The sequence below is a fragment of the Chenopodium album genome, chromosome 14 (genome assembly GCF_948465745.1).
Source record: "Chenopodium album chromosome 14, dcCheAlbu1.1, whole genome shotgun sequence".
In the NCBI taxonomy this organism is placed as follows: domain Eukaryota; kingdom Viridiplantae; phylum Streptophyta; class Magnoliopsida; order Caryophyllales; family Amaranthaceae; genus Chenopodium; species Chenopodium album.
Genome location: NC_137847.1, coordinates 1,348,613 through 1,420,701, shown reverse-complemented (window position 1 = coordinate 1,420,701; position 72,089 = coordinate 1,348,613). Strand labels below are relative to the sequence as shown.

The window sequence follows — 72,089 nt, the reverse complement described above, 5'->3', positions numbered from 1 at the left end:
TAGCATCGGCAGGAACCATATCAATGCTTTGTTTCAATTATGTACCAAATGTATCATTTCGTAAGTTATAAATCATCTTGTCACTACCAAATCTGAGATTGTTTGACGTCTAGTTGTTCACTTGTTCCCAGTCCTTTTTCCATGAGATTTAAAAAAAAAAAAAAAAAAAAAAAAAAAAAAAAAAAAAAAAAAAAAAAAAAAAGAGGCCTAGGCAAGTTAACAAGGTCAATGAAGGTAAGGTGACAAGCACCTTAAAGCATTACGAAAACTCAATGTTAAAAACTTATGTGTTCATAGGGAACACATCTTAGGGTCATATAATAATTGTTTGAAATCATATACGATTATTAATCGGTCAATAAAAAGACATGTGGTGACCTTTACTCGTGAAAGAGGCATACACATAAACGACTAAACTTACAATTTAAAGGCAAAGTAGATGGTTCTAAGTTTCCAACCACCTAAATGGACTCTTGAGGTGTCATGGGTTGCACAGGAACTACCCTGGCCTGACATCTTTCAATTCTGATTTCTTAAAAGTAAAAAATTGTCCAGAAAAGGCTATACATGTTTTTGAGATTTTAAAGACCTGGTATCATAAACTCATGGAATCATAGGTGAGGCATCCTAGGATCATATAATGTTGTTTGGAATCATAAACATAATCATTAGTCAATCACATGAAGGCCCGTGGCGACCTTGAACCTTAAAAGAGGCATAGCATAAAAAGCTAAATTGACGGTTTAAAGGCAAAGTGAACAGTTTCAACCACTCAAATAATCTCCCACAGAGTCATGGGTTCCATGTGAGTCACCTTGCCCTCTTTTCTTTTTGATTCTAGAAAAAATAAAAAATTGTCAAAAAGTAAAGGTTATAATACATGAAATTAGATCAATTTTGAAGACTTCAAGACCTGATATTAAAAACTCACGAAATCATGGGGGACATATCTCGATGACATATAATGAGGTTTGGAACCATATATGACCATTAGCCGAGCATATAAAGGCGCATGGTGGCCTTTGAGTCAATAAACGTTGGTGTATACATAAATCACTAAATTGACATTTTTGAAGGCAAAGTGGACGGTTTGAAGCACTCAAATGACCTCCGCGGGTGTCTTTGGATCCATGGGAAGCACTCCAGAATGTTTATCTCCATGTTCAAGAAAAATGGAAATTTGTACAAAATTAAAGTTATAATAATACAACAAACATGACCAATTTCAATGATTTTGGGACTTGAATGCAAAAACTCACAAGATCATAGAGAACTCATACTGATGTCATGTAATGTTATTTGGAATCATATATGACCATTAGTCGATCACATAATTACTCATAGTAGTCCTAAATTAATGAAAAGAGATGTATACATTAACGACTAAATTGTTAGTTTAAAGGAATTATAAACTGGTCTAATTACCCAAATGGACTCTTGAGATGTAGTGGGGTGCAAAGGAATCACATCGGCCTATTTTATTGCCGAATTGGGAAAAGTCGAAAATTATCCAAAATTAAAAGCTATAATACTCGAAAACGGGCCAACTTCGGAGATTTCAAGACTCGACATCAAAAACTCACTAAATCATATGATTCGCATCCTAGGGTCATATAATATTGTTTGGAGTCATATACAACCATTAGACGGCCACATAAACGCCCGTGGTGACTTTTTTTGGAGTAAATGAAAAGGGGTGTATGCATAAACAACAAAATTGACAGTAAAAGGGAAAAAGGAAAAGTTGAGGAAAAAATCCTAAAAGACAGCACGACAGGAAGGTCAAGGACTCAAGGGACATAAGTCAAGCTAAGAAGGTCAAAGAAAGATCATATGATAGAGCATTAAACTATAATCCGGAAGAAATAGATATAAATCCACCAGGAATTGCAGAAGAATTTGAGAGAACGAAAGACAGCCACTCAAGAAGAGTAATTTGATGATCTAGAGTAGTTGCACTCAGGGTGAATATGCGACAGGGCACGTCGATTATCTAGAGCTATGGTAGAATGACCGCGACTGGATTTTATTGTCTAGTATTTGAAAAGGATCCATGATATTCGGGCTTTCCTAACTATAGAGGCATAATTTGGAAATTCCAAAGTAACACTATAAACAAGAACTGGGCACAGGAGAAATGTTGAGCTGCCAAACTAAACCTATATACTGAGTGCATAATAGAGGCTCCGTCATATGACTAATACATAGAACAAATGCCAAAGCGTCACAAATTGAGCAAAATTACCTTGCTTGTTAATAGAGGCTCTTCGAGTTTAATACTAAACTCATGTTTTATTCACAAAAAGATGCACTCTTTTTTAAACCGTCAAAAGCATGTCCACAGCACATACATCAAAAGCATGTTGTATAAGGAAGTATCAATCCACAAACATTACAAGAAATACGCAAGCTATCAACAGCAGCATCGTTTGTACAGAAACATAATAGATTGTACCAAGTACAGCATACAAAATATGATAAAGCCGTAACTCTTGGCTAGCACGATTCTTCCCAGCTGCTTAGCTCCTGAATTCACACCAGATACCAAATCTATGCATTAGCTACATTTTGCACAAGACAATATAACAAGTTAAACAAATGGTTGATAAATTTTCATTTAAAGTATATTACTGTAAGATGTAATAGACCAATACAGTTTGAACAATTCCTTGTAAAATAAAAATTTTCAGTATACTCCCACAGGAATAAATAGTCCCATATACTTCGGTAGTTTAGTCCTGAGAAAATTACCTTTTACATAAACAGGTCTTTGTATTTATTTAGTTATCAAATTTCCTAACACCCTTACCGGAAAGGATAGTAACACAAAAAACGCGTAATTAAGTGAAATCAGGCTGTATTATTGATTGAATGGTTTGAGGAGGATGGAGGGAATACTTTACAACCACTGGGAACCTGGATGTTAAGCAACAGCTTTAAGTGAACATACAGTAGATAGCAGCAGAAACTTACAGTGAGGGTAAAGCTTCCACTGCTGATTCTGATTATCGCCTTTCCAGGGCTTGTATAGGGCAATAATTGTACCCTCATGGATTCCACCATGATCCTTGTCGCCATTGAAAGCATCCAAAACCAGGTGAACATTATTCACCATCCTGATGGTTCTAAAACCAGAACCCAAATCCCTGCTCTCTGTCCACAGGACGGATTCGTCTAAAACATTGGGCTTGTATGGGACTAAATGCACCTGGACAAATCATTCAGATGAGAATTATGTGGTTAATGCTTAGGCCAAATTTTTTTCATTTAAAAAAAAAATATATATATATATACAATACTCGTATTCAATAAAAATCAGCAAAATTCCATAGAAACAATAACTGCATATAGCCAAAACACTAGTTAAGTTGTGTGAATCAATTTTGATCAGTTAATATTTTAATTTCAGTAAATTTCGAGAGGAAAGTCCAAGGTTTGAGTACATTCTTGTATTCAAATGCACAATACAGTGATCCTGTATGCCAAGTAAAACAGATTTCGAATAAGTAATCATTCAAAAAATATATTCTTTGAATTTGAAGATTCGGGTCTCCATTTGACCCACAAATAGTCCACACATTAGGTATGTTTGAAAACTATATGGAAGGGATCATATAGGCATTATATTCCAAGATCAATGACAGTATGACACTACCAAATTATTCTGTCCCACTACAAGGGAATATGCTAACAGGACTCCACACATTATATCATGGAAGACAGCAAGGAGCAGAGCACAACGATTAACCATACTTTCTCGAGAATCAAACAACTTGGAAATTGACCCATTGCACCACTGGGGACCCTTTTCAGGATTGTAGGGAAGCATAATTACATACGAAGACATACTCTTTAAAGGTTTATATGATCTCTTGCTGTTTGATATCAACATTGACTCTTTGAATCAATACAAAATGGGAATGAAATTACCATGCACAGGTAAAGATATTCATCAAATTTAACGGACCTGAAAAACAGTTTCTACAAAGAAACTATGAACATAGGCAAAAAGTGGGGTAAATCATAACTTCCATTTGATTACAAAACAAAAATTAGGATTTTACATTTTAAAAAAAAAAGGAACCACTTTATAATATCACAATTCACAAGCAACAGAAAAGCCTTTGTCAATAATGATATACAACTATTAATATATTATTCATGTCGACTAGCAAGCCAAAAGAGGTTGATATCGGGACCTTTTCTCTGTAGATATTTCCAAATCTTTTGTTTATGCCAGTCTCCACACATGACAGGTTCACAACTACAGAGGAAAGGAACACCCATTCTTCCTAGCCTATTGGACTAATTACAGATGACACACACTAAGTTTCTACTAACTTAATACGTATTATACTTCGTACATAGAGCAAATATTAAAAATATCAGTATAAAGCTATGTCATATACCAAAAATTTCTTGAAAATCTTGATTCACTGGTTCTAAATTGTGCACATAAATGTAAATGGCACAACAATCTGCAAAATACTCACCGGATGAGCAGAGGCTGAATGTTTCAAAGTCTGCCCGGTTGATTTGTTCACCAATGCAAAACTTGGATAACCATCTTCATCCTTCACCTTGGTGCTAAACTTCTCATCCTTGTACCAGTGCTGTACCAGAAATAAAAATTCATACAACATCAAACATTAAAATCTATAGTCCACAGATCCCAAAAAACCGAGCATGATCAACTTCGAAACCAAAACACAAGGACAGATTATTCATCAACTTCTCCTGAACACAAAACTGAAATTTGACAATCCATTCAACCTCAAAATTCAACTAATTGTTTGATCAAACTATAACCAATAATTTGATTTCAAGAGGGTCGAGATTAGTCCATACTCAATAGCTACACAATCTATTCTTATTCTCAATTCCTCATCATCAATAATTTATACACAAGATAAATAGGCAAAATAAATCCATTTATATTATACACACATACAATCAAATACCCCTACAACTAAAATTATCAAAAACAAGCTCAAAATCACTATTCAAATACAATAATAATGCAAACCAAATCCCCAAAACAATAAAGATTGAAACTTTTCATCACCTAATCTAAAAGTTTAACAACTACACATACTTTTTAACATAATTTACATCAACATAAGTCTATACGATCAAAAATTCAAAACAAACAAGTTTCAACCCAATTTCAACAAAAAAAATTAAAAAATATAGGAAAGTTACAAACCTGGGTAGGATCATTGGAATCAGAATAAGCAAGAACAACCTTGCCATCCCTAATAGCAACAGAATAAGTATCACCACCAGCTTTGCTATAAATCTTATAAGTTGGCTTATTCCTAAAATACCCCTCTAAATCACTCCCTTGATTAGACTCATACCCATGTCCATGACTACTGACATCACTTGGAGAATGATGAAAATGCTGAGCAATAAACCCAGGCATATGAGGCCTAAACCTATGCTCATCACCCCCACTTTCATGGTGTTGTTGCTCAGATTCATTGTAAGATGATTGATGACCATATGAAGGGTAATTTGGGGATTCCAAGTGATGGGACCCACCATATTCATGATGAGATTGTGACCCAAATGAACCTGAACCCATTTGTGGTGGAGGGTAGTTTGGGGATTCCATGTGGGGTGTATGGGAGGTGTGATAAACTCCGGCAACCGACGCCGGATGTGGGTATGATCCTCCGCCGGCGCCGCCGCCAACTCCGCCGTATGATGGCGGTGGAGGAGGGTACGTTTGGGGGTGAGGGTGAGGAAAAGGGGCTCCAAAAGGGGGTTGAGAAGGAGGTGGGTAAGGTGGCCGGGAAAACTCGTCGGAATTCTCTTCATAACGGCCGGGGTGGTGGTGGTTGTGGTGGGGGTAATCCATTTTTTTTATTGGAAATTTGAAAAATGGGAAGGAAAATGTATGAAATGTGGGGTGTAGTTTTAGGAATATTGGGTTTTTATTCAAAGTTGTGATGAATTATGGAATAAGGGAATGATTGTAATTGTTAATTTATTGGATTTACAAAAATTAAATTTTTTTTTTATTATTATTTATTTATTTTTTTTTTAAATTTTGGGGAGGGGGTGTGAATGTGTGATGATGATTGGGTGTTTGGATTTTTATATGAGGTTGCACCAAACTTATATTAGTAGTTCAACTATAAACAACAAAACAAGAGATATCAATCAAACAACCAAAATGTTTAGCTTGTGAGTTGTGTGACAAGGTTATATTTGACTAAAATATAATGGAATTTGAAGTGTTGGAGTTGTTTATTTTCCCTTATTTTAGAAATTTATTGTTTATTACATGTCGAATCAAGTTAGATAAACTAATAAAAAAAATAGATAATATGAAATTCAATTAGATTTAAAAAAAAAAAATCAGATTAGATAAAAAGAAATCAAGATAGCAAAACCAGATCAAATACAATGAAATCAAGTTTGATAACAATATCATATACTACGTAGATTAACAAAACTAGCTCAAATACAATGAAATCAAACTAGATAACAAAATCATATCAGATAAAATAGATAAGTTTAAATTAAATTATAAGCTTACATAATAATGTTTGAATTTATTTTTATAATTAAATATGTACTTAATGAAATGAACACTCTTTCCCCTATTAATACTTCGTATATGAATAAAGGACGTACTTGACAATTTGCTCATGTGAATTGAGGTTTTGTTTTAATTTAATTCCTTAAGATGGTTGACCTTAACTATATCAATACAAGTAATTAAATTCATTTCCATTACTTTTGAGGAATTGGGATTCATAAATTTAATTTGAGAAAATACAAATTGATCTTTATGATAAACAATAATAATAATAAAAAAAAATGTTTATCTAATATTGATTTATTTACAAAACATCATGTTGATCTGACTGGAATATTTTTTTATTCACATTAATTTCATTAGATAAACAATTTTTGTTTATGATGATGATTAACCGGGCTCTCTCCATTAATTCATCAACATCAATCATGTATTTATTTGGTGTCATCATACACAATGGTAACTAAGGAGTTTTCCAAAACAAACCTCGAATTTTTGTTGAGAATTTTCCATTGTCACCTCAAACAATTAAGTAATTAACATGTGTGTGTACATGTACATGAAAGCCAATGTTTGACAAGGAAGTTACTGGTTGTGTGATCGAAACTTGGTCTAGCTATATTTAGCTTCTTTTGCAAATTTTTGTGAAGTGTCCCCACCCAAATTTCACGATTTGTAGTATAATAGTTCATATAAATTTTGTTATCGTCACATTTTCACAAGTTGTTTGTATATATACAATTTTTTATCTAATATCAACAAAGTATGGATATTGAACTTAACATGAGAAAGCGACAGTGCATACATAGGTTTTATTGTTTTAATAAGGAGGGATTACAAACTTATGTTTATAAAAATTAAGCGTAGTAATGTCATAAAGCCATAATTTGAATACTTTCCTTGCCATATTATAGAAATTTCACTATAAACAACTAGTATAAATTACAACCAACATCAACGATGGTGGATGTAACACCACTATAAACAACCAATAACAACATCAACTAACACCAGCACTATAAACAACCGGTCATATAATAAAAGCAACAAACAATGGTGTCGTATGTAATAACGGATTCTCAACATCTTAAAAGGACCTTGTGATGTCTAGTTGGTGATTGAAATCATCTCTAAAATTCCATCACAACATACTTTGGCTCATGATGCCTTGTGCAATTGAATTGTACTTTGGCTTGCTACACATGCCCTATCGGCCTATCCCTTGACTTGCTGCTCATGCCTTGTGCCTCGACCTACTACTCGTTCATGACTTATGTCTTGGCTTGACTTGGCTGCAACATCGCGCCCTGACCAATACCGATAGCTAGCTAGGAGGATGCTTTGTATCGTTTATGTATTCCCCGTAGAATTAGCAAAAGTTCACGTAGTCACGTACTCAACTATTTTAAAACCATTTCCCATATATACTTGGGTAGTCTTAAAACATGTATGTTAAGAGACTACCTAATTTTCATATTTATTTATTTTGTTATTGATCGAATACTTGATTTGTATGCACATAGAAATTCATAAAACATGTACAGTGTTTATTTAATTAGTTTGTAATTAATTAAGCCAGCCTTTAATTATTCCATGTGAACATAAAATATGAAACAGACATAGTACAAATCTATTAAACTATTGATATATGTGATACTCATGATAGACTTAATAGTCAATTAGTGATGATACAGCAAGATAAATAAATTAATTAAGAAGATAAAGCAAATAACACACGCCAACCTGCTTGACAATGACACAGATTGTTTGTTGTCATGTAACACTTGTAATAAGCTTGTTCGACTCTACAAATTTGCAACTATTACGTGTTTTGACCTTAATTCTAGCTTATTGTGGCCTTCTAACTTGTAATTAAGTTGAAAGCTGCTCCCAAAATAAATAAAAAAGTTCATCTAATAGCTAATAAGTTCATATATATGATATGATATTTATAACCATAAATAGTTGGATAAATATAGATTAATAAGCTTAGGAATAAGGATATATCTAATTTTGATCTATTGTATAATTTCATATAAGTTCTAACAAATTTTATTTAATAAGTTTATTAGTTGACTTCATATAAGTTTAAAAAAGTGAAAAAATAGATGAATAGAACACAAATTCCATATTAATAAAATTTTTTACTCTTTAAAAAAAAAGGGCGCTAGGAACTGAGGATATACAAAACATTTATATATAGTAAAAATGGACGAAAACGAAAATATAAGTATTTTTTTTTTCGATAAGATTTTAATTACTAGATGTCGTCGTACTAAAGTGCATGTTTGAATTCAAAGTTTTAAAATTTGTAGTAGTACACATACTAAATCATGGATGGCAAGATTCATTTCAAATTAATTCACTTACTTTTTTAGTACGTAAATTAAGTAGACCAAAAGATTTTGGCGGGAAGGGCAGAGTAACACTACTGCAAAATTGTACACAAAAAATTTTGGTTGTAATTAATTTGTCCAGCAACCTAGCTTTAGAAGGTGGGCCAATAACAAGTGCCCAACAATGCAAAGTGGCTTGTTAATGCATGCAATATGCATAGTTTCAAACATTCGATATGTAGTATGGTACAATTATACAAGTTGCAAAGTAATAACCTAATAAATGGATATAATATATTACGACACGTCGACGCGAGTAGCTAGAATGCATTCCTTCTATCTTAATTTACTAGTAGATCCATTGATTATTTTTTATGAGATTTTATGGGTTAAATAATGATTGGAATTTGGGACAAATAAAATAAAATGGAGATTGATATCGAATATTTTTTTGTGTAATCGACTAATCAATTTATATAGAGCAAGTTGTTACTACATGCCACATCATGGGCATGTGGATGATTCACATCACTAGAAAATTTAGAATTTTTTTCTACCTTTACCTATCTACTTGCATTTTATACAATACTAGATTATAATAGTTAGAAAAATTTACGAGAAAGGCCTTTTTATAAAAAGGTGGCACAAAAGGTCCATCCTTATATCTCATTTGGGTTGTGTGGAGGGTCCGTTGACCAAACTCCGGTGTTGACTTCGTTGGTATACTTCGTATGAAGTATTTTGTAATAACTTAGTGTCAGAGTATATTATGAGTATTCCTTCCATCCCAATTAACTAGACACATACGTATAAATTAGAGTGAAACAAACTAAAATGAGAGCGAGGTGATTGTACGTAACTTAGGCTAATTAAGACCTCATTGGTATAATTAACAACTTCTTAATTTATTCGTGCATGCATAATCTTAATAGTTAGCACGTATAATTACTAGTATATGGAAATGGAGGGAGTACACGTACTTAAACCAAAATTGAAAAAGAGAGGGAAGCAAGATAAGAGAAAAGGAGGGAAACCCATGAATTTAATAATAACCCATTAAGCAGTATCATGTCTTTGCTCTTTGATTTGCCAAGCAAGCAGAAATAATAATGGCAATCACAATAAATAGAACACCCCTGCAAAATATTTATTACAACCATCCAATATATTCACATTATTTACTACTTATGCAGTCTTATATTTTAAATTTATATCCATATAACATATTTTCAAATTTAGCAATTATATATATTTATGGTACAAGTCAGAAAATCACGTAAAAAAGAAGTATCTCTGCATGTATTTTAGTTTGAAAAATGAATATAAATTAGGTTAATAAGTCTAGTTTCAAAAGCGTGAACATTTCTTGCTAGTAGAGGTGTTTTTCTGTGAATTCATTTTCTCTTTTGCTATACTTTCATGTGAACTTGAGTTAACCAACTTTTTTTATGTGTGATTTGCTTCAATTGTCACCTCTTCTTCACTTCATAAATCCCTTTATATATTCAATCTCTATTCTCCACTTTCTATTGTCACAACCATACATTAACCTACTATATATATGTACGTTCATAAAAAGTGAATCGAATTAATTAACGTTTGAGAGATCGATAAAAGAGACTAGGTAACAAGTACAAGCTCTAGTAGAAGAAGATTATTGAAGAAAGAAGATCATGAAGAGATCGATTGCTCTAGTAGTTCTTCTCATCGTTCTCCTTGTTTTGCCAAATATCACCGTTTCTAGACACATCACTAGACCTCGTTTCTGTAAGTATATACAACGCTAATGTTTTATACAATAACCTATACTTACATATATATAGTTGTTATATAACTCATTTGAATTGTACTATATTAATGTAATTATTATGAAACATGGTATTTTGTGTGTAAGCTGATTAAATTAGCTAATTCGACAAAAGTAAGTGATATAAACTTTGAGTTAAATTAAAGTTCCCTAAACAAGAAGGGTATATAAATTTAAGAGTGATATAGTTAATTATGCATGCTACATAATACATATAGGTCAATAGGTCATATTATTACATACGTACTTATCATAAATTTATATATTTAATTTCTAATACATACTTCGTATTAGAATAATATATTTATTATTACATACGTACTTATATAATTTTTTTCTTTTTCCTGTCTAAACAGATCGCAACGGTCACCGAGCCGCACAAGGAAGAATGAGAGGCAACATGAACCCAGGAGGTAGACCAGCAATGAAGCCTAGAGGGCCAGGACCCGACACCGTTGAAATCGCGGGTTCGAGTTTGCCCGACTGTTCTCATGCTTGTGGTTCATGCTCACCATGTAGGCTAGTAATGGTGAGCTTTGTATGTGCATCTAGAGAAGAAGCCGAGACATGTCCAATGGCTTATAAATGTATGTGTAAAAATAAGTCATATCCAGTTCCTTAAAATTAATCTTTGTAGTATTTTTGTCAGAGCTAAATCTAAATTCTTATCATCAAGCACTAGCTAGCTACTAGTTTAATTAATGTAACATAGTTTATTCTCATTTTTTTTTTTCTTTGATTGATTATATAGTTCTCTCTTTTGGTAGCCATTGATGCTATAAAATTCTGTTTGCAACTTGTTGTATGTAAGTTGTAAGGGAAACATAATGTCAATGGTAGCATAAAATTTTGTTTGCAACTTTAATTTGTCCCTTAAATAATTTCTCATGTATTTTAGAAATAAATTATGCGCGGATGTTTATAAAAAAAAGAAGTCAATGTTAATTAATAAACAAACATGTGAAAATTTGTTACATTCATTTTAATGTGTATATTCAAAATCAAACAACTTTTTCACAAATTTAAATAGCATGTAATTACAATCAATATTATTGGTATTGAATTCAATACAAATAAGATACAAGTACATAATACGCTATTATTATGGTTGATATGGTCCAAAACAAATTTATACAACCCTCGGCATCATGCGCTCAATTCATCAATTTTGGAGAAAATTTACAAAATTTGTTCAAAAGCTTGGATGTTAGCATTTAATTTTAAATGATTTTAGACTTTTTGGGCACAAAATAGGAAAGAGACTAGGGTGCGACCCTTGGACTCCACAAGACCTTGGTTGGCCATTTGGGGAGCTGGAAGCCTGGAACCGTCTTTGCAAGCTCTTGACCACTAATGTGACAGGACTTCAAAATTGTTGTTGAATTGTACCACTCTTTAACTTTTAAAGTTGTGTATATCTATTATATATGGTTCCAAACAAACTTTCATGATCCCAAAGGACACTCCACATCTTCAATTTTCAATTTTTCGAAATTGGTATACCTTTTAATTTTTAGACTATCTTTGACATTTTCAAGCCCAGGAGGAAAAGAAGTCTACACCTTCCAACCAAAACTCTATATATGTCGAATTTTAACTATACATATGACTTTCCAACCAAAACTTTATATACAGTTTACAATAATACATTAATACCCTTAAGTAAATATTAAACCTCGTCTACATCACAAAAAAAAATGTACTTCATTTAAGAATTCAACCTCTTTTCAACTTTTTTTCCAACCCCGAAAGGAAAGTGAGCTTGGAGCAAAGTCATACGTATAGATTTTTTTTTCTAGTGAGACAGAACTAAATGATTAATACAATATGACAGATGTATTTTAAGTTATCTAAAATTCTTTTCTATAGGGACCAAACTAAGAAGATGATTGGGATGTGGAGTTAGGCCTTGGAGGCCGGGCCTCTCCAGTCACCCCTAGTTCACTTTACTTCACTGGAAGAACCTTCTACTACAACGTGCAGATCCTTGCTCCTCATATTCAGCTTTGGTGGCACACATTGTCTCAAAATCAGGACTAGATGCCAAAAGTGAACCACCTCGCCAAACACCTAATATGGGACTGGATAAGAAAAATGCTATCAGTTAAGTATAATTCAGGCATATTAGTGCTTGGAAATTGTTAAAAACAGAAAGAAACTTACTCTTCTTGAGTGGTTATCTTCACTTGGTAATCATCAGGGACTAATGGTCGAAGCTCCTGTTCCCTACAACGAAATGAAAGAAAAAATCTTCAACATAAATAACTGGCTGTGTTCAATCTATTATGGATAATAAGAGGCATGGTTCAAGGAGGCAAAGCTTACAATCTCTCAGCAAAATGAGGGAATAAAGTGCTTCCACCAGTCAAAATGATACTGAAACACAGCATTGAAAAGCAAAGTTCATAAAATGCAGTAAAATACAGAAGTATATAACAAAATACAATACTCAGAATATTTAACAAAACAAAGAGCTTTGCAGAACTTCGGTGACCTTTCATATAATACAGGGTGGAGAAGAGGATGACAAGAGTTAACAGAACGAACAATACACTCCGCTAATCCAGCTTGATTCATCCCTGCAAGAACAGTTTACAATTAATGTTCCTACAATCAAGGTCTCATATTTAAAAACCAAAAAGCATGAGGGCTTGAAACTTAAGAGCTGAGACCCATCCTTAATCACTAGAACACACACAGACTACCCAATTCCAAATTATCATCATATAAACAACAATGATTCCATTGACATGTCTTATATCAGTTGTGTCAAAGTAATATGAAAGGTATACACACCTAAATCTGCAGGGCGGAAAATCATCTCAGGGACAAGGAAGCGCTCATTGGTCAAGTTAATCTCCTGCAACCAGCAAATAGACTATAAGCAAGGGATTAAAATTTTAGACAAGACCGAACTGAGATTATTCCTTTACATTCTTAGTTGGATCAACTTTTTTTCTGTCCTCAGGATCCTCCTCCGCATCATCCGAGGGAACTATAGCCTTTTCCTTATTAGGCATAGAGTTTGGTTCCCCGTCATACAGAGTTTGATACCTCTGTGCTTCATTCATGTCTTTTACAAATCCTTTTGTATGGATGATTCCATCAGGAAGGACATATGTACATTTAAAAAGGTTGTCCTTGCCAGACTTCCTAACAGAACAACCAACTTGGTAAGTCATTACATAGCATCAGAGGAAAATTCACAATAGAGCATACATAGAGATAGATTGACTGAAAGGAAACCAAGATAATATCTTGTTCCATATTGCACGATCAACATGTTGCCCAAGGCATGTACTCTGCACTAAATTAAGCTCATTTACAATACAGAGACGACAGAAATAAGGAATTAAGATTTAAGACATTTATCTAAGAGAATATTTTCATGTCAGTCTTATAGCCACAGCCCAAAGGAAATCCAATAGTTCCATTTCTTCCGTACATCAAAAATTTCATCAAAAATCCACAAAGCTAATGCTTTACGAAATCTGCAAGCTATCCAACCGTAATACACGATCCTATGCAACAATGTAACTAATTGATCACAATTGTCACGAATGAACACAACACAGTACACAAACAAACTAATCTCATTCCCTCCTTACTCACCCTTCAACACTTGCAAGTCACAATCATCTCACCAACTCATTACACTGAAAAACTAATTATATAGCCAGCATTATCCACCAGCTAGAAACAGAAAAAACATCCCTATTCTAAAGCACTAGCTGTTTCATACATATCAGTATATCACCAACCTTCCTCAGCACACTCCAGCAAAAGCAAAACCGAGCAATCGAATCTGTTGTCATTAAAGAGGCAAATATCACTCCACCCAACTAAACCCATTTCATTTTTTCTTCCACTAACATTCCGATTCATTTCATCAGCAATTCTACCTCTAAAAACAAGGAATACCCCAATTTCTAACTCTAACAGTAAATCCACAAACCCCAGTATTCATCATGTCATCACAAATTCATAGCATTAGAAATTAAATAATTACATACCATCAACAATGTATAGCTCTAGAAATCAAAGAACAACAATAACAATGTACACGAAACGACACCGTTACTCGAAAACTGAAAAAAGGGAATAAACTGACCTAGCAATCTGCAAGTCGCGAGGAACATCAAGAGAAACAAAGCAAAGCTTCTCCTTAACATCATCCATAATCAAAGTTTCATCCATAACATTAATCGTACGATAAGAAACCAATTCCTTCAAATAATTAGTCAAAACTTTACCCCCTAAATCAAGCCTCTTAACCCCATAATTAAGCGTAAAATTCTGAAAAACAGGAGCACAATGAGTGAAAGAAAACCCACAATCAACAACAAGACTACACTGGGTCTTCGAAACGACACCGTTTGGATTCCTACTCGCTTCATACAAATGAACCAAAGAAGGCGAATCAGAAACATACAAAGACCTGAAATTGAAGTCCTCAAAGACGAGCTCAAAGAGAGGTGATGACGTGGAGGAGAGAGAAAAGAGGGGGTGGGTGAGAAGAAGGGAGGACACGTGGGGGGATGGGAGAGGAAGAGAGCGGAAGAGGTGGGCCCAGATGTCGCGTTGAAGGTCGGGGTTGAGGAGGTAGCCGCGATCAATGGGGCGGCGAAGAGAGAGAGAGGTGGGGTCGGAAGAGAGGATTTCGTCGGAAGTGAGGAGTTTTTTTGAGGAGGAGAGAGAAAATGGTGGTTTTGCGGTGGAGTTTGGGGTGATTAAGGTGGGATTCCGGTCACCTCCGACGCCGATTTTTATGGTTCCGCCGCCGTTGTCGAGGACTATTACCGTTGATGACATTGTCAAGAATGAAGATGTTTTCAAGGGTTTTTTCGGGGGTTTTGCTTTTCTTTCATGGGGTTTTCCCGCGTTGGTTGCTAATCTATAACTTAGTACGAGTACTGAGGAATGACACGTGTTACTTGATGTTACACTTGTTAGTACTCGTAGTCCGTACATGTTCAAATAGACAACGGCTGTGTTTGGTCATTAACCGGTAGCTACAAATAATTGATAGTTCTCTGTATACAAGTAACTACTTGTATTACGGTCTTATGGAGTACCTGTTTTGACTAGGTGGTTGTATAAAGTGGTTGCTAATGTATAACATATGGCGTACCCCCAAAGTTGGGATTATTTGAAAATGATCCAAAATTGGGATCACTTAAAGCGAATACATGAAAGTTGGGATTACTTTTACTAATTTTTCCTAATATAAGTACTAAACAATGATACTTGTCGCTTAATGTATTTCTCGATTAGACTTTCACACTTATTAGTACTCCGTACTCATAAATCATACATGTCAGTCTAGTAGACTTTGTACATTTGCATCTTTTGCTAGGTACGGACCACGGAGTAACATAAAATGAAAACACATAAAACGAAAACACAAAGTTATAGATAAATTCTCCCAGCTTGAATTTCATGTAGCATGTTTGTCTATGAGACTATGAATGGTACTTGTAGATAAATTCTCCCAGCTTGAATTTCATGTAGCATGTTCTCGAATTGAATTTCTCCAATAACTAAACTTTTGACTTAAAACAGTACGGAGTTTTTTTATAAAAAAAATTGCCAAAACAACAAAATCATCTCTTATGTGCAGACAGGATAGAATGATGCACTAATTGAAGTAAACAAATGACATGCAAATGGCACATTGCTACTACATTGCAATTTCTGAAAAAGATATTACAACATGTTTTATTTCATTTCTATAGAGTATACAAAGATCAAATCTGTACTAGTGCCGTGTTTCCCTTAATTGTTTCGCGACTGTAAGTATGAATTCATCTCAACTATGATTAGACGATCTGTATGGTATAAGAAGTATGTATGTACTAGACAAAAAAAAGAGGCATTTTTTTTGTGTTCAAGCACTCTCTTTAAAGGCAGTATTTCTTACATTTCACCAAGGGTCAGACTTAAAGCAGCCCCAAGTCATTGGACGATGTCAAATGAGGCATCCTTTCCTGCAGACAAGTAGCATTGTCTGTGGTGGATCCACTAAGGACGCGACTGACTTGACCTTGCATCCCATTAGCCTCATACTCCTGCCAAATCTTCTGTTCTTGTTGCAGCAATTGGAACTTATTCTCCAGCTCCACTATCTGAACATAAGCAGGAGGCGGAACTGCTAGAGAAGCTGTGAATGGATCCTGATTTACCATATGAACTGGCCCTTCTGTACTCGGCAATGCCAAAACCGTATTCCTTCTCTCCTCATGCCAAGGCAATGCGAGGCTGCTAGCACTCCCACCACTAAATTGCTTTACTGCACCCTGATCATACATGTCATTTAGCATAACAGCATCAAAACTGTCACCAAAATTAACCTTTTGCTCAGTCAGATTACCAGCTGAAGCCACCAAAACCATCTGCCAGTCTTCATTATTGGTATTAGCAGCTGAAGTTTCCCAATCTGAAGCAATGTGTGATTCAACATTATCAGAAAATTCTTCCCACGGGTTTATAACTATGTCGTTTTGATCCTCGTGGAACAAAGACAATGCCATACATTCGCCTTTCTCCTCAGCTGATGATGCATCACTATTAACCTTCAAGATCACCATATCTTTTCCTATGGCATCAGAATCCTGAACATAACCATTCATAGCATTTACATTGTTCTCTGACACCTTATTCATCAGTTCTGCCATCTTCGAACTACTCTTCTTGAAATTCTTCGTTTCATTCATCCTTTTCTTGACAAACTCCTCCATGGACCTTAGAAGTTCTTCACTAATGCTCTCAACCTCAGGATACTCATCAGACGGCTTATCAAACCCGACACCCTTACACCAACCATAGAACTCAGCAAGATCATCAAACTGCTTCGCGACAGTAGCATAAGTCACATAAGTCTTAACAGAATTAAGATACTCCATCTCCCAGAAACAATCTGACAAGAATGACAGACCCCCAGATACATCTTCATACAGAACAAAACTGTCCTCAATCACAGGAGTAAGAGCAAGAAACAGTAGCTCTCTATACTTCCCATTAATGCACCTCGAACATCGAATGTTAAGCACTCGTTGAAGACACCTTTGCAATCTCTCCATCCTACTCAACACCTTCTCAAGAAGTAACTCATCCCTCAAATGATTTTCCTCCATTTTCTTCTCCCTTTCCTCCATTCTCCTCAAATCATCAGAAGAATTCACTTTTCTTCTCAGCCACATTTCGTCGAACACCATCAGCTCAACTTTCTTTACAAGAAACATCCCAAAATTCCTCACAAAATCAGAGTAATCCCCAGAATTTGAATGCGCTTCATCTCTAAAAACACACATATTACTCAACATTCTACCACTAGCATTAGCACAAGCGATCTCCTTCACAATATTCCTCCCACCATCAACAATCAATCGATAAACAAGAATCAAACACTTCAACGCAACAATCCAATCATGGGTTTTCTCTATTCGCTTCGAAATCAAACACACACATTCTTTAACAAGATCTCTTGAAATCATTGTTTTACGCAAGATTTCAGTAAAGTATCTGATTTTGGGGATATGGGTGTCGTGATTTGTTGCTTTGACGATCAAGATATCAAGTTCTGGATCAACATTATTCGCCATTTTTGCAATACTAATGCTTGTTCGATCCTTTACTACTCCAATTGCTTTACGAAATGAAGTGGGTGCCATTGAAATTTCTTGTTTGATGAAAAAAAATTATAGGGTTTGGATTATTTTGATTGAGGAAGAAAGGGTTTTTGGAACTTTTTTTTACAGAAATTTGAAACAGAGGAAACAGATAGAGCGCGGCAAATGGTGCATAAGAAAGAGGAATTGTAATTGGCCAAATTGGTCTCTTTCTTGGACATTCTTGGAATATATACGAAAGCTCTGGGTCAATTAAGTAGAGGTGTCAATACAGATGTCTGAGTTGGTTGCAGTGAGGTCGAGTCGAATCTAATTTCAAATTTAAGTCATTCTAAAGTATTGTGTCAATGCGAGTCGAAGTTTAAAACAAATATTTTTTGGGTCGGTTTCGAATCGGATCAGGTTTTGACACCTAATTTTAAGCTACAACTACTCTGTACTTGATTTTAGACTTCAACAAAATTAATTATGAATGTGTTTTTATTCAAAAACTACGAGTAAAAATTATGGATGTGTTTAATAAGGAGGTTTTTGGAGAAAAGAAATGTTTAATCGTTTTAAAATTTTATTTGGAGTATTTAGTGAAGAGATGTTTAAAATATTTCACTTGATCCAAAAACCGGCCTCGGGGAGTTTTTTGAAAGATTTTATAGTTTTTAGGCAGTTTATACACTAAAAAAGCTAAAAACTAAAGAGTACTCCTCCGTTTTTAAATACTTGTTCTATTTCTTCATGCGCGGAGTTTTTGGAGAAATTGGAGAAAATAATATAATATGGGGGTAGTGGGATAGGTGGAAGGTTCAAAAATTGTAAAAAGCAAAAGTAGTGGAGAGAATTGGAGGAGAGAAAATATGAAATTAATAAAATATGATTTATGTTGGGTCCACTAAGTGAGAGAAATGAATTAAATATTGTAAAAGCTTTCCAAATAAGGAAATGGAGCAAGTATTTAAAAACAGCCAAAAAAGGAAAGTGGAGCAAGTATTTAAAAACGGAGGTAGTAACAATTATTTACCAAACAATCTGACGAACACAGCTCAGACCCATTTTTTTCCCCAAAAAATATTTTTTGTGGGCCCCGAAAATGGAAATATGGGGGGAAAATGCAATAATTGGAAAAACAGGGAAAGTTGCTGAAACAATCCCAGAAGATTGGGGAAAAGGTTTGAAATAGTAGGGGATGGGTTTTTGAAACTTTGGTACATCTCATATTACCCTTATTGCGCATTTTACGAGATTTAGGGTTGTTTTTGACCGGAAATGTGTCAATTGACCCCAGAACAAGGTGAATGAGGGGCAGTTTGTGTTAATTGATGATGGAATATGAAATAAGATATGATACTTAGATTACAAACATGAATAATAGTATGATTATTATTTATAGTTTATCAATCAACACATCACATCAATCAACACACATGTGAATAGTAGTATGATTATCCATTGTTATATTATAAAATGTTTTCTTTTCCAATTCCTAGCCATAGTGTCAAGTCACATCACTATTATGACATCACTTAATATTATGCTTATACGACACCAGTTTCCTTATATGAGATTATGATACTCTTATGACATTAATATTGTCAAGTCATATCATATTATAAAATCACGTCAATATATATAATTATATAATATGACATCATTATAATTATATGCATGCCATCATTAGATTCATATGACATCATTATTGTCAAGTCATATCACTTTAATATACTTTTATGACATCATTATAAACAAGCACATCACAACATAGTACTTATATAACATCATTATAATTCAAAATTTCATAAATTTCAAAATAGAAACAGAACTAATTCTTGGTACTTTATAGACATCTTTATAGGTGTGTTATGATTTCAAACCACCTTATATGATCACATGAGTCACCCCACGCATTCAGTTCATTTTTTGAAAAAATGTCAAAAATTGATCCGAAATCGTGTATTATAGCCTTCAATTTTGGACAATTTTTCACTATCTTGGACCCGAAAACAAAAATTGTCAAGATGCTTCCCATGGACTCTAATACTCCCCGGGAGTCCATTTGGGTGGGTAAAACCATCTAATATGCCTTCAAACTGTCAATTTACTCGTTTACAACTTGCACCGATTTCATAAACTCGAGGCTACCACGGACATTTTTGACAACATATAATGATCATATATGGTTTCAAATAATATTATATGACCCTGGGATATATCCCCTCGTATCTCGAGATATTTCGACACCGGGTCTTGAAACCTTCAAAATTAGCCAAAAAAACGTGTATTATAGCCTTTAATTTTACCAATTGACTTTTTTTGACCCGAAAACAAAAATTGTCGAGAAGCTACTATAGACCCTAATACCCTCCGGGAGTTCAATTGGGTGGGTGGAACCATCCAATTTGCCTTTAAGCATCCAACTTAACTCGTTTTCGTACACGCCTCTTGTATTGGCTATAAGCTTTCACGGGGACTTTATGTAGCCGACTTATGGCCGTATATGAGTCCAAACAACATTATATGACCCCGGGAGCATCTCGTACATTTCCGTGAATTTTTGGCACCAGGTCCGACACCTCCTAAATTGCTCCGATTTCATGTATTATAGCCTTCAAATTTGGCTTTCGTACATCATTTTTTTCACCCAACAAATTATGCATCCAGGTAATTCCATTGTTTCCCAAAGGGCCTTGGGAGTCATGGATAATGCCCAAAAACACCTCATTCATCCTTCATTATCATGTCTTAAGGCAATGACGACATACCATCAAACAACAAAACTAGTTATTTGTGTGCCTTGTCCTTGGGTGCACATGTCTTGTGCACATGCCACATGCCCCCTTGCATCATCCCACATCCCAACACTTAGGCAGTGTGACTTGTTTCAATCCAGTATTTAGCATTTTTTAGCATATAAGAAGCACCGGTAACCTCGTTTTTCAAAATATAGGTGTTTTTAGGGAATAGGGTAGGGGGACGAATCAAAGCGACATGAGGATGAATCTCAGTGGATCGTGGCAGTAAGGCCACTCTGCCACTTACAATACCCTGTCGCATATTTAAGTCGTTTGTAAAGGATTCAACCCGCCACTCGGTGGAAATTGTACTTCAAGCAGCTTTCACAGGTCACATCCATCGCACGAGCTTAGCCTACGACACGTGCACTTGGGATCCGAAACCCCGACTATAGGACGGCAATCAGGCGGCGGGCGCATGTGTCGCTTCTGTCCCGGATTCTGACTTAGAAGAAGGCGTTTAGTCATAATCCTGCACACGGTACCTTTGCGCCACTGGCTTTTCAACAAAGCGCGATGACTAATAATGTGAATCAACGGTTCCTCTCGTACTAGTTTGAATTACCATTGCGATACTGTCATCAGTAGGGTAAAACTAACTATCTCACGACGGTCTAAAACCCAGCTCACGTTCCCTATTAGTGGGTGAACAATCCAACACTTGGTGAATTTAGCTTCACAATGATAGGAAGAGCCAACATCGAAAAAGATCAAAAAGCAACTTCGCTATGAACGCTTGGCTGCCACAAACCCGTTATCCTTGTGGTAACTTTTCTGAAAACTCTAACTTTAATTTTTAAAAAGTTTAATTCAAAAGGTCTAAAGAATCGTTTAGGCCACGCTTTCACGATTCGTATTCGTACGAAAAATCAGAATCAAACGAGCTTTTACCCTTCTTTTCCACACGAGATTTATGTTCTCATTGAGCTTTTACCCTTTGTTTTTAGATTTATCCATTTCTTTTACATTATTTAGCTGTTCTCGATTTAGAGAAACAGTCAATATGATTGATTATTACAGATAGTCTATAATAACTTAATGCTAAAAAAAAATAAAACACGCCCATTTTTTTCTCCTAGAAAATCTCCCTTTCTTTTACATTACTATATTTATATATTCTCAATATAGAGAAACAAAGCTGTCAAAAAACCAAAAAATAAAAATAAAAAATAAAAATAGAGAAACAAATGATATGGTTAATTATAGATAAGATAGCCATATATTCCCACAAGTATATATAAGCCGCTAAGTCATTAACAATTTATTCACAACTAAAATTATAATTTCTCAAGTCATTCCGAATAAGGACATATTAAAAAAAAAAATTATTTGATAAACAATCTTATATTTTTTCAACATGGCAGGAAGGTCAACAATGGTCCCTTTTTCTCTAATACTATTGCTTGTTGAAAATTGCATAGTACACCAGGGTGTACCATGCTCATGGTACACCTAATGGTACACCTAGTGTTAAATGATGCGTTTTTTACATTTCATTTGCAAGCTGTTAGTTTGTTATTTAAAAAAAAAAAAAAAATCAATCTCTTCCACAATTCATGGGATTTAACGTGATATTCTCTATTTTTACATAACTTTCAAAATTAAATTTCACCATATTTCAATTTCGAATTAAGAGAGAACAAAGTTTATAAAGAATTTTGTAGAGAGAAAAATACAAAGCAAACTATGAGGACATTATAATCGATGGATCGGAGAAGGTAATTTAATTTTATTTGTTATGATTTTAATTTCAGAATTTTGCGTATTAGGTTGATTATATTTCGTTATTATTTTGCACAATTATTGTAAATATATCATTGTTTTTTTTTTCAATTTTGATATTTATGAATTTGAGATCCATATGACAAAGGTTGAAGATGATGCTCTTTTCTTTTGTCAAAGGTTGAAGATGATGTTCTTTATATTTTGTCAAATGTTAAAGATGATGTTCTTCATAATTTTACTTATGTTCGTTATTATAATTATTAAACAATTATATGAATGTTCTTTATTTTTATCCTTTATGTTCTTTGCTTCGATGTTCTTTGATTTATTTTGTATGTTCTTTGAATTATTATAATATTTTTTTAAATAATATATCATTTATTAATTCTATATATTTTTATAATATTAATTATCACTAACTACATATATTTTTTTTAAAAATCAGGAATATGAAAGTTGATGACGATATTCTTTTGAGATCTCCTCTATTGATGATTGTTTTTAAGATCTAAAGAACATTCGTAATATTATTAAAGAACATGATAATATTATGTAATGAACATAACTTATATATATACCTGTCATGATCCAAAGACAAAATTCAAAGAGCATTTCACAATAAGCAATGAATATTATGTGATGATAAAAGTACATTGCAATTACAATCAAAGAACATGGACATTTAAAATAATCCATTAAAAAATCTAATAAAAATAATTTTATGATATAATTATGGACATAAGGAAAAAGATATAGTTTTAAAAAATAATTGTACATTACAAACAACTATGAAATACATCATGTAATCTAATAAAGAACATTATTAAATCACATATAGAACATCACAAAAAATATATATATACCGAACCTAAAATGAATATTATAACTATATATATTATTGGTAAAAAATATGAATGCAATAAAAAAATTTTGAAAACTGAAATTTTGAATTTGAAATTTGAAATTTAAAAACGAAATCTTAAGTTATTTTTAGGTGATATAATTTTAGAAAATAAAAATATTTTTTTTATAAAGAACATTATATAGTCATATAAAGAACCTCATAAAAAGTACACAGAACAATCATTAACATAAATATTATTATTAAATATTTTTTTAAATTGGTGAAAAAATATGAAAATAATTTTTTATTTTAAAGAAAGAGAACAAAATATAGTATTTTGGATAATAAGATTTTGAAAATGAAATTTAAATTTTAAAATTTGAAATTTGAAATTCAAAACAACTACGTTTTAATTCAGGTGTACCATGCGCATGGTACACCTGGGTGTAGGAACCACGCATTGATGCTTGTCTTTATGTCTCAAGGTAATTTAATTCTAAATTCCACATTTAATATATACAACGTCCATATAGAAATAATAGAATTATTACATATCTCCATCTAAATTATATAGAGTACCTAATGTTTTTGAGTAGTAGTAGGGTACAAACAGATTCACCTCACAAATCCATCTTTCACCTTCTTTAACCATTCTCATACAAAATGGCTAAATTTTGTCTTTATTTTCCTAGGTTTATATATATACCCTTCTTCTAAATAAATATTCATTTAATCTTATTATTAACTACAACATCATGAAAGAAATTTTCATAATTTTCGAGTACAAGTAAATCTAGGTTTACTCGATCAAGTGTGACTTTTATATGTATTTTTTTGCTCATTTATTCGACCAATACTTCTTATATAGTTATATACTCCGTATTTGTAGTAGTATACTAGTATTGCTTCTTACTATTATTTCGACATGCAGCAATTGTGAAGAATAACGTAGAAACAATATGCACAACTCCTTATGGTAACAAACTAGATTGCACTCTTCATGTTTGTGGAGAAAATTGCTGGAAAAATAAAAATCATGCAAGGGGTAAATGCATCGAAACTCCAACAGGAAGTGATAAATACAGATATTATTGTACCGCTCCTTGTTGATCTTATATTTTTGTATATGGAAATTATGTAATATACTCCATAATACGGAGTGGGGAGTACTATGTTATGACTCTTATGAGCCTTTAAATAACATGCATGCACTCACAGCTCTTAATTCTTATGAGCCTTTAAATAAATTGCATGTACTCATAATCTAATATATATATATATATGGGGGAGTTTTTCCCCGAGTTTTTAGAGAGCCACGTAAGATTTAATTTTCTTAGCGCGCCATGTAGGATTATAAATTTAAGTTGTAGCCAATGAAATAAAAGATTATTAATTTCTTTTACAATTAAATAATTTAAATACCACGTAAGCAAAATTGACGAATGAGATTTTAAAGTTTAAATTAATTAAATACAAAATATTATCTTTTGAGATTAGGAATTTTATCTAATATTTTAAAACTAATATAATAACAATTTTAATCAAATAAATATGAAAAATATTTTTTAAAAAAAGACTAATAAATCGTGCATCGCATGGGTTTCATCGAGTGTATAATAATAATTTACATCCTTAATGAAGTATGTTTTTTATATATGGTTGGCAATTTTTTCCGTGTCCTCTTCTTATGCATCAAAGTAAAAAAATTACTGATAGAGTACAAACTTACTTTATTTCTTATCCATCCTTTATATTTCACCAATTATTACAACCAATGTATGTGTATGTAACTTTTTGTGAAACTTTTAGCTAGCACATATATTCCCTTGGTGACGAGAAGTACGAGTAGTAAAGTAAGGGAATTGGAATTAGCCTTAGCGTTGGAAAACCATGCATGACATATTGACATGTGTATGTTGCTCGAGCTTAGTTACATTTTTTGAACTCTAAGTGTTAAGACTTAGCTAGCTAATGAATGAAGATACAAGGTGATTGTGGGAAGGACTAGGAAGGGTTATTCTTTTACCATGAGATGAATTTTCATTCATCACACACAAATATATTGCCAATGCCATCAAAGAAAAAGGCTTTATTATTATGAACTATTGTAAGAAACCAACCAATTCAAGCAAAGTCAACAAATGTTTGTAATGGTGGTGAGTAACAAACACCAATACAGTGTAATATATATAACCAAAATCAAATCGGAACAGCATTATGGTAATTAAGTAATGAATGGCCAAAATGGGTGGATTTAGGTTTGAAAATATATAATGAAAGATATATATACAAAACAATGAAGGATTATATTCTTGACTATTAATACACAACAAATGAAATTCTGATATAGCCACGTATTGATCAACCAAACTCATTCTTGGAATTTTATAGACATTTTGGTATACTTGTTATGGTTCCAAACCAATGACCTAGAAGACACCTAACATATACATTTAGGCCTTGTTCTCTTCACCTTAAAAAAATAATATTAAGTAAAAATAATTTCAATTTAGTAAAAATAAGTTTAGTTCTGTAAAAATAATTTCAGTTCAGTAAAAATAAGTTCGTGTTCAGTAAAATTTAGTTTTCTTAAAGAAGAATTATAATCAGTAAAAATAATTTCAGTTCAGCAAAAATAATTTCAGTTCAGCAAAAATAATTTCAGTTCAGTAAAAATAATTTAAGTTCAGCAAATATAATTTTGTTTCAGTTAAAATAATTTCAGTTCAGCAAAAATAAGGTGAAGAGAACGGGGCCTTACATCAATTCTGTAAAAATTCCTAAAATTGACTCAGAAAATATAGATTATAACCTTAAAATTTTGGTCAATTTTTACTTTTCGGGTCCACAAAGAAAAAACCTTGGAGTGCTTTCCATGTACCTCACGAGAATATAAGACCCCGGAAAATCATTAGGTTTTTTTAAACAATTCATTTTACCTTTTAAAATGTCAATTTAGTCAATTATATATGCGTCTCCATCCTTTCGATCATTAAGTCAATGTCACTTTGCTTTTTTGTGACCGATTAGTGTCACCATTGTTTTAAAATTATATTATATGATACCAACCAAAACATTTTCTATCATCACTTAAATTTTCAACATTGAATCCGAAAATTTCTGAAGATAGGAAAATTTCAAGTATTGAGGCCTTCAAATTTGACCATTTACAAAGTTATCAAGATGCTTTTGTAAAAAAAAAAAAAAAAAAATACAAAGTTATCAAGATATGGTGTCGAATACATCATAAGTGATGATAAAGGATGTATCCAAGGGCCAAAAAAATGTTGTTTGGAACCATTATTGCCACTAGAGTAGTCAATGGTAGCATTAAGTTAACAATATATATAAGATGCACATAACCAATTAAATCTGTATACATTATCAAAAAAAAAATTAAATCTGTATACAGTTTAAAGGAAAAGTAAACGGCTCTCTACGTCTATCTCTTGCATGTAAGCCCTTTCCATCTTACTATTAAGACAGAGCAATTGTCAAACAGGGCTATATTAAAGTTTATAACTCTGAATTTAATTGAGTACATTTATTTACGAATCTCAATTTTAAAGTGTAGTCAATCTTGTCATGCATAACACATATAAGTGTTCCATTTTTCCCATATTGATAAAAGTTGAGAGTATTAAACACTTTATAATTAAGACTAAGGGGATCTCCCTACTATATATATATTATGATGAAAACTCTTTGGACTTATGAAGACGTGAAGTGAACACTCTTCTAACGAATGCAGCCAAGAGTCCAAGACTCAATTAAAACATGTGCATTTTAAGCCTTTTTAACCCTATATGCGTTGTTCCCTAGCTACTTCCTTCATACCAAAGACATGTTAACTTAATTCATCTACCAAGACTAAGCTTTTGGTACAATCATTAGCTTTCCCACTAAGACGTCATACCAATAGCACCATCAAAAACACGTACCACAACTCTCCAACTTAACATTGAAAAGTATCATCGTCTCTTCTCTTTAACACTAACAAAATTTTTAAGCATTATCATTATTTGAGTAGTCCCGAATCCCCAGTGATTATACTTTCAAGATCGAGAAATCTAAAGTGATTACACTTTCGAATAGAAAATATCTAAGCTTAAAAGTGAAACTAGAAATGACACGTGTCATTTTCTAAATAAATATCCCCCCAAACTTTTTTTTTTTTTTTTTTCAAAATCTTTAAGAAAAACTATTATAACCTGTAATATATTTGTTTTTCAATTTGACAATCATATATATATTTATTCCATTACACTCAATTGGATTAATTATACATATATTCTACAATTATGTAATTACGCTCATCTTAGATTAAGTAATTATTTACAAAATTCAAAAGAAATATGTAATATTAACTAAAAAAATATTATCATCTAAGATTCCTATAATACAACCATTTTTTTTTTCCTTTTATTTGTTTCAACTTTACTATTTTTACAAAGTTTACTTCAATTTTTAAAAAAATAAATAAATAAATAAATATAAAAAATAAAAAAAAATAAAAAAAAAACCTTTGTAACGATAATCGTACACTGTTAGATGGGATTTGAGCTAGTAAATAATAAAAATCTTTAGTGATTACACGTTCAAAAAAATTCTCTAGTGATCCCATATTCAAAAAAGTTCTATAACTAGAGATTTCAATAATTTATGATTTAATTCCATAATAAAAATTTACAAATCTCATAATTTATACGATGTAAGAAAAAACTTCCATTTTAAACCTACTTCCTTCTATTATTGTTAGATCTCTCGCAGCGGAAATATAGCTTCTACGGAAACTAGATAATATGAAATCGATACTTAACAAATAAATAATATTTTGGGATAGACAAACAGTTACTACTATGAAGGAAATAATAAATGTAAGAAATAATATTTCTTAAACTAAACTTTTTATTATATGAATGATTAGTTTTTATTAATAAACATTACAACCAAAGCATTATATATAATAACTTAATGTTAAAAAAAATGGCTAAAACTATTTAACTAAACAAACACCATAACATGTTTGCAAAATGAACTTCTTCCCTTGTGCTATTCTCAATTTAGAGAAACAATCAAACAAACGATATGGTTAATTGTAAACTTAGTGCTAAATTAACATTAAAAAAAAACTAAAACAAAAAGAATGGCTGAAACCGTTTTGCCATCACACTATTACATTATTGGAAAATCTCCCTTTCTATTACATTGTTTATCTATTCTCAATTTAGAGAAACAAAGCTGTCAAAAAAAAAAAAAAATTAGAAAAACAAATTATATTGTTAAATAGGTTAATTATAGATAGCCATATATTCCCACAAGTATATATAAGCCATTGTTCATTAACAATTTTATTCACAACTAAAATTTTAATTTCTAAAGTCATTCCGATTAAGTCACATTAAATTTTTTATTTGAAAGATAGTCTTATTTTTTTAAACATGGCGGCAAGGTCAACAATGGTCCCTTTTTTTCTTATACTAATGATTGTCTTTATGTCTCAAGGTAAATTTTAAATTCCACGTTTAATAATTAATAGTATATACATATTTTAAAACTAAATTATATAGATTACATAAAGTTTTGAGTAGAGATTCTCATCACAAATCCATCTTTCACTTCTTTAATTATTCTAATAAAAAATGGCTACACATACCCTAAAAAATTGGTAAATTTTGTCCTTATTTTCCTAGGTTTATACACTGTACCCTTCTTCTAAATAAATGTTCTCATTAATTCAACCAATAATATTTCTTATATTCGTAGTAGTATTAATTCTTACTATTATTTTGGCATGCAGGAATTGTGAAGAATAACGCACAAAGAATATGCTCAACTCCTTATGATAACAAACTAGACTGCACTCTTCCTGTTTGTGGAGAAAATTGCTGGAAAAATAAAAATCATGCAAGAGGTGTATGCATCGAAACTCCAACGGGAAGTGATAAATACAGATGTTATTGTAACTCTCCTTGTTAATCTTACACATTACTTATATTTTGTTACATACTCCGTAAAATGGAGTACTATGTTATGACTCTAATAAGAGCCTTTAAATAAATTGCATGCACACATGCATGGCTCATAATGAGCTTTTAAATAAATCGCATGCACTCATAATGTATAATAACTTTTATCTTTAATGAAATTTGATTTTTTTGGTTGACAAATTTTTACATATCCTCTTCTTATGCATCAAAGTAACAAAACTACTGAGAGTATAAATTTTAATTATTTCTAATTCATTCTTTATATTTTACCAATAATTACCACCAATGTGTAAAAAAATTTGTGAATTTTTTTCACACATATATTCCCTGGCCTTAAAGATAAGAAGTAAAGTAAGGGAATTTAGCCTTAGCGTTGGAAAACCATGCATGCATTACGTTACAAGTGTATGTTGCTCGAGCTTAGGTACATTTCTTTGGTGCTTAAAGAGCTCCCGGGGCTGGGGTCTCGACTCTTGAGGTGCTTGTTTTTCGTGTTCATGGCGTCTTAAGCCGGGAATGGGGCAAGGTGATTGTGGGAAAGACGTGCTAGTGATAAGGGGCTATTCTTCTCAACCATAAGGGGCTAATCAAAACGTAGCAGCATAATGATAAGTATTGAATGGCCAGAACGGGTGGATTTAGGTTTGGTAATGCAATGAAGGATTCTTGAATATCAATACACAGAACCAAACTCACTCTTGAAATTTTATAGACATTTCAATACTTGTTATATTCCAAACCAACTTTAATGACTTCGGGGACATCCCTCACATTCACATTAATACTGGAAAATTCTCGTAATTGACTTGAAATGTGGATTATAACCTTTAATTTTGGACAATTTACGATTTTTCGGATCCATTAAGAAAAAGGGATTGGGGTGCTTCCCATGCACCTCTCGAGACCCCAGGAAACCAATAGGGTTATTTAAGACAGTTTACTTTACCTTTAAAATGTCAATTTAGTCAATTATGTATACACCTCCTTTCATTAACTCAATGTCACTTTGCCTTTATGTGACCAATTATTGACACCATCTAGTTCAAAACAACATTATATAACACTAGAATGCATCTTCTGTCATCACTTAAATTTTCTACATTGATCCAAAAATTTCTAAAAATAGGCAAATTTCAAGAACCGAAGCCTTAAAATTTGACCAATTATAGAGTTTTCAAGATACTAGTATAATGTCGAATACAAATGTGATGACAGAGGATGCACCAAGGCATGCACATAACTAACTAAATTGATAGTTTAAAGGCAAAGTAGGCGACCCTACATCCATATCTTGCATGTAAGCCCTTTTCATATTACTGAAAACGATCAACAAATCCATTCCACAAGGTTTTCTACAAATTTTTTCCACCAATTCTAATTACCATCTCTCACCTACAGAGTAATAGATATAGCTGATTTATACTCCATCTCGGCCACTCGGATAATGAAACGATTCATCTAGATGCACAGCATAGTAGTATACTTGAAATAAATTCCTCGAGACGATTTGTTCAGTCAAAAAACAAGATTAAATACCATATACAAGACTTAAAGAACTGAGATATTTCAAATCATTATGAATTACAGTACAATTCTACTTTTTCCTTGACAAACTAAGGTGCACTACATTAGTGCTTTCCGCGAACTCTAAACGACGCTAATAATATCCTACTTAAAAAAATTATTATAACGCTAATTTCATGATTTTTTTTTATAAGAAAAAAAAATCAAGTTTCTTCTAATAAAAAAAGTTGGGGAGAAAAAGAAAATTCTTTCTGAGGTCCCTCCAAAATAAAAGAAAACACATGGGGTTAGTAATACAGAGCTGGTCCAAGACCATTCAAAGTGAAGAATGAAATGACACTTCTAAAAGCGTTAATCACTAATCACTAATTGTCTAAGAAAAGTTGGATGGTTGCCAATTCCTGTGCCTAATCCATGAGAGAATGATCTTCAAATTCAGAAGGTTGACTAGTGAAGATTCTACCGCGGTAATACCTGGATCCTGCAGCTTCCCTCTGATTAAAAAAAATAAGTGCAGCGAAACCAGGAGCAAGGTGACTGACTGTACAGAAAGAACATATTTGGTTGATTAGCAAAAGACGGTTAAATCATCATCTTTGTGGTTGATCTGTCCCGGCTGCTCCAGATGGATTGCTAGTTCCAGCGCCATTTTCTGCAGGAGGTGGGGTGCCCCATTGGCCTTCTGATTCTAGGGGCTCGAGAACACAAACGCCACCATCGGTAAGTCCTAATGCAAATTGATTGGCTTCTGTGGGATGTGCTGCGATGCAGAGTGGATACACTCTCATACTGTCAAAGCCACAGGAAATAATTTGCTTGTTAAGGCTACTTCGAGACGATGCACAATACAAAAGTGTTGCACAATGTTAACAATTATGATACTGTACCTTGGATTAGGAGGTAGGTATGCATTAGGGTTAATTCGACATCTGAGTCTAAGATTTGAAGCAGTGAGAATGCTGACACTCCCATCTTCAAAGCTTACATATATTGACAGGCTATCGCAGGAGTAGGTGGCATGCATTATCGGGCCTCTTGCTTCGGGAGCAAACCACTGGTGAAGGATATAAACTAAAGGTCATTTTCAATGTTCAAAATGATTTATAAAAGATATGATCACAAGAAGAAAGTACCTGTTTAAGGCATTCAAGCTTAGGAGCCTCATATATAGCAATTTGTGTTTCATGCACAGCCAACAAATGTGTCTGATCTTGGTGAAATTGAACACGCGTATCTGAGAGGTGATTCGCCGATCGACCACTAGGGATTTGTAAAGGTTTACTTGCCAACTTTTCCCATCCATCCATACTCCAAACACATAGCTAAAAATTGAATGTAAGCAACCAGTTAAAAGACTATCATAGGTACTATACGTCTATACTTACAAAGCTATTTTAAAAATGTACAGTGAACCCAAAAAAAAAAATCAGTAGAAGATACAAAGATTGTTGTTAAAAACTCATAATGATTGCGCCAAATTTACAGTCAACCAATGCTGTAGTTCAATTCTCAATTTGATAGATCCCCTTTTATTGTAACTATCAGTAGAAACAAATCAAGAGTTTACTTAGCAATTATGTCCGTGCAACCCAACATCTAAGACCTTCGACATTTCATTTTCACTAGTATTTCAGAAAAACTAGAAAACAACATAGCATTTGTTACCTGAGAATCAGCCCCTGAAGACACAAGCACATTTTGAACATTTGAGAATGCCAGGCCAGTGATTCTCTTTTGATGTCCTTTAAGTTTTGACTTGACCTGTACAGATAATACATCTAACATGTCAGCATTGTCATGTCATCAATATCTCTTACAAAAATTCTTTAGTTGGAAATATATATATATATATATATATATATATATATATATATATATATATATATATATATATATATATATAAACATCAGTAGCAAGGCTCAGGACCTCATCAACTCGAACATTGTATATTTGAATGGTTGAATCTTCCATGCCAATAGCAATAATATTGTTGTCTTGAGGATGGAAAGCCAAAAATGTTGCTGCAGGTGGTGGGGGCATGAATGTTGTCATTGTCTGCATTATGGAAACCAAACATAAGGCATCATAATGGTTGGTTAAAAGCCGACCAAAATATACAAACTAAAAAGCACCAACGGGAACCAAGCCCTGCCCCAGTCTTCTGTTGCTGTCTAACCAAAAAACAAAAGACTAATGCACTTTGGCAACACACACACACACACAAATGCTGAAATTACTCATGAACCAAAAGGATTTAAACAGATTAAATTTTAATACGATGCTCAATCTGTCATCAATAAAGAAAGAAAGTTGGCTGCACATTACATCAAAATCTCAAAGGCCAAATTAATAAAGGCAATGCTAATAATGGACAACCTTGATTTTGAGGAGAGTGTGATAAACTTCCCAAGCATAAAATACATAATTGTGCAAATTTTGAAAATGGCGTTCAGAAAAAGGAAAAAAAAAAATAAAAAAAACTGTATGTAAGGTGGCATTTGCAGGGGAATTAAATGAATGAAAATTGAAACCACTGATTACCTTGAAAGTCATCATATTGAATAAAGAAATTTTTCCGCCTGAAGCTGACATAACATAAGAATCATTCTTTGAAAGTGCAAAGCAAGAAACTGTATCTTCAGGATTTGTGTCACCCATATCATTTGTCATTAATATCCCACTCGAAGGTTGCCATAATTGAGGGGCAATACTTGCAGTCGCCTGTATGTAGATATGTTAACTCCAAGAAATAGTAAAATACATAGTGACAAATAAAAATCTACCTTCTAGAAAAATACCTTGCCAGTCAAATTTCTGTCATTCCTAGGCCATTTCCACAGTTTATGTACAGCATTCGCTGCCAGTGCCAGCATGGCAAATCCAGAATTCGTATAGATCAATCTAGAGATCTAAAATAATAGAAGAATGATAATCAATATATGATAGTGTTTAACAAATAGAAGGCCTTGGACAGTGAGCAGGAACAACCAAATACTGCAGAAGATGCAAATTCCCGCATAATAAAAGCACAAGAGAAAAACAGTTTGGCTTAGAAAGATCCGTATAGGAATTTAATTAAATCCCGATTAAGTAATGACTCATCAAAACTGTTCTAGCTATCGCATAAATGAAGAATATAAGTTTACCACATAGCAAGAAGAAAGAATGCTAGCTACATATCTATATATAGCTAAAGATGACTGGCAAGTATTGAATGCAACTCCAACACAATTCAACCAGCTAACAAAAAGAGCAGCAGTTGTAAATAAAAGACTTGGGACATTCGTGAAGTCTGTATAATAGTACTCTGTAAATCCTATATGCATTCCCGCAAAAATTGGCTTTAAGTGTCCAAACAAGGATCCAAGCATAAGACACAAGAAGATACATGAGAAAATTACCAGGCATTCACCCTAGAGATAAAGGCTTTGAGGAAATTTTATTAGGTCCGAACTAAAGAGTACAGTTACCCACCCTCATTGCTGATATACTATCAGGCAGTTTCAGTGATCGGCACTGAGAAGATTCATTAATCTCAGTCAGCTTCCATATCTTCGATTTATCAGCAGACTCATCAGGAAATTTTGGTTTCACATCAACTAGGCTTCGATTATCAGCATTCTGCATAAAATCAGAAGAGAATTATTAAAAAATCAAGAGTCTAATCCACCAAGTTATATTGGTGAGAATGGTGACAAAATTGAAACAAACAAAGAAATCTGAATCAAAACGAGTACCATAGCAACCATGGCTGGGACAGCAGCTGTTCGATCTGCAATACTGGCTCCCACTGCAGCATTTGCAGCAGGAAATACACCCATTGTAGGTCCCTGAATATGCAAGTAATGCAACCGTGTTGTCAGTTAGAAGCAGGAAACTTATTTCTTTCTCAAATAAAAGTAACAGGAACTCGGGAAGCATATTGACCCCTCTCCAGTAGACATACCTTGACAATCGCAGCAGAAGCAGAAGTAGAAGTATCAAATGGGCGATTTTCTACAGCACGAAGTTGCCTCATCCCATCTGTATTTGCTAAAACTTTTACACCATTGTCACTGGTTGAGACAGCCATTAACGTTCCCTCTTTGTTAAACCGAATACAAGGAGAAGCCTGGTATACAAAGCATAAACCAAGAAACAAATAAGGATACCAAAATTCATAAATTTAGAGCCCATACCAGAAGTTTTCTAACAAGTTAGTTCTAAAAATTACCGGCAACCCGCCACCAGCGTCGGCTGTAGTTAAAATGTTAACACTATCCATATCCCAAAATTTGATAGTAAACTCATCTCCAGCAGCAAGGAACCTATTCTTTGTAGTATCAAAATGCACAACTCCCACAGAGCGCTTTCCCAGACTAACGTACGTACGCTTGACTGTTCCTTCACTTTCATTCCATTCGACAAGGAAGGATTCTCCTTCTTTGTTGGTCCCACAGGAGAATAATCTTCAAGAAAAAAATAATCAAGGAACAAAGAGGCAGAGTCAACCCCATTTTTAAAATTTACTATATTAGTATATTACTTTGACAAAGGGAGTGCAATATTTACCTTGACCCATCTGCACTATAAGCCATCCTTGTTGACGAATGACCTGGCGCATCATAATCTACTCTTGAACCCACATTGTCATACAACCAAGCTTTTATTTTTCCATCCGTTGCAGTCGAGAAAATAAACTGGCATGAGTGAAGCAACTTTTAATTTCCACCAAGTAAATCAAGCAGCTGAAGCTCATTAATCTTTAGATGAAGTCATACGATGCAGTATAATCATACAAGACATTTTATTTATAGAATCCTACTCAGGAGGCAACCAAGTGCAGTAATTTAAACACTTCCTCCGTTTTTTTTTTTTTTTTATATTTAATTGCACCATTTGGATTGGGCGCGGTATTTAGGGAAAAGTGTAAAAGACGGAGTATGTCAAAAGTGTCCAATCAATCAATCAGTTTGACTCATGTCATGGGATGTGACAAAGTTTTACACTAGCTGTCATTGGCCTACCGAAACCCTTCTCCTCTATCCAGGCTTGGGGTAATAATGGTTGTTATCACATGTGAACAAGGATAAGTAGGGAATTTTGTGCACCCACCAAAAAAAAAAAAAAAAAAAAAAAAAAAAAAAAAAAAAAAAAAAACATGTAAAGAAATGGTGCAGTTAAAATGTAACTTTCTCAAAAGGAAAATGGTGCAATTAAAAAAAAGAGGAAGTATAACTTTATTGAAATAGAAATGAGAACTCTCACAATCCATTACAACAACCACAACAACAAAGCCTTAGTACCAAAATGATTTGGGATAAAAATTGCTGCAGTAGCACATTGGCATATCTTCTGTTATAGATACCAGGGAAAATCCATTACAAAACAAAAAAATTTAAGGGAAAAACTACGGCAAATTCAACAATAAAATCAGGTACCTGAATATTCTCCTTGTGATGGGGACATACTGAATAAACAGGTGATTCATGACCCTCGAATGTATACTGCTTAGCCCCAGTTACAGCATCCCATACCTGAACAAAATAAAATTTTAAGATTCCACTCCCAGTATAATCGACATTGAAAACAGAAAGCAAAACAAACCTTAATAAGCCTATCGTCTCCACATGTAACAATAGACAATTGTTTGTTTGGATAAGAAAAGGCAAGATCATTAACGCTGCCAACATGGGCCTCGATCTGTATAGACAGAAACACACTTCATTGGCAAATGGCAACCATATAAAAGCCTCAAAAGCAAGGATGTACGGACTTGAATACTACTACTGATAACAACACAAACCTCTAAGTGGTTTCTCAGATCATTGGGGCCATGGTAGGAATATATATGTACAATATGTTTTGAGTATGCAACACCTGCATTCAGGGAAAAGCAAATATATGTATTAAACTCATCATACCAACCACCAGCAATATCACAGTCAACAAAAGAGGTACACACACACACACACACAAATAAAAAAAAATATCAGAAGTATGATGCCAAATATGAAAGAATTTAAATCAACAAAAAAAAAACATAGCTATCAGCAACAGCAGAATACCAAAAAGGGTTCCATCAGGACTCCACATGACACGATTAATGGATGCAGAGTAATCACTGGCCAAAGAAGCCTGTCCCAAAGAATATCAGAGTTAGTATTAGCACATAGTGAAGATTTGAACATCAAATAACATGCTCAACAAGGCCTTTTAGAAAAACTAACCTGCAGAGGCATAGAACATGTACCAAGTTCCCACACCTTAAAATTTCTATACGCAATTCTTTCCCTGCTCACTAATTCCCACACCATGACATCACCCATATTCGTCCCCACTGAAACAACAAAACAGATTAATCTCAATTACTGTAAGAGTGCAACAAAGGTCAGCAAAAGAGGATTCCAGCAAAGGCACAACCTAGGAGCAAAATTTGCTGCGATGGATGGAAGTCAAGACTCTTGACAGTAGAACCTTGGCTCAAACACATGACAACATCTCTTGGCAAGTCAAGAGATGAATATGAACTTTGACCATGGCTTTGGTTGTATGCAACAGGAAGAATGTTGACAGGAAGATTGTTGACCTGTTCACAAGTCCAGCAAAGAAAACAATAAACCAAAAAGAATTCTCGTAACCAAAACTTTTTCCAAGTAGAACTAGTCTATAAATAAAAATTATATAAAATGCATTAAAGAATTCAAAGCCACTAAGCTCAAATGCGAATATAATCTTTACTCCATTCACATATATATGATGCTGAACCTCTGACAAAACTTAAATGACATTCCATCCATAATATTTACTAGTACTATATAATGATTCTTTAAATTATTAGCCACAAATGTAATTAAACAATCAATTAGAAAATAGCCATATATTGTTGAAATGATAGACGCCTCAGCTAAACACTATAGCATTGCATACAGAACCAACCATCACTCTCTTCAGTAACATACTAACATTAATGGTTACTCAATTACCAGCACACTGTTAATCCTTTGTTATTAACTTAAGTCAAAAAATTCAAATGTGAAAACACTAGAACTTACTTTGACGAACAAATCAAGGTCAGTTCGTCAATTGTGCACAAATATCATGGTGTTCCTCATTTCAGAAGCAAGTCATTAGAGACTCATAAGAAATTTATTAGAAACATCTCTCCTTATACTACAGAAATTTTTACCTTTAGGTTCTTTAAATTTTCAAACTTCTAGTTATTGATAATCACCTTTGATCTCTACCAATCTTAGTCAACATGTCATCAAAATCAAATTATATATGCGTTAAAGGCATAAACATCTGCATAACAAGTCTGTGTCTAGCTCAAAGAAGTAGTGATGGTGTCTGTGGCCATTTCAATATTTCAACATTTCTATTCTTTCAAAGAGGATAAGAATGGAAGTAAGTTACACATACTTCTTCTGGCGCTCCAAAAGGTCTTGGTCTCTTCAACACATGTTCAGAATCTGCTGTTTGGTAATCCATAGCTGCATTGTTGTTAGGAGGAGTCCGCGAACGCTTTACTATAGCAGCTTCATGTGCAATAAAATTTTGCATTAGAATAAGAGAAAATTAGCTGACATTAGCTGACTTGGCACTTAACACTTTGGTTGAAAGATTTAACATCATTAAATTAACGACATGGTTAAATGGTGTATACAGGGAAGAGGTTGAAAAACAATTAATGGAGTTATATGGTGCAGAGATTTAAAAAAAAAAATGGTACTCTTTTTCGAAAAAGTTTACAGAGGCAGTACAGGGAAGAGAAACTGACGCAGAAGATCAGTGGGTGGGTTGCTTTTAGCGGTAGGCTGTAATTACAAAACTAACTGACATTCTTCAAAAATGTTACAGAGTATTTACATTTTATAGATTCTAATTGATTCTCGCTCTCTAGCAATTTCCTTGAAAATATGATATTTAGATGGTTGCTTTTAACGGTAGGCTGTAATTGATATTCTTCAAAATGGCTATTTATTTTTATAAATTCTAATTGATTTTCGCTCTTTAGCAATTTCCTTGAAAATATGGTATTTAGATGCAATAATTAAGCCATATGATTTTTTCAAAAACAATGAGAAATTTTGATGCCCTTTAGCAAAATCTATCATACAATACAATATTATCTAGAATATAATATAACGGTAACACTGTCATATAGGCAACTTTTTTTGCACAAATACCTGGATTGTTAGGAACACCTAAACCCATGGGCCCAGCTGAAACAGCAGGGTGAGGTACAGGAGGAGATGGATTTGCCATCCATCCAGCAAGTGATGTTGGAAGAGGAGCTGGAGCAGCCTGGAATGGCTGCAATTTTCAAAATACAACATCTGACTGACATTCTTCTATTTCCCAAGCAAAGATGAAGAGGAAATCTTAATTAACTTACTCCATGAGCTCCAAGTGGAGGAAAAGCTCCTGCCTTAGGAACAGGACCAGCATTCATCAATGGATTGGTCACAGGTGATGGTGCACGTGCGCCATTAGGAGGTCCACATGTATGGTCCACAAACAGAGTTTTTATGTCAGGATTAGGCTTGGGATTCTTGCATAGCTGGTGTTGCCAATTCAAACTGCAAGTGCCATAGTATAAATTGTCAGCACAACTTCCAATTCCCAACCAAACCAAACAATTTTGCCTCCAAAACCCAAAAAAAAATAATCGCTGACCTCTGATTGATAAGAGTCCTTAATCTTGAATTCCTCAAGGTTGGGAATTGAAGCTTATCACGAAACAATGGGTTGGCTTCTATCAACTTCTTAAGTTCAGCAAGCATTATGCCCCTAGCTGACTTAGTATCACCATATTTTGACAGTTGCTCATTTTCTCTGCATTATTCACCAACAAACCCAATTCGGTGATGGTTGTAATAAAAAGGAGAGGGGGGGTGGGGGAGGGAGGGAGCCTTCAAGTACATTGCTAGCGCATACCTAAAATTATCCAAGGTTAATAAAAGAGTTATTTCCTTGAAGAGCTCTTCATTAAAAGCTGAAAAAACCTTTAGATCCTTGACAAGAATTTCTACAGCTTTCGCACGATCTCGCCTGCAGTTAAGACACAATATTACGACCAGTAACATAAAAGCTCACTTCAATAAACATAACCCAAAGATAGCATTACACCTAATGGCCACAGACACTCACTCATCCAGGGCTTCAAGGTACTTCTGCTTCCTGATTTCGAAAAAGATCTTCATGGAATATCTATTATCATCAACTTTGGTGAAACCAGACAAGTACTTCTCTGCCTCGTCCCACTCTCCACCAGTCACCAATTCTTCAAAATACCTCATGTTAAAAAAGAACCCTGATTCTTGCTCCAATCTGCACCAATACATGCACAATATAACAGCTGACCATGATCAAAAAATACATTACAGCCTCAATTAAAAAATAAAAATGCAAAATTGCAAAATTAAAAGCTACACTTCAGATATTTCTATTGCCAAATAAGTAATGCAGCTACATTTCTTACAGACATATACTACTAACTTTAATGGCGTACCCAAGTGTCGTCTAAGGCCATTAATGCAAAAAATTGACCACCCAAGTGTCGTCTAAGGTCATTAATGCAAGAAATTGACCTCAGATCCTTTTGCCTTATTAACCCTGCAAACATTCTACTCCAACTACCGTTGTAATTGGGTTATTTTACAGGTCTTCAAATTTGGATGGTAAAAAACATTAAAAACAACCCTTAATTTCAATCGAATGTACAAATTTCCATGATTAATGCAGCTACAAATGCAAGGTCAAGGAAAGGTACCAAAATGGTCATAATAATTAACTTCAACCAATCCTTCCCCACCTCCCCAAGTTATAAAGGTCTCAAATGTCCTGTTTAACAAGCTTAAATCTCACATATAAAAGTCAGAACCAATGTTACATGGTCCGCAATTCAATTCAATTCAATACAATTCATAAATTACGGGATGCAAGAACGAAAATGCAAAAATCCGGAACATAACGCCATAAATTTACTATGTAAGGGTTTCAATCTCCAACTCAAGAGTTTATTAACTTCACACCCAACCACATTCAACAATCAATGAGAAAATTTAGACTCTTATTAATTTGCCACTCTTTATAAGTCACATTTAATACAATAAGAATGAAATTATCAAGTACAATTAATTATAATTCTCTCAAGTTTTCAGCAACCAAACACAGCAGCACTACTACAAAACAAAGCAAATGTCACTAAAAAAACAAGGGTAATGTTATACATAGCCCTTAGGGCTGTATGTAAGCATTAAAAACACTCTTCAGAATTATATAAAATTAGGAATTTATGACAAAAACACGCGTAGATTAGTGTAATTAGTGTATTTTTGTCCTGATAATCTAAATTTATACAATTTTCAAGAGTGTTTTTAATACTTATATGTAGCCCTTAAGATCATTTATAACATTTTCCAAAAAAACAAAAGGAAATTTTATATTTTTTTCATTTAATCAAATACCAAGTCATTATGACGTCAGAAATTACCCATTTTTTTCGTTTTAATTAATTTTCTCCACATCACACAAAAGCCAAAAGTGAACCATACTAAAACAGGAACCATTTATAATTACAACAAATTAATCATAACAACAACAACAACAATAAAAATCAAAATTTCTCATTTTTAATTAAAAATTAACAAATAAAATAAAAATAATAATTAAAAAAAGAAATTAAATTACCTGTGAACACTATCCTTAAATTTCTCCTCCTCCAGAAACTGAAGTATGAGAAAAACAAGCTCTCTGCTTAACGACGTCATTTTCCTTCAATTTATTTTTTTCTTTTTTATTACAAAAAAAAAATTAAAAAAATGAAGAAAAAATCCTTCCTCCAATTTTTCACCACCAAATCTCAGATCGATTCCAGAAAATCACCAAATCCCTAATTTTTCAACAAAAACAAAATTAACACTAATTAATAAAATAAACCTAAAAATCTCATAACAATCCAGAAAAACAAAATTAAAATTCGAAAAAATAAAATTGAAGATTATTTTAATAAGAAAAAAAGCAAGTACCTCGAACTCGAAGAAGAAGTAGATCAGTTTTTTTTCTCTCTCTTTCTTTCAATTTTCTCTCTCCTCTTTGTTTTCGCTGAGCTTTCTCTCTCCTCAGATGGAGTTTTCTGGGGGTCAGAGAAGAAAGATGGGGCATTTATATAGAGTGAATTTGAGGAGAGAGAAAAATACCCTAAAAATAAAAAGGAAATTAAAATAATATTTAAATTAAATTGAATTTTTTTTAGAAAGCGAAGAAAACAAAGGGAAACCCAGACAAAATAAATACTCATTTTCTCTTTTATTTTATCGCGTTGTGATATTTTCGGGAAATGAGATGGTATTTTGAGAATTTGAGATTGGTTTTTTTGATAAGGGGGTTTTGATAAGTAGATTTGCTTATTATCTCGGTGATTGTTCGGTGATTGATAAGTAAGTGTGGTTTTCATTGGGACTTTTTATAGAGACGTTACGGATTTTCCAAAGGCGCGTGATTTACGCGCTTTGTTAATGGGAGTTAGGTTGGACTTGGACAACTACCCCTTGAAAATGACATTTCTCTTTTCTTTTCTTTTTTTTTAATTTTTTTTTTTTTAAATATGCTTTCTCTTTCCAATGTGTCTTTAAGGTTAAGTAGTCTTGTAGTACACCATAATAGGTCCATTACACAATTAGAATATTATTAGCGTGGATGTTGACTAGCTTAGTTGATAAAGGTATTGTCGTGTTTTGTAACTACGGATTATTTTGTGGCTTTCTAAATAGTACCAAAGTGAGTGCCTCGTGATCACGAATTGGAGTATAAGCCTTAGGGCCTGTTCTCTTACGTTGAAATTCAGTTCAGTTCAGTTCAGTTCAGTTCAGTTCAGTTCAGCTCTTAATTTCCTTCTCTTATAAAATATTCATTTCAGTTCAGTTCAGTTCAGTTCAGTTCAGTTCAGTTCAGCTCCTAATTTCCTTCTCTTATAAAATATTCATTTCAGTTCAGTTCAGTTCAGTTCAGTTCAGTTCAGCTCCTAATTTCCTTCTCTTATAAAATATTCATTTCAGTTCAGTTCAGTTCAGTTCAGTCAATGAGAACAGGCCCTTAGTATAACTAGATACAGTATTAAGGGTATGTTATATTCACCTTATTTTCACTTAATTCAGGTGTAATAAGTTCAGATAAGTTCAATTAGATCAACGAAAATCAGGTGAATAAAACACACTCTAGATATTGAAATAAAAATTAGTTCATATCACGGAGAAATTCACGACTTAATTGAAATAAAATTTAGTTACAATCCATGCATTATTTTACGGAGTTATTGTCATGTGTATTGTGTACATGAGAAAGATGACACAACTATTACACAATTAGAAGATTATTAGTGAAGATGTTGGCTAGCTTAGTTGATAAAGGTGTTGTCGTGTTCTGTAACTGCGAAGTATTTTGTGGCTTTCTAAACACCAAAGTAAGTACCTCGTGATCACAAATTGCAGTATTAGTCTTTGAATCGCTAGATACAATATTAAATATTGAAATACAAATTATCAGGAGGAAACTCTGGACTTAATTAATGTAGAATCTAGTTATAATCCATGCATTATTTTACGGTATTATTGTCGCACATCCATAACAGAGATGACACAGCTGTTACAGAGGAGATTTTGGTATAAGATTTTTCTCGTGTCATTTAGTTTAAGTACAATTGGTTATACACAAGTATTGATCGAATGAATTCATAAAAACTCAAACTAGACCATAACTGAACATATTAGATCTCCTTATTTTCAATTTTTTTTTTTTTTTGAAAGCTTATTTTCAAATATCTTTAATGTTGTATTTGTAAAACTTTTTAAAAAAATAAAAATCTGAAATGTATTGATTAAGACGAGTATGACAATATCATACATGATACGGAGTAAAGTTTTTTCTTGTAGATCTACCTAACATTAAGGTCAATGTTCAATTAAATTACACAATTAGATCATATTAGAAAAATTCAGATTAAACCAGATCCGACTTTAAAAAAATCTAGATTAAAGTACCTTATTTCATGTAAGGAGAGCAAAATTGTCTTTTGTGATTATTAAGTTGAAATATATGTAACTATATGAGATCTTGTTACATTGTTTCTATAGAAAATTTGAAAATATCATCTTTTTATTAATTTTAACAAAATATAATTTATGATACTACCTACGTTAAATGTTATGTGCAACTTTGGAATATTTTATATCTCACAAATATTACCCCAAAGTTGCATATCACATTTAACGGAGATAGTATTAATAGTACATAGTATAAAATATGCATTAAAAAGCGTGAAACTCTAAACACTACTATTGATATTTAAATTGATGTGGTGTACAATTTTTTTTATTTACTTTTTTTATTTTTTTTGAGGAAGTGTGGTGTACAAAATTAGAACAAAAAAAGTTAGTGAAATTGATTGATTATATGGAGTTTGCAGTAGAACAGTACTTGTAAAATAAAGGAATTTATTTTTATTTTTTTTGTTTTGAATAATATTAGTTTGTTGGGTGGAGGATAGTGAGTTAGTGACAAATGCCAGACCAAATGTAAAAGAGTTTGTTGATTAATCGTTGGATTTTTCACATGCTGTGGGGAAGTAATAATTCCATTTTATTTTATTTTACGAGTATTTTCTTTTATTTATTTTATTTTTAAATAAAATTACTTTTTTTTTTCCTTTTTGCCTTTTCTGGAAGTGGGATACTGTGAAAGTGTCGGTTGGTGATTGGGTATTGAGGCTTAGTGCTTAAACGATAGACCAAATGCATGTATAAAACGTGGCGTTGCTTTAGATGAGATTTCGTGACTAAATGAGAAAAAAAAAAAAAAACATACTCCGTCCTTCGGAATTTTGTTTAACATAAAATACCCTATTGAATTAGCATCACTCACATATTAAGCAATTGTCCTACATTCTAAGCAAATGTAATTGGTGAAATTTGAAGTTGCAACCTCGAAGTCATAAGGTAAGTTATCCACCAAGTAAGTTTTAGTTCTCTGTGATCCGGATTATATCTGTGTATTTCAATATTCATACAAAGTATATACTTGTATCACACATACGATGTACTCCTATATTTTAATTCGATCTTATAGACTTATCTAAATATTTAACTGTATTGTTTACGAGTAATAAATATAAAGTTTTCAGTGTTTTTATTGATATATAATTAAAAATATTAATGATCATCAATTGTTAGTTTAATCAAGTTATTGCCATTAACTTCAAACGAAATCAATACCTTTTTTATGGCCATTTTTACATAAACTATATATGTAAGATTATTATATTCATTTAGGGTTTCTAGTTTCAAAAAAATGTTATTTATTCCCTACAAGCTAGGTTAATTTATGTCCAAATTATCTTTGTATATGACACCAAAATTAGCAAACGGAATGTTTTTATTCTCTTTATGCATTTTTCAATCGTTTGGAGAAGATATGAAAAGAATCTATAGTCTGTCTAGCTTCGATTCGCAACATCAAAGAAGATAATGTAAAATTTAATTGAATATGACTACTTTGAATTCAATACAAATGCGTGCTTTTTAAATCATGCACGTGTGAGTAATTATGTATGTATAACTCTAAATACGGTGATAAATTTTGTGAATGGTAAATTAGCAAATTGATGCATGATAAAAGAACATCAATGAGGAAAAAAAAAGAACATCAAGTACGTTTTAATATTTTGGTTGTAAAATGAAATAGTTTACTTAGGTTCTAACAAGTTCAAATTAGTTGATCAATTAGTATCAGATAAATTTAGAAACGTAATTACTATATGTACGAATAATTTGGATAAAGATTTCACATTGACACTCACTATTATTAAAAGCATCGTTCTTGATAACAAGCTAGCTCTACACAATTTATTATCCATGTAGTACGTTTCTTATTTCTTAATAATATTCAAAACTAAGATAAAATGTGATCTACTACATCACTATTCATTAGGCGTACAATTAAAGTTTCTCTTTACCCAAATGAACACACCGTTTTTTTAGGATCATGAAGTTTTTTCTAACATTTGCATGCCTTGTACAAAATTGCCTCAAAGGTAATTGTTATGCGCTTGAAGGAAATTTTGCCGAATGTAATTTCGGAAAATCAGAGTGTCTTTGTCCCGGGGAGATTGATTACGGATAATGCCTTGATTTCCATGGAGATGAAACTTGACATGAGTAAGGCATATGATCGGGTTGAATGGTTTTTCTTAGAAAATCTTTTGCTGAAAATGGGATTCGCAGAGGCTTGGGTTCGGGTTGTTATGAGCTGTGTTACCACGGTGTCTTACTCCTTCATCATAAACAAAAATGTTTGTGGGAAAGTAGTTCCTTCGCAGGGACTACGTCAAGGCGACCCGCTTTCTCCTTATCTCTTCATCACCATAGCGGATGCCTTACTTCTCAGCTTTGATTAAAAAAGCTTTGGGCCATAGACTTGTACATGGAGCGGGTGCTTGTAGACATGGGCCGAAAGTATCACATCTTCTTTTTGTGGTTGACAGTCTTCTCTTTGCTAGAGCCAATCGAGAGGAATGCTCAAAGATAGTTGATATACTCAACGTATACGAAGCAGCTTACGGTCGGAAAATTAACTATGAAAAATCGGAGGTCTCTTTTATCAAGGGTGTGTGTGTGTCGAAGCAGGAAGAGTTAATTCAGATACGGGGAACGAGGTTGGTAAATGAGCCGAAAAATATTTGGGGATTCCGACCATTTTAGGGAGATCAAAGAGAATGGTGTTTGCTGCGTTAAAGGACGGAATCTAGAAGAAATTGAATGGATGGAAGGAAAAATTAATGTCGCAAGCTGCTAAAGAGGTGATGATTAAATCGGTTATCCGGGCTATTCCCACTTATCTTATAGGGGTTTATAAAATTCCTACAAGTGTGATTGATGAAATTCGGTCTATGGTTGCAAAGTTTTGGTGAGGGCATACGGACCATCGTCGCAAGGTGCACTGGATAAATTGGGAACATATGTGTCAGCCCAAATGTCTTGGGGGCCTCAGGTTCCGAGACATGGCAGTTTTCAATGATGCATTGCTCGGTAAGCAATCTTGGAGGCTCATCTCTGCTCCGAACTCTCTCTTGGGTGGTATAATGAAAGGTAAATAATACCCTCACTGTGATTTTGTGGATGCCTCGTTGGGATTAAATGGTAGCTACCCTTGGCGTAGCATTTGGAGTGCAAAAGCTCTTGTAAATGAGGGTCTTATGTGGAGGGTGGGAGGTAGGAGATCAATTGATGTTTTTGCTGACCCCTGGGTTGCGGATGAGCAGGGTAAATTTATCCTCTCCCCGAGAGTTGAAGGTGTGTCAAAGGTGTGTGATTTGATTGATGAGCAAACCAAAGATGGAACTATGATCTAATTGTTTCAAACTTTGATGAACGAGATGTGAAATGCATTATGCAAATCCCTGTCAGCCTTCGTACTCCTAAGGACCAACTTGTCTGGGCATTCTCGAATGACGGTGTGTACTCAGTAAAAACTGCATATTTGCTAGGGAAGTCTTGCAACCTAGATGAGTTTCATAAGGCCTGGGTGATAATCTGGAACCTTGAAACAATCCCGAAAGTAAAGCAATTTTTGTGGCGAGCGTGTACACATTCCCTTCCAACCAGAGAGCTGCTGCATTACAGGCATATGGCGGACTTTGATTCCTGTCCATGGTGTTCTGCTGCCTGTGAAACCATGGGACACACCTTCTTTTTTTGCAATACAATTCGTGATTTGTGGAGAGAACCGGACTGTGAAGAATTGGTCCCTGCATACCCCAGTGAGGATTTCAAAGATATGCTTGTGCGATGGCAAGATACGAACTCAAAATAATGCTTGAAAGGCGCAACTCTTTTGTGGTACATTTGGAGTAGGAGAAATGATAAAGTGTTCAATGCAAAGGAAGTACCGCACCTTGTTGTCAAAGAAAGGGTGCAAAGATTAGTAGCTGATTGTCTCAAGTACTGAAGCAAAATTTATGGTGTTGCAGGTTTGAGAAGGCAGTGGAGGTCAAATGTCTGAATTCCCCCCCCCCCCCCCCCCCCCCCCTTGCCGACTTTATTAAGGTGAACTGTGATGCCTATTTACGGGATGAAGGGTGGGTGAGACCCGGTGCAGTAGCTAGAAATGAGAGAGGAGATGTTCTTTTTGCAGGAACTCAAAGAATAAGGGGTTGCTGGCCCCTTGAAATTGCAAAATGTAAGGCCATTTTATTTGGTCTCAAGCTTGCAAGAAGGTATGGTGTTATAAAGCTGGTGGTGGAATCCGATAGCCAAATAGTTATCAACCGACTCTCGAAGGTTGTGATTTTTTTCTCGGATTTAGATTCTGTTTTACATGATGCTATGTTTGTTTGTAAGAATTTTGATTTCGTTTCTTGGTCTCATGTTCGTAGGGATGAGAACTCTGTCGCTCATCACCTAGCTAGGATAGTACCCTTTGGTCTCGAGCAAGTGTGGGAATGTCATTGTCCTCCTGATATTGCTTCCTATGTACTCAGTGGAAAATTTGTCCAAACCTTAATGAAATGGTACTTCTAGCGTGTTTTAAAAAAAAAAAAAAAAAAAAAACATTTGCATGCCTTTTTCTAAAACCTACTGTATTTGCTAATTTAAGCTACGCAAATTTGAATAATTTTATTTGTTTGACTACTTTTTCTTCTAAAGTACTCCGTAGTTTGATATGTTTGCCCACGTACTTCACGAATAATCTTCATAAATTTATTTGGAAGATCACTATCATACGTTGACTTTTTAATTTTTAATTTTTTTTAAAAAAATAAAATAAATTCTTGAGAACCTCTAGTAGTGCTTCGAAAAATAAGTTACCATTCAAATTAAAGTACCACACGGCAAAATCTAGTGGCCTATAATAACTTAACACATTGCATGCACCATTTTAAAATAACATAGTACTTGTGCTTAACTAAATTAAATTCTATAGGAGTGAGCACTGTGTACTAGACTCATTTTTAATTTATTTCTTCATTATTTTTACTATTACTCGAAACTAGTTTTTAGCTCGTACAATGCGCGCATTCATAATAATAAAATTTGTTAATAATAGTCAATTAAAATGAAATGACTTATATAACAATTATAAAAAAAAGAATTTATAATCATTAACCTTTTTTTATCATGGGATTCTTTGAGGGGAAAAATAATAAAAGAAAAAGCAAAAAGTTTTTGGCTGAATTTTTCTTTTTCTAATTATGGATATGACACGTGTACTTTTAGAAAAACTCTGGTGATTACTTTAGTATATAGTAAGTATAGGGCCTGTTTACATTTACTGAATTGAGCTGAACTGAACTGAACTGATTGGAGCTGAGCTCAACTGAACTGAGCTGAAATGAATATTTTATGAGAGAAGAAAATTAGGAGCTGAACTGAACTGATTGGAACTGAACTGAAATTAAGCTGAAAAGAACAGGCCCTTAGTTTTGCAATTTTTTTTGAAAAAATTATATTCTTTACATTTTAAAAATTGTTTTAAATTAAACATAACAAATCTTCTATAAACTAGTGTATATGTTAAACATAATTACCCTCTCAATTTTTATTTTTATTTTTATTTATTTATTTATTTATTTTTAATGAAAGCTGATACCTTATTAATTAATTAATTTGGTGACGTACAACTAATACAAATATCTCCATTCACATTTATAAGAATTTTGAAAGATGACACATAACATTATTATTGATAATAAAGCTTTAGGTTCTATTAGTTCAGGTGTCATGCATCTATGTATAAATAAATTACTATGCATCCATATTTATAATATATACCAATCAAGTAATCATGCTTAGCTTGAACAATCACTCAATTTCACAAAAAAAAATAATACTAATAATAATAATACTAATAATAATAATAATAATAAAATAAATAAAAAAAGACTAAAACAAAGTTTAATAGTCTAGCTTTAGAATGTCACTATCAATAAATTATAAGAACAAATGGCCATACTTTAGCTTGTTGTGTCTAATTTGACTCTTTGTTAAAAAAAAGGAAATAAAGCAAGGTTTGCAATTTATTCCACTCACCTACCATTAGACATATAAGAAATAGCGTTTATTATTAGTTTAATTCTTAATTTAGCATCTACATCAATTTCCCCCAAAAAAGAGTTGTATATTAGCAATTCAATAACCTTTTGGTGTAACAGGCCACACCATGTGATAGGGGTTATCCAAGTTTTTTTTATTGGGGGTTACATGAGTTTTTCAAGAAGGGGTTACTTGAGTTACTCGGTTATGTGTTACTTGAGGGGTTCGGACAGGGTTACTCGAGGGGTTCACTCGCTTTTGGGTTACTCAGTCAGGTTTACTCGAGCTTCTCAGTCAGGGGTTACTCGAGTTTCTCGGTCAGGCCGCATACAAAAAATTGTGAGTTGAGTAACCCCTGACCGTAAAACTCAAGTAATCCCTAACCGAAAAACTAATCCCGAAAACTCAAGTAACCCCTGACCGAGAAATTCAAATAACCCCTGCCGCACGATACAACAGGCCGCATATAAAAATTTGTGTTAGCCATTACTTCGTACCATAAGGTGTAAAAAAAGAAGGATATTTTTTGGTATTGAAATATTGAATTGATAATTTTTTATTTTTTATAATATGATAGTCTCGACTTTCAATTGTTTCTATATAGTAATATACAAGTAACATATTATTGTCCCCCTAGATATACAGATCCTCGAGATAAATAAGAATATTGTACTTTTTTCGTTACACTTCGAATTACACATAAGTAAGTTTGTACTCCCAACATACAATTATACTTACTTCTTTAATTTATCTACACCGTATAAAAGTTATCTCGGTTGATCATTTATGTGAAACAATCACAGTTAAATTAATATGAAGAACTTCATCGGAATGAACAACACACATGCACTAGTTAAATTAGTTTAATATTTGGAATCTCGATTGAACCAAAGCCACCGAGTTACTTTAAGTGTGACTATACCATAATTAATCATCTCTAATTTTAAAAATGCTTACTTCTTTTACTCTAAAGATCTATTCACATTTATTGAATTGAGCTGAAATAAATTAAACTAATTGGAGCTGAACTGAAGTGAATTGATTAAAACTAAACTAAATTGAACTGAAGTGAAATGAACTGAAATGAATAATTTATAAGAGAAGGAAATTAGGAGCTAAACTGAACTGAACTGAACTGATTGGAGCTGAGCTGAACTGAATTGAAATTAAGCTGAAGTGAACAGGCCCTAAGTGCAACTATACCATAATTAATCATCTCTAGTTTTAAAAAAATGATTGTTGCATATTATCAATTTAATATACGGGTCGTTAATTTCCCAAAGATTATACTATTGTCAATTGTGTAAATTTTTTTTTTAATCTTCTTATATACTTCCTCTGTTAGGACATGTTCATATTTACTAAACTGAGCTCAACTGAACTGAATTAAAATTAAGATGAAGTGAACAGACCCTTAGTCCATTACTAAATAATTTCAAACGATGTACTTGAATACTTAGCACATCCTATTTGATAAGATATATGATAAGTTTGAGATTTGAGAGTTAAGACCACCTAATCATGTAGAATATAGATATATACTCCGTATATAAACTATGAACTTTAGTACAAGATGAATTTAACAACAAATTCAAATAAACTTAATGAATAGAGTACAAAGTACGGAGTATAAAGTAAACACATAACCAATGAGTTGTACCCTTAATTTGATCATAAATTTGATATTATTGGTTGCAATTTTCTTTTTTAAAAGGAGGAAAAAAACATTACTCCGTAAGAGAGCAAAAAGATGCTGATCCATCACATTCTTAAAACCTAAACACTACGAAAATTGCGTACATCAGACCTTTTTTTTTTTAAAAAAAAAAAAAAAAATTTCGGATAAAGGCTTGCCAAGTCGAAAAATAAAAAAATGATAAAAAAATAAAAATAAAATCAAAACATTTAAAAAAGAAAGAAAAAAGTTCCAATTTATCGGAAAGCAACTGATATTTCAAGTTTTCAAAAAACTTCTCAAATCTCAAAAGTCCTTTTACTCTCAATCTCTCAAATTTATCATCTCACGATATTATTTTGATAAAAACGTTATAATATCCTTTTTTCTCATCTTAAACTCAACAATATTTTAAAGTTTTTTTTTTTTTTTTTTTAATTTTAAAAAAAGAAAATTAAATAAAAAGGAAGCTACAAATGTCAAGTCACACTGACGCAAGACGTTTTAGACGGTTCTTTCACCAGAAAACCTTCAAACTTTTTTTAAAGGACAAAAAAAATGTTTTTAATTATTTTTATTTAATTTTTGTTTGAATTATAAAAAGGGAAATAGCATGAATATGTAGAATGTGGACACTACTATTGTCATAGATTTAATAAAATAAATATATAAAAATAAAGTTAAAATACTTGATAAAGAAATTTGGAGGTGCAAGTGCAAGTGCAAGTGCAACGTGAGGCTCAACCCATCACATGTTATCCACCTGGTTGCTATCTTGCTTACATGTACAAAACAACCCTCCAAACATATTAATCATTCACATTTAAATATATCGACTTCTAGTGGATTTGTAACAACTTCAATAGATCTCTTATACAATGGGTGTATTAATAACTACTGTATTATGTCACGTCTAGTCGTACACGTTATGTAAATATTTTCACGAGTAATGAATTTAGAGTGTATTCTTTATGAGAATATAATTTATCTATTTGAATTATTTGTCTTTATATACACATATTGTGATGGTAATTTGAAATTTGATAACTTTTATCGAGTCTTATATTTATCAATATTAAACAAGTTATTTAAGTACCATATGTATCGACCTTTAGACATTAGATAGGCATTAAAAGATTTCATTTTTGCAATAATGAATCTAGTAATGAGTGGCAACATAAGGACAATATTGACGTATATAATTGTGAAGGTTGACAATATTAGTAATAATTGAAAGGGAAAGATTAGTTGTAGGACTAATAATACCAATATTGTGAGTTTATTCCCCTACCTACATTGTAGGCTTTGTAGCATACTTATTGATATTAATTTGCATGAAAGATCATTTTTCATTTGTAATATAAGTAAACACAATTAAACAAAGATACACGCCGAACAAGTTATGTATGATGTGACAATATGTCATTGTCAAAGTGAAGGGTCCATCTACGTAACAAATCGAAAAAATTTCGTAAAATACAGATTGGAGGGATTTCGTGAAACACAATATAATAAAATTTAATAGAGATATAAATGTAAAAGATTTTAAAGTATAGATGATATGTAGAAATTTAACGTATTCACATGCAATGAAAAGTAAGTATATTATTGGTAGTATTATTGCCTACCCTATACCTTAATTGACTACGGTTTTAGTTGAATCATGAAATAGTGGAGTGATTATAAACATTATTTTTGAAAGTACAATGAATTTATTGCATATTGTATGAAGAATAATCATATCAATTGTAAAAGGTAATAGATCATTAATTCATACTCAAAAGACATGGAAAATAGATTTAATTTTTAGGTGGCATACTGATCCAAATATCTCCATCATCAATTGCATTATTGGATTTAAGATGATCCAACTTTCAATATCTACACATATGGAAGGAAATCATAACTTTCTAAGTACTCAAAATCATGAATTGAATGACATCAAATTTAAAAATTCCACAATATATTATACTATACGTATAATTGTATAGAAATACACTACTTGTACGAATCATAATATAAAGGACGACGTGTATTCATGCTATGTGTGACAGTATATGCCTTATGTTCACCTAAATGATACTACGAGACTTAATTTCACCCGGATGTAAAATAGACCCGTATAATTGTACCTGTGCATCTTACTTGAATGGTTACAAACAAGTGACAATTATAAAAACCATAAATGAGAACCGAAAGAGGGAACAATCTTAAGCGGTCCAGTTGCCACCTAGACTATAGGTAACACGTCACCAACTTTGAATGCCTTGACAAATATCATATCATAATCTTGCATTGAGATTCCTGTCAAGGTATAATTAGCATTGGAAAAATCATCGTAAGTTCTTTTTGGCATAGAAATACCTTTATAGAATAACCAAAGTCTTATTAATTAAATAAAAAAAAAGGAATAACCAATGTCTCCATTTTTACCATGTGGAGCAACGAATCTGAAATTGATATGATGAACAATAGAATATTATCACTCAAATATGTGAGACTTTATGAAGTTTTTTTTTTAAAAAAAAATTAGGAGAATAAGGGGCCGGGATATAATCGTTCCATATGATAAACACATACTCCCTCCGTCCTCAAATGATAGTTGCTCATGGGCAAATTTTAGGGTTTGTTCATATTTACTGAACTGAACTGAACTGAACTCAACTGATTGGAGCTGAACTAAACTGAATTGAAATTAAGAAAATGTGAACAGGCCCTTAGTCCCAAAATGTTCACCCCATTTGCTTTTTTCAACAACCATTAATATTAATTTTTTTACCAAAATTCCCTCCAATTTACAACAATATTTGTGTAAATTTAAATTTTTCATGTAAATTTTGTTTTCCCATATACTTTTATTACTTTATCTCTCTACTTTTTTGCATATCCAATGTCAATTTACTTTTTCAATATACTTTTACTATTCTTATTTATGTTTATTAATTCCCGTGAAAAATGTCCATAAGGGACTATCAGGGGACGGAGGGAGTATTTCTTTGTTCGGAATTAATATTTATATATATCAATCTGTTTTTATTTAAATGACTTGAAAATGTTATCACAAATAAAATTACTATTGTTTTCAACTCTTCAAATTAAATACACTTTATTACTCCCTCCGTTTTTGAATACTTGCTCCACTTTTATTTTCCAGCCGTTTTAAAATACTTATTCCATTTCCTTTTTTGGAAAGCTTTTACGATATTTAATTCATTTCTCACACTTAGTGGACCCAATATAATACTCTCTCTCCTCCTATTCTTCCACTACTTTTGCTTTTTTCAATTTTTTTATTTTCTCAACTACCTCACTACCTCTATATTTATTCTCCTAAAACTCCGCGCATGGAGAAATGGAACAAGTATTTAAAAACGGAGGGAGTATAACATAACAAGGCGAGCTTGAGAGATAGAAAAAGACAAGAGTAGTTAGTACTTCGTAGTTACAAAAGATATTTATAGATTTAGGGCTTGTTTCAATTTACTGAAAACAACTGAACTGAACTGAATTGAATTGAGCTAAAATGAATTGTTTATAAGAGAAGAAAATTAGTAACTGAATTGAACTGATTGGAGTTGAATTGAACTGAACTAAACTGATTGGAGCTGAATTGAACTGAAATTAAGTTGAATATAATAGACCCTTAATTATATGAACTATTAAAATTTTCTGGTTTAACTTATCCTAATATATATAAACAATCAATTCTCTTAATATTATAAGTATTTGACTATAATTAAACTTTAATCTTAAGATGGAAAAACCTTTTGTAGATGTCAATTAATCACATCATTAGTTAATTGATGTTAGGTTAACGTATTAAAAAATCTAGCCAATACCAAAAATTGAATATTGTATAAGTTAGGACGTACGATATGACTAATAATTTATAAGCGGATAAAGTAATTAAGTAATACGTCGCACGATTTGGAATAAGTAAATCATTTGATTTTACTAATAAGTATGTGCCATTACCAGTAATTATTCATCACAACTACAAGATAATGAGGTTTGGGTTCTAGAAATCTATAGTAATTTTCCTTTTAATTACGAATTTAAAACATTGTCGAATCACAATCAGTGCCAATATTATCCCTTTAAAGCAAAAGAAAAGAAAAAGTTTGTAAAAGGTGTAGTAGGGAAATAAGGATGGAAAAGAAAAGATGTTCTTCGGATTCTTAGATCCACCAATTATTTATTGTTACTGTTTGTGCAAATGCATTATAGTATGATCCACAATCTGTATTTAAATAATTACATATTACCTTCGTTTTATAATACTCTAATTAATACTTCGTATACTACTAGTTAAAGTTGGCATCCTTACTAATGCATTACCATGAACACTAATCGTTATAACTTATAAGTTTATAATTAAACATTTGTAAAACTTACAAAAAAAAAGGTCGATATTGCAAGTTATTTATGTATTTGAGAATTAAACTTATTATTAGAAACTACTAGCTTAAGGCTCGTGCCATGCACGGTAAGTCTTATTTTTGTAAGAAAATTAATTATATCCAACAAATCAAATTTGATAGAACATACAAATCAAATATATTGAAATTATAATGTCATAATCTATATTAATAGGCAAAGCGAAAAATTATCTAAAAATGGATTTTTTTAGGCTGCCCAAACACGAGAATTTTTCAGGCGGGACTTGAATTGATCAGGTCTAGTGGCCATATTAGTAAATACTTATTAATAAATGCATTTTTAATAAACATCAAAAATCAATCAAACAACACACTAAAATCTTCACTAAAACTATTAGCAAAAGTGCAAACATACACAAAATTATAAATACTGTATCCCCTTTTATATCTAAAAAAATCATTTGTCAAACACAACTTTTATTTTATAGCTATAAGCCTATAGTATACTCTATAAATCCTTAATATGTACGTATAGTACTAAATTTCATAAACAAAATTGTAATTAACGTAAATATATAGTTATATTAAATTGAAATTGAAATAAAATATTAGCTAGTTGAAAAAAAAATAAATTAAGTGATGTTTTAAAGTAATTTCTATAACATCTATTATATGAATCAATTTATTATCACTTTTTTGACAAAATCTAATAATACTCGATTTAAAAGATAATTAAAACGGAGTTGAAATAATTATTTAGGTAAATGTATATAGAATAATTATGAACACCAAATAAAAAGGAATATATATTTGTCATAAAGATAATATAAAAGATTTGGAATGATATTATTATAGAATCAAATATTAACAAAAAAAAAAAAAAGTTAAAGAGAGAAGGGGAGTTTTAGAGGGAAAAAACAACACTAGGATGTGACACGTGTCACTCCCGGTGTCTGTTTTAGTATTAAGTTATTGATTTTAAAATTTGTTCTCAAATTTTTTAGCTTATGTATGTTGAGATCATATGTGAAAATGCACATTGCAAGTTATCGTACACTAGTGGAGAAATGACATTTAATTTGCAGTGTATCCATCTGATATTCACTAATATAAACTTAATTTGGTTGTAAATTAAATTTTCTGATCTAGTAACCCTCATTTGAATTAGTTTGTCCTTAAATTATCTTACCTCGCGAAGAGATAAATTCATACTCATACGTACCAAATTTAATTTTTATTATTCACTAAATAAGCACATTATTTAATCAGAATTATCATGGATTGTAACCTCTAAAACATTCTTTAAAAGATGTACTAATTTGAAGAGAGTAATTAATACTATCAAACTCCTATATTTATATAGTATAATCCATGTTATGAAATTTACACTCTAATTGAGGCCTTGCATGGCTAGAGTATCAGCAAGTGAGTTTGATTCTCGGCTTTTGTAATCTATTGAAAGACCATTCCATCTTGTTCGAATAGCTTTACTATAGGACAACATTACACGCACCTTTCCAAATAATACATGTGATGATTGTCACACATTAATTAATTAATATAAGAATATATAAGGCTAAGGCCTAAGGGGCTGCTTCCGTTATTACAATGTGGTTTTAAGGTAAAAATTTACCGGCCTTATCAAGCGAATTTTTCTTATTGATAATAGGTGCAGTTTAAACCTGTTTTCGATAAACAAACATTCTAATTGACCTTAAACAATTAAACCTTGTTTTCTTCGAATACCCTAAATTTCAGATAAAATATCAAATCAAAAAAATTCGAATTTACGAGTGCGATTGGATAAGGAAAAATTGTATGTACGTAAAACATTATTGTAGGATCAAAATAGTTGGTGTGCTCCACACAAGTCCAAGTAGAATGGGCCAGTTTGGCTTATATTGTTGTTTTGCATGCTTGTGAGTTGTGACTGAGATAAAATAATAATGATCCATCCATCTATCTAGGCTTGTTTCATTAAATTCACTACTCGTAGTTGGTTTTGATTGATTGTTAATTTTATCATCATCTTCTTCTCCAGTATCACTAATACAATCTATAGTGGGGTTTTGTGTGGGACCCTTCAAAGTGCATTGATATTTGAAATCTAACTTCATATACATATTACACACTGTAGTCAACATCCATGCCAAATTGCCAACCACTAATGCAATTTTGAGGTACACAAATAATTTTAAAAGAACAAGTACTACAACATACAGTATATAGGAAAAAGGACCGCTAATTACTCCCTCCGTCTCTATTTCTTTCTTTTATTCTATTTGATTTTGTACGGTCTTAAAGACGGACGTGTCTTAAAACGTCTATATTTTTAATTCGATATACGTAAAAATTATAAAAACGTGATATTAATAAAATATATAATAAGACGAATCTAACAAATTTTCACATGACTATATTATCTATTATAAACTAACGATAATATAATATATGGTCAAAATTTTCTAAATTTGACCCAAAAAAGGCAATGGTGCAAAAATAAAGGGACAAAGAGTGTAGTCTATAACTTTATATACAAATTTGCATTGTGGGATCAAACCCCACTAAAGGTATTCCATTTCTAAAGTACCTAATCCGCTAACCTAGGTCGGGAAAACCTGTGAAAGGTTCCGGCTTTGGATTAGGCGTAGGGCCTGTTCACATTTATTGAATTGAACTGAATTGAAATGGAGCTGAAGCGAACAAGCCTGTATTTTGTTTTAATATACTTCCAATAATTTGACTAATATATTTGTCATCAATATAGTGCCCATTTTTTTTATAAATAGTAAAACCTTGTAAATATTAACAGTATGTATTTTTTAAAGCAAATATTAAGAATATTAATATGAAGTACATAAGGTGAGAGTAAAGGTGTCAATTCGGATGATCGGATCGAGTCCGATATGGTCAGGTCGGGTCAATTTTTAAAGTTACGTCATACTAAATTGTTATGTTCATGCGAGTTCAAATCTAAATCGGATATTTTTCGGATCGGTTTCGGACCGAGTGTGCCTTTGACACCTCTAGGTGGGAGTGAATCTGGCTGAGGGTCAGATGGGAGACATAACTACATACGAGTAAGCGTTATGAATTTTAGATACTTTAGAGAAACTTGATATTTACATCCAGGGTTTTGCTTGCAATTTTTAAAAGTCCCTAGATTGACCATTATTGGAGCTAAAAAAATACAAAATAGTTTTATAGCTTTGCTTGTGAAAAAATAAATAAATAAAAAAAAAATTCTCAGATGGGAGATTGATAATTAATAAAATATAAATTTTGAAATAGTAACTAACCATCTGGCACAATTTAGCTACAAAATGAATTAGCTAGGAATTTTATATGGTATTAAAAACTAATTTGTACGTGGCATGAAAAATTAATTTGACAATTAAGTTACCCTTGTTTTAAGGCTACCGTTTCAAAGTCATTACAAGGTGTTTAGACGTTTGGTCAGAATTTGTGTACACGAATACCAGACTCTAGCAGATAATATTGGTGGTTCAATTTATAATTCTATATTGGATAAGTTTTCCATGTCTTGAGATCATTAATACATTGGATAATCTATTGATGGGATTTATCTTGTAATACTTGACTTTGGATACAATTTGGCAGTATTTAAATGGTCTCTTGGTTGCATAAAGCAAAAGGTATGCTAGCACCTTCGAAATCATTGTCAGCCAATTCCCTTGTTGGTCCGATAAGGGGTGAATTACATCACAAGACTAATTAAAAAAAACTTAAGAGCGATCTAACAATTGCGAAGTAATAAATTATATTAAAATTATTATTAAAATACGGGATTATAAGTTGAGTAGGGGCCACGTGAGGGAAACACTCGTATAAGTTATTTTCTTATAATTTTTATTGAATATTACGGAGTAAAGTTACTATATAAAAGTTATTTTCTTAATAATTTTATTGAATATTACGGAGTAAAGTAACTAATAGTTAACCATATAGCCTTAAAAATTCCATCTGGAAGCATCCCGTCAAGGTCAGCAGGAACCATGTCTTACACAACTTGCTATATCTGTTACTAACACACCAGAATACTCAATTATTACAAACATACAGTACTTACCAATAAACTTGATGTTCCTGAAATTTTGAGGTCAAATGACTTGAATTTCAGCACCAAAATCATCAGCTCAAAAAACAGATGTAATGTGTCAACAATTTCACTGGATATTAAACAGCAGAACACCTTAGCATATTGATCACTTGTTAACAATTTCACTAGATATTAAAGAAAGGTACGAATATCGATCTTTATTTTCTCAAGAACAATAATTCAAATACAATCAATTTGTTTTACAAATGTTAGTCATAGAGAAGAAGATATGAAAGAGTTGATATTGTGGAAAACAAATATGAATCCTACTCTCATGAGGGCACAACATATATTCGTACTCTCAAACCAATCAAAACCTTCCGTATAAATGAAAATACCAACCCAGTTTTAGTCCTGCCAAAATAACAAGGCTTCCGCATGTACATGCTTCTATATACATAAACGCCATAAGAGGTGATCAAGCCTAATTCAACCAGCTCGCCCTGATGTCCCGAGCTGAGCCACAAAAGGCCGACTTTTTTGGACTAAGTCCTTGGTCCATCATCACCTGATTTACCTCCATACACTGTCAGCCCCCTCTGCCTGAAACCAAGCTGTTCGCATTAGTGCATGACAATCTTTCATGTTGCTGTACTATTTTTGCACTTTGCAGGCTTGCAGCTATTCTTACTTCAATGCTAATTTTAAAACACCATTACACTTGACAATTCCAAGGATTTTCAGAGCCAGAATATCAAATAAGTAACAAAATTTATTCTTGTTCTCTGACACAGCCACCAGGAAGCAGAAACTTGTATTTATCAGTGTTTTCAATCAGATAGGCAGGAAGGTGAACCGCAGAAGCAGAACGTGGAATCGATCCCATCTTCTTGATTAGCTCCTTGAAACTATACTCTTCAGGAAGCATGTCAAAGAGGTTGTCTCCTTTACAGATGAGTTTCTGAATTCTTCTATGATCTAAAAATTCTTTCTTCTTAACACGATCAGCATGGCTATAAGCTGTCATCTTAAACACAAAACCCTGGAGGTACCTAAAGCAGAAGCTACAATGCCAACCGGCATCTGAAAGAATAATATTTGACATCCGAGAATGCCTGTAATGTGTTAATGGACTGTAAATGTGGGCTGAAGCCCGCCAGTTGCTGTAGTCCACTGGAAACTCGAACGAGTACATGTAGTGCTTCAGCTCGAGGTGTAATACAGGTGGGATCTCATCACACCATTGAAGGAGTTTTATGGTGTGTGGACTAGGAATTTCATCTGCATCTGACATAACAAGGATGTCACCAAACTGAATACCTGCCTGTCGAATTAAGCGATTCATAGCCATCCGATGGTCACTCTCAAGCTTGAAGGGGTTTTTGTGGGACCCTGGGCTTCTAATATGCCCTGGAAAGAAACCATAGGCAATCTGACTCTCGGCAAAGGCAAAACGAGCACGATTTGAAGCAAAGTACAGAGGCTTAGGGATGCCAGTGAAGGTTGTGTTGGATTCTATGATTACAAATTTAGTTACATAGGGCTTGAGCTCGTGCCACCTAATCTCAACCAAGTGATAGAGTTATGAGAAAGAGAATGTTGAAAAGCTTAATTATATTGATGTAATTCCATGAGTATATATAGTACATGAGTAAGCAATATAATACGACTAGATACATTAGAGTACATGTCTAGGTACATTAACTAAGAATAAGGGATATCTTTGACCATCAATCTAAAGAGTAAATTAAGGAATAAATCAAGGGATCATTATCCTTTACACCAAGTCTAGCTCGTTGCTAAAGATGATAGCATCAAATACATGTCGAGGTTCAGAGCGGACTGACCATCCATGAAGGCGACATAAATGATCCATAGAAACATTTTCTGCACAGAAGTGAGGGATACGGGAAAATGGTGGAGGTGGTTTGTCCCAAAGAGGACGGAAAAAATAGGCGATTTTCTGGCAATTGGTAAAAATTCCAACCAAACAAGTGGATAAAAGAAGGGCAAGGATGAGTATGATAAAAACAAATTTAGGTGAAGATCGCCTAGAAAGGCGTAGAGGTTGAAGGGGCATTATTTACTGAGAGGAAAGCTAAAGGGTGAAGCAGGTTCCATAGTTTCTTGCACTTATATTTGTGCCTTTGTGTATCTCTCTCATCTGCATAGAATACAGCAGAAGATCAGTCATTAAATTTGATCTATTGGACTCAAAAGAGAATTTTCACACAGCTTTGGCATAAAAAGGGAAAAGAAAACACTCTTACCTCCATTAACAAACAATCTGGTCACTTTCCCATTGCTAGAAGCTATCAGTCAATCGATCAGCAGTCAATAGTAAACGCATCACTGATAATGCTTGTTCTCCGATTGTGGCAAACCAAAGAAAAAAATTTACCCCAAATGTATGCAGCTCATGTCTGATAACCTATAAAACAGCCATAGTAACTTCATCAACTTCTTATGCTGAGGATATTTTGTCAATAGGCAAATTATGCTGCCAATTTACTGAAGACAGTATATGACACTCGCACATGGGTATAAGGAAATTTTTTGTAAAGTAGCCGAATTTGATACCTAAGAACGCACCCAGTCACGAGCCCTCTAGTTCATGTAACATAGTCTAGGATGCAAAACAAGAAGGTGCTTAAAGCTTATACCATTAACTCCTTTGATGGGCTAACATAAGGGGAGTGAGGCAAATAATAGAGGCCAGGACTGCTCCTGGAAAGTGTTTCTGCAGTTTGGAGATGGCCACCAAACTAAAACGGAGCTCTTTCCAAGATACACCAACTATGCTGGTGTCAGCCACCTTCAAATAATTAATCCTCGAGGCTTTGCTCGTCTAAAGCTATACGCGTTAGGATAATAAGAGGAATGGCACCAAAGATCCAAATCAAGTGAAACCTCAGGAAATTTAGGTCTCTTGAAGCCTCAATGTAGCATTCAGAGCCACAAGACTTTTAACGTGTGCAATCACACATGAATTCATCAAGTAAAATTGGGAATAGGACTTTTGAAGAGTTGGGTTTTAGACAATATGTATTATACTCCATATATACAAATCTTTGAGAATTTTTCTCTTAAATAGAGCGTTGTCAGCCGCCTGGCTATTCTTCTTGCACTTAATTTGCATTGTACAGAAGTAGAAGCACCAGCTGATTATTGTGACCTATCTAACAGTAAGTGTTCATCTCCCCTACCTCTTAAAAGCAATGATTATAACTTGCAACTGTCAACCAAAGACTTTAAGGCATTTATGCAAAATATCTTGTATCTATTAACTTGCCAGTTGCTAATATTGCCATCTATCAGCAGTGCAAACGCATCTTCTGGGTCATAATGTGGAACCCAAAAAAAATAAAAACAGCAACACCTCCCTCAAAAACAACTAGAAACTTTCAGATACTGCCTTTGTAAATGCTAGATGGTACAACTACTACTCCATACTCAGTTACTCACTAAGGACTAAGGAGATTCACATAGTGTGAATTTAATGTTACAAAGTTGGAAATTTAAAGTGAGCACATCATTAATGACATGATATGCCAAAGAGGGGAAACTCCAAGTTGATAATTGTGACATTTGAGTCTATCCCATACTGCCTCCCATAAACTGAAAATCCAACCCAAAATTCCCCCCTACCAATACCAAGATAAGCAAAACAACCCGAAAATGCCCCTCTACACGCCCACAAGACCCTACACGTCCCCAAAATGCGTCCCTACAAGTCCCCATGATACCGTAAACCCCTAAAATGCCCCCCTACATGCCCCCAAAATGCCTCCCTACAAGTCTCCAGACCTGTGAAAGGTTCCGGCCCACTAGGGCCCTTCTCCTTACCAACCAATAAAAAAAAAGTCCCCAATATAACGTAAACCCCTAAAATGCCCCCCTAGACGCCCCAAGATACCCTATACATCCCCAAAATGCCTCACTACAAGTCCCCAAGACACCTTAACAACCCAAGGTACCCTATACAGCCCCAAAATGCCTCATACAATTCCCCAAGATACCCAAAACGACCCGAAAAGGCGAAACTGCCCCCTACAAGTTCCCAATATACTAGTATCATGCATTTAAGCATACCACATTCATAAACTAGTATCAGCTGCTTTCTTGCTAGGACTTAGACCTATCTGAGAACCTGACATAACTAATCATCCAATTGCCCTGAACTTCGATACAATCAATGACCTAAACCAAACTCAAACTTCCCATATTCGGAATCCATTAAAGTTCAGCAAAAACCCATACATTTCCAATAAGTTTGCTCATTTCTGAAGCTAGGAATCATCCTTAAACCTTCCTAATTTTTCAAGTAACCTTAGTAAGTAAGGAGTATCTCATACTTTGTTAAAAACAGGGGAAAAACTATTATTTTTCCCTTCTGAATTTGATTTTCCTAATTAAAGAGCATATTATACAAATCTTTGATCAAATTTGTACAAAAGTTAGCTCATAAGCTCAGGCAACCCCCAAACACAAGAAATAAGCTCAAAGATGTAATCTTTCTAATTTAACCCAGTAATGAGGTTAAATTTCAGCAAGATTATGAAATTAATAATTCATCAAGATTTGTATTTATAACATCAAATAATACAAATTCAAGCGGCAAAATTAAATAATAATTAAAAAAACCCATAACATTTAAATCCATAATTTTTTTTTTTTTAATTGAAAGTCAACTTTCTATATTTGAATTACAATATCAATAAATAAATAAATAAATAACATTAAGTTGCATAAATAAAAGAAAATAAATAATTTACCTGGTAGTATTATAAAAAAAAAATGGAAATAATTAGCTGGAGATTTGCCCAGGTAGAGGGGAAAAGAGGAGAGAGAAAATGGGAGAAGCTTAATAATGGTGAACAAGTCAGATTAATATCTTGTTTGTTCTTTTCTTCGTCAATCTTCTATCAAAATTAAACCTTAACTATGTTCCACGTGGCACGTTATTAGAGAATGAGTTCTTTCATGGTACGAATTATGTTTGAATATGCTTATTTGTAGATTATTAAGCTTAATTTAGGGTGCTACTTTTTTTTGTTTTTTTTTGTTCATCTCAATGTTGGTATAATAAGAATAAAATGATTAATGCTAATAAAAGTAATACTCCATTCGCTTATATTTATATTATTACGTGATTACGTTACGGTTTTATAAGATTTACTTTGTGTTTCTTTGTACTATAATTTATTGAGATTATGCAAGTATAGATTCATCTTGTAGCTACACTATTATTGCCGAGTATTGATTTTCAAATTGTAGCGAGCTTAAATATATATTATTGATCCATCTAGACAATGCATTGACACACATATAGTTAGTTATAACTTATAAGACTCCTAATTTTCATTAAACGAACAATCGAACAGATATCTTATCTAGATTAAAATTTATTGTGTGTCTATGCAATATGCATTCCAAATATTAAATATGACTTATTGTTATAGGTTTCGTCTTAAATTTTGTTTAGAAGGTGCAAGTCACGGGCAAAGTGAAATTGTTTTGACACTAATTTATGTTTGAAATATAGAATAATAAAGCCATCATTATAAGGTTAGAAGGCACCACTAAATTAGTATTTGTGTTCATGTCAAAGATCTGGCCCAACAAGCGTATCAGCCCATTTACGAATATAGGCCCAAGAAGCCCACAGCCTAACTGAATCAATTTATGGGCCTTTGTAAGTTGTGAAACATTTTTTTAGTGTACATACATGTAAAAAATAAAATTAAAAAAAAAAAAAAAAAAAAAAGGAAAGAAAGAAAGAAAATAGAGGTAACAAGTAAATGATACTTCGTTATATTTGATCTCGAGTCATATCATTAATTTATGTAAAATTTTGTTGACTTTTATAAAAAATGAATATATTTTTGTTGTAATACTCTAGAGAAGACGAGATTAAAGGTCCATATTAAAAATTTTTAAAAAGACGCTACTTAATTTATAGTTTCGTTAAAGGATGAGAGCCCTCCAATGCAAAATCGAAAACGCAACAAAACTAAAAGAATTGACGATTAATTAAAGTTAAACACGTAATCTCAAGGTAATTACTAGTACTAATAACTTGAGTACTATGTTAAACATTAGTACTCGATTACCAATTGAAAAAAGTGAGTTTTTTTTTTTTTTTTTTTTACTGCCACAAAATTCAAGCCTCCAATGCTGAAGAAAGCTTGATCTCATCAACATAGAACTTGTTCCTCACCAACTGACAAGAGTTAGTTCATCTTTCTCATCAACATATAATTTGATATCGTCAACAAAAAGTTTGAGTTTTTTTCAAATTCGAGTTGAAATATCATATACATCCTTCTCTCTTCGAAACTTTTAACGTAATATTATGTCACGAATTAGGGCCTGTTCTGATTGATTGAAATGAGCTGAATTGAACTTAACTGAACTTATTAGAGCTGAACTGAACTGAATTTATTAGAGCTGAGCTGAACTGAACTGAACTTATTAGAGCTGAACTGAACTGAACTGAATTGAAAATAATCGTATGAGAACGAGCCCTTAGTTGGACAAGTCGAAAGACTAATACAATGTACACATTAGGGGCCTGTTCTCATTGACTAAAATGAGCTGAACTGAATATTTTATGAGAGAAGAAAATTAGGAGTTAAACTAAACTGAACTTAACTTAACTTATTAGAGCTGAAATGAAATGAACTGAAAATAATCTGATGAGAACAGGGCCTAGGTTTAAACTATAAATTTAGAATATAAACATTTGTGGAGTAATAATGTTTAGAACAACCAAACATATTCATTTGAAGTCTAATTTAAGGCACATTGTTTCTCGTTTTCAGATTAACTTATTAGACTTGTTTGTGTTTGATTTAACCTAGTGTTTACACTTAAGTGAGCTTCATTTTTATTTATTTCTTAATGTACCCTTAGTGATAACTTGCGGGATTGAGCAAAAAGAAAAAAAACTCAACCGATATTATCCAATTATGAGATTTTTCAGGTTCAACAAGCTTCCCAATATTGAATAGTAAATACATGGTGCAGACCAACGAATTCACATGAAAATCATGTCTCTTATAACTACAATTTAACGTGAGATGGTTAAAGCTCCCCTTCCAGTTTCATTTGATCTTGGGATACACACACCAAAAAAAAAAAAAAAAAAAAAAAAAAAAAAAAAACAATAAATTAAGTCATGGCCGCCAATTGATAAATAAATGAATTCATTGATTATAAACTTATACAGTTTATTTATATCTTGATTTTGGGAAAATAGTAGGCAATCTCAAACTCTCAATAATACTAATAAGCAAAATTATGATGCTAATTCGAGTGGTTACATTTACACCCAAAAAGACAAAGATAACATTAAGTTTTTTAACTATATTACAATGCAATCGTTTAGAGTAAGATAACTACCACATTATGAAGTTCAAAATTACTCCAAACAATTGCTTGAGTAAACTACTAATATAATTACTCTATATATTTCACCATGATGATGTTCTTCTACTAAGATCATTCATCCCCTCTCCTTAGCTTGAGTCGTTGGACTGATTCAATGAACGTCCTGTAGAATAAAATAAATTTTACATTAGAACTCATTGCTCTAACAACGCGACAAATCCCAAGATTAAGGAATTTAACCTTTCACATACTCCGTTTTCACACACAAAAAAGGCACTTAATGTCCCTAAAATACCTAAGTACTTTTACATGAGAAGGTAAATAAAGGTAGAATAATATATACTTCCTCCGTTCTTTTTTACTTGATCCGTTTTGACTTTTACACTATTCATCACCCCTCCTTTGACCATCTTTTGTGAATAATATGTAAGGAAAAATATATTCATGTTGAATATTTTTAAATTCGTCTTAATAAATACTATCATAATATGTAACTTTTATAATTTTTTACTTGTGGAAAATTAAAGTTATTGATCGTTAAAGTTTTGCATTGGCAAGCGTGATAAAAGAAACAGGTCAAGTAAAAAAGAACAGAGGAAGTAGTAATTATTTCGCTACACAAAGTTACTTCACTTCATATCTATAGATTCATTAGTGTTGTACGTATAAGTCGTGTAAATAAATTAAACGACCACTGATATTAGTCTATGTAGTTTACTTGTTTAAGAGATTACTGAAACAACGTAAAGATGTACAATATGAGATTATAGTAATCATTGGAATGAGGATTATGTCCATGAACTAACCAACCAAACTCAATCATACCTAGGCTCTTTGATAGGGTGCAATGAACAGATACAATGCATAGACATATCAGGATTATTCGTTCATTCTCTTTTCTAATTTCAGCAACCTTATTAAAATAGAGGGATCATTCGTGCATTTTTATTATGCTTTATTTTTTTATTAATCATTCATTCGGACATACATCTTACAAAGTAGTTTACTATTATACTTGAACGTGTTCATATTTTATTCGTTCTCCGTTCATGATTATCACATATCTATTACTCTTAGTTGAGATTATACTATTGACGTGATCATTACTCTTGTTATCAGATCGAGTGATCAATCAATTAAATAATAGATTTGAAAAAATATACCTCCATGGTACATCTCCAGCAAGAAGCCAATCACCATCCCCATCTTGGTAAGTAAGCTTGTAATTATCCATATTATCCTGCCCTGAATTAGGAAAAAAAAAAAACAAAGACAAATTAATAAATTAATCCAACAACTTTCTTAATTAAAATTATTTAATTTATTAGGTAAACTAGATAAAACATGTGAAAAAAATGTTTTCTAAAAACAATTTTTTTTTACCTTTGCCAAACATAGTAAGCAAGCTACAAATGAGAGCATCATAAGATTGGTAAAGCTTCAAATCAATCTTCCTTGTAATGAAGAACCCTTCCATTTGCACCTTAATAAACATCGACCGTGATCCGCCACAACCACCGCCTCTTCCACCGTTCTCCATAGCCGGAATATTCCCTCCATGGCGGCGTTGCTCGAGGTGAGCGCTCTTTCTATAAGCCTTGATTGGTGGCCACCCCACAATGCAATCACCTTCATTTCTACAAAAAAATTCCAATACCCATTAGTCAAAATACCATATAAATTCTTTTATGATCAATACTTGGACCAAATTTCCCTATACCTACACCTAAAAATGTCACAATTTTTTAGCATTAAAATCAATGTTGTATTGTTTAACTAATGGTCGATTCAATTGACTGTCAGATTGTCTGATACAAGAATTTACGCAAACCAATAAACTTTTGACAAAGATATCCAAAACCCACATGTTAAATTTCACATACGAATAAAGTTAAAAAAAAAAAAAGAAAAAAAAAAAAGGTGTACTTACTTGTTAATGGTGAAAGAAGTGGAATTGCATAGCCTTTTAGGTAGTTGATGATCATCCTCATTAGGGTGTTTATCCCAAAGCCAAAGAGGCAAAGTTTCAGGCATTGAAACAATTAAACTTTCCACTTCATTAACTTCTCCAAACCCTCTTTTTTTATTCATTATTTGGAAAAACCTATCATTAATTTCCTCTTCCTTTTCTTCTTCTTCTCCATAATTATCATCATTAACACTACTTTGGCAAGATAAAGAACTTGAAATAGAATTATCCTCTTCATAAACATGCTTACCCTTGCAATTAACATAGCTAATTAAATCCAATTCTTTCAAAATTGGGATTTTAGGAGGGGCATTTGACAAAGCAAGACCTAATTCAAGCTCCATTTTTTGTAATTAATCCTCTAATCAAAGATAAACCCAGATGTTAAAATTGCTCAAATTCGTCAAAGATCTAATCTTTTCGACTTTTTTCAATCCAATTTACCAACTTTGGGATTGTACTCTGTTTGGGTTACTCTGTTTTTATGTGGGTGTATATATATAAAGGTATTGGAGGAGAAAGAGAGAATATAGCTGACAAAGTGAAATCAAAATTGAAGTGTGGGGACATATAGACAAGAAAATTGAGAAAAATGCAAAAAAATAATAATTAAAAAAATAATTAAATTATAAAATTATAAAGAAAAAAGAAAAAAAGAAAAAAAAAAGAGGCAAACAGTTGTTCCAAAGTGTCTGAATCAATGTTAGGCTTTTGGCCGACCCACTTACTAAGCTTGTTCCCTAAACACATCGTTTTGGTGCCGACATTGTCGCTTTCTTCATTAAATTTTGCGCTTTTTCCTTCTCTTTGTTTTACCTTTTAAACATCAAACACTTTCAATATTAGTGCGTGTGGCTTACAAGCTTTAGTCTTTATATGGTTAATGAGAATTTTCTTTTAATTTTTTTGGGCAATTATCTATGAAATGTGTGGGCAAAGATGAGGAAAAAGATTGAATGGGTTACATCCATGGTCCTTACATTGAATTATGGAGGAAATTTTGTCAAAGTCGAAGAAAAAGAATGCCTTTGTGCAATGCATTTTGTTTCATCTGATGAGTTTCGTGTCTTGTAAGTTTCGTAATTGTCGATACAGATGGACTATCGGGCGAATATGGTGCTTGCTTTGGGCCCAATAAGCGAAGGGAATAAACTCGGTTACGTTATCTTTTAAAACTGTTCTTTAATTATCACTTTTAAGTTTTATAATGGCAATTTTCCTTGTTTTGAATGATGTAAGTATCTTTTGGAATTTGAATATGAAAAATTAAAGTGATTAATACGACAAATTTCTAAATATTAGTGGTAGCATATATTTATTGCTTATTCATCTAATATTTACACACAACTACTCCTAAAGAAAGAAGGAAGATAGTGCTATATATGTGAGCTCCTTTAATACATTTATTAAAAGAAAATTAATTTGAGGTATATGGGGTTGTTGCAAAATTCTAAATCAATGACCTTAATTTTAGGTAATACTACTTTGGATACCTTAGATTCATACGACAATATTTATTTTTTGTAGGGAAAAGATTCATACAACAGTTTAATTTGGGTATTTTCATCTATTTTCATTTATTTGTTCTGTTTGATTGCTTACATGAACTAATGGACTTCATACTGTGGATCTGCAATGTTTTTTTTTTTTCATTTTTTTTTTCTAAAGTAGACTTAATTCAATGACTCATGTTTGTTCAAATTGATCCAAAGATATAAACACAATTGATCGAATTACTTAATAATACTCTGTATTGATAAATAATCATGCATCACATGTCACACCTACACAGAGAGAATTTGAACTCTATCTGTTGAATAAGATCAAAAATTGCCAAAAAAAATTAAATGACACAATGAATATAATTGAACTTGGCTAAAGTGTTGTTCATCTAAATTAATTAAACAATCAAACATAAAAGTGAATTTGTTCTACATATACATGTCCAAATGAAATCACATTATTAGCTATGAGAATATCCAAAATAATAAAGACTATAATATGAGGCCAGGTATTATAAATTTATTACCCTTAATTATATCTATTTTAGATATTAGATAACAAGTTGATGACTTAATGGAGATCGATGTACGATTAAATACATTAGGTTAATTGATCAATACTATGTACTGTATAAATAATTTATCTATTGATATAAAACTAGAAAGTCTTAAAACTCAATTTTGAAACAAAATTAGTTTGAAGATTGTCGAAAGTTTGACGCCTTCAATTTGCTCCTTAGTTCTAATATAGTAAACATATTATATACCTTTTTATAGTACATATTTTAATCCTAACCATGATCCACCCCACGAAATCAATTTTGTTAGTCTCTGCGGCATGCATGGAGCATACACGC

At 32.7% G+C, this 72,089-nt stretch overlaps 6 protein-coding genes and 1 pseudogene across 7 annotated transcripts; 1 reads left to right on the top strand and 6 right to left on the bottom strand.

Annotated features, from left to right (window-relative positions):
• Positions 1–2,350: 2,350 nt before the first annotated feature.
• LOC145579787 (ricin B-like lectin EULS3) lies at positions 2,351–6,081 on the bottom strand. Of its 2 annotated transcripts, none has more exons than XM_081637038.1 (4): positions 5,207–6,081; positions 4,494–4,613; positions 2,974–3,208; positions 2,351–2,561 (listed from the first exon to the last, which is right to left on the bottom strand). In XM_081637038.1, exons 1-4 carry the CDS (start codon positions 5,861–5,863, stop codon positions 2,551–2,553), a joined length of 1,023 nt encoding a protein of 340 aa, XP_081493164.1. In that variant the 5' UTR covers positions 5,864–6,081; the 3' UTR covers positions 2,351–2,550. The 2 variants fall into 2 exon arrangements, with proteins under 2 accessions (XP_081493164.1, XP_081493165.1); XM_081637039.1 differs by having other exon boundaries at positions 2,351–2,526; positions 5,207–6,080.
• Positions 6,082–12,355: 6,274 nt separating this feature from the next.
• LOC145578481 (actin-related protein 6-like) lies at positions 12,356–15,590 on the bottom strand. Its single transcript, XM_081635788.1, has 7 exons — positions 14,805–15,590; positions 13,627–13,846; positions 13,490–13,553; positions 13,188–13,272; positions 13,019–13,069; positions 12,857–12,919; positions 12,356–12,774 (listed from the first exon to the last, which is right to left on the bottom strand). Exons 1-7 carry the CDS (start codon positions 15,503–15,505, stop codon positions 12,645–12,647), a joined length of 1,314 nt encoding a protein of 437 aa, XP_081491914.1. The 5' UTR covers positions 15,506–15,590; the 3' UTR covers positions 12,356–12,644.
• A 1,042-nt stretch (positions 15,591–16,632) lies between these two features.
• LOC145578480 (putative clathrin assembly protein At4g32285 pseudogene) lies at positions 16,633–18,363 on the bottom strand (annotated as a pseudogene).
• A 12,864-nt stretch (positions 18,364–31,227) lies between these two features.
• Positions 31,228–42,357, bottom strand: LOC145579786 (topless-related protein 4-like). Its single transcript, XM_081637037.1, has 26 exons — positions 42,201–42,357; positions 41,863–42,064; positions 40,321–40,500; positions 40,108–40,221; positions 39,847–40,005; positions 39,566–39,749; positions 39,357–39,483; positions 38,590–38,705; positions 37,591–37,756; positions 37,398–37,507; positions 37,236–37,305; positions 36,974–37,047; positions 36,775–36,870; positions 36,609–36,704; positions 35,740–35,867; positions 35,402–35,636; positions 35,135–35,299; positions 34,926–35,018; positions 34,663–34,809; positions 33,987–34,097; positions 33,730–33,909; positions 33,115–33,243; positions 32,853–32,948; positions 32,321–32,509; positions 32,075–32,241; positions 31,228–31,976 (listed from the first exon to the last, which is right to left on the bottom strand). Exons 2-26 carry the CDS (start codon positions 41,940–41,942, stop codon positions 31,778–31,780), a joined length of 3,411 nt encoding a protein of 1,136 aa, XP_081493163.1. The 5' UTR covers positions 41,943–42,064; positions 42,201–42,357; the 3' UTR covers positions 31,228–31,777.
• A 3,910-nt stretch (positions 42,358–46,267) lies between these two features.
• Positions 46,268–46,621, top strand: LOC145579681 (secreted RxLR effector protein 78-like). Its single transcript, XM_081636916.1, has one exon. It carries the CDS (start codon positions 46,268–46,270, stop codon positions 46,619–46,621), a length of 354 nt encoding a protein of 117 aa, XP_081493042.1.
• A 14,029-nt stretch (positions 46,622–60,650) lies between these two features.
• LOC145579785 (uncharacterized) lies at positions 60,651–65,287 on the bottom strand. Its single transcript, XM_081637036.1, has 4 exons — positions 65,145–65,287; positions 62,640–62,800; positions 62,153–62,533; positions 60,651–61,933 (listed from the first exon to the last, which is right to left on the bottom strand). Exons 3-4 carry the CDS (start codon positions 62,447–62,449, stop codon positions 61,142–61,144), a joined length of 1,089 nt encoding a protein of 362 aa, XP_081493162.1. The 5' UTR covers positions 62,450–62,533; positions 62,640–62,800; positions 65,145–65,287; the 3' UTR covers positions 60,651–61,141.
• A 2,314-nt stretch (positions 65,288–67,601) lies between these two features.
• On the bottom strand, positions 67,602–70,287 carry LOC145579784 (auxin-induced protein AUX28-like). Its single transcript, XM_081637035.1, has 4 exons — positions 69,692–70,287; positions 69,145–69,398; positions 68,925–69,006; positions 67,602–67,924 (listed from the first exon to the last, which is right to left on the bottom strand). The coding sequence occupies exons 1-4, from the start codon at positions 70,072–70,074 to the stop codon at positions 67,873–67,875; spliced, it is 771 nt and encodes a 256-aa protein (XP_081493161.1). The 5' UTR covers positions 70,075–70,287; the 3' UTR covers positions 67,602–67,872.
• Positions 70,288–72,089: the final 1,802 nt, after the last annotated feature.

Bases quoted from the DNA above. Each gene is read 5' to 3' on its own strand.
- LOC145579787 (XM_081637038.1), bottom strand. From the start codon at position 5,863: ATGGATTACCCCCACCACAACCACCACCACCCCGGCCGTTATGAAGAG. The intron at 4,614-5,206 runs GTTTGTAACTTT...TTTCTGGTACAG, and splicing joins ATTCCAATGATCCTACCCAG to CACTGGTACAAGGATGAGAA. The intron at 3,209-4,493 runs GTGAGTATTTTG...TGATTTGTCCAG, and splicing joins ATTCAGCCTCTGCTCATCCG to GTGCATTTAGTCCCATACAA.
- LOC145579785 (XM_081637036.1), bottom strand. From the start codon at position 62,449: ATGCCCCTTCAACCTCTACGCCTTTCTAGGCGATCTTCACCTAAATTT. The intron at 61,934-62,152 runs GTGTAAAGGATA...CACTTGGTTGAG, and splicing joins TTAGCAACGAGCTAGACTTG to ATTAGGTGGCACGAGCTCAA.
- LOC145579681 (XM_081636916.1), top strand. From the start codon at position 46,268: ATGCGCTTGAAGGAAATTTTGCCGAATGTAATTTCGGAAAATCAGAGT.
- LOC145579786 (XM_081637037.1), bottom strand. From the start codon at position 41,942: ATGACGTCGTTAAGCAGAGAGCTTGTTTTTCTCATACTTCAGTTTCTG. The intron at 40,006-40,107 runs GTATGCGCTAGC...TGAATAATGCAG, and splicing joins TTAACCTTGGATAATTTTAG to AGAAAATGAGCAACTGTCAA. The intron at 35,300-35,401 runs GTAATTTTTAGA...TTTGTATACCAG, and splicing joins ACGCTGGTGGCGGGTTGCCG to GCTTCTCCTTGTATTCGGTT.
- LOC145579784 (XM_081637035.1), bottom strand. From the start codon at position 70,074: ATGGAGCTTGAATTAGGTCTTGCTTTGTCAAATGCCCCTCCTAAAATC. The intron at 69,399-69,691 runs GTAAGTACACCT...ATTTTTTTGTAG, and splicing joins ACTTCTTTCACCATTAACAA to AAATGAAGGTGATTGCATTG. The intron at 67,925-68,924 runs GTATATTTTTTC...TTTATTCTACAG, and splicing joins GCTGGAGATGTACCATGGAG to GACGTTCATTGAATCAGTCC.
- LOC145578481 (XM_081635788.1), bottom strand. From the start codon at position 15,505: ATGTCATCAACGGTAATAGTCCTCGACAACGGCGGCGGAACCATAAAA. The intron at 13,847-14,804 runs GTCAGTTTATTC...TTGTTCTGTTAG, and splicing joins CGCGACTTGCAGATTGCTAG to GAAGTCTGGCAAGGACAACC. The intron at 13,273-13,489 runs GTGTGTATACCT...CTGTTCTTGCAG, and splicing joins TTTCCGCCCTGCAGATTTAG to GGATGAATCAAGCTGGATTA.